Source organism: Humulus lupulus, chromosome 6, assembly GCF_963169125.1.
Source record: "Humulus lupulus chromosome 6, drHumLupu1.1, whole genome shotgun sequence".
In the NCBI taxonomy this organism is placed as follows: Eukaryota; Viridiplantae; Streptophyta; class Magnoliopsida; order Rosales; family Cannabaceae; genus Humulus; species Humulus lupulus.
The window spans coordinates 215,721,639-215,787,107 of NC_084798.1; the positions used below are offsets into that span (position 1 = coordinate 215,721,639).

The 65,469-nt window shown below is 33.7% G+C and overlaps 3 protein-coding genes and 1 long non-coding RNA gene across 11 annotated transcripts in view; all 4 read left to right on the forward strand.

Moving 5' to 3' along the window:
* The window catches only part of LOC133783239 (uncharacterized), a 3,331-nt gene extending 999 nt beyond the window's left edge, over positions 1-2,332 (forward strand). For 2 of the 5 annotated variants that reach the window (XR_009870837.1, XR_009870838.1), the window contains 6 exons: positions 1-334; positions 860-1,009; positions 1,146-1,261; positions 1,348-1,434; positions 1,568-1,969; positions 2,230-2,332. The exon at positions 1-334 is cut by the window's left edge. This is a non-coding gene — a long non-coding RNA (uncharacterized LOC133783239). The remainder of the gene's footprint in view (positions 335-859; positions 1,010-1,145; positions 1,262-1,347; positions 1,435-1,567; positions 1,970-2,229) is intronic. The other 3 variants (XR_009870839.1, XR_009870840.1, XR_009870841.1) reach the window with 3 other exon arrangements.
* Positions 2,333-19,347: 17,015 nt separating this feature from the next.
* On the forward strand, positions 19,348-22,870 carry LOC133783234 (beta-amyrin synthase-like). Of its 4 annotated transcripts, none has more exons than XM_062222782.1 (6): positions 19,348-20,191; positions 21,122-21,367; positions 21,468-21,653; positions 22,101-22,190; positions 22,322-22,519; positions 22,623-22,870. In XM_062222782.1, exons 2-6 carry the CDS (start codon positions 21,155-21,157, stop codon positions 22,758-22,760), a joined length of 825 nt encoding a protein of 274 aa, XP_062078766.1. In that variant the 5' UTR covers positions 19,348-20,191; positions 21,122-21,154; the 3' UTR covers positions 22,761-22,870. The 4 variants fall into 4 exon arrangements, with proteins under 4 accessions (XP_062078766.1, XP_062078764.1, XP_062078765.1 ...); XM_062222780.1 differs by lacking the exon at positions 19,348-20,191 and adding an exon at positions 20,210-20,825; XM_062222781.1 differs by lacking the exon at positions 19,348-20,191 and adding an exon at positions 20,210-20,586.
* A 172-nt stretch (positions 22,871-23,042) lies between these two features.
* LOC133783233 (uncharacterized) lies at positions 23,043-42,206 on the forward strand. Its single transcript, XM_062222779.1, has 10 exons — positions 23,043-23,396; positions 24,215-24,291; positions 24,398-24,475; positions 26,688-26,776; positions 40,630-40,720; positions 40,812-41,056; positions 41,136-41,351; positions 41,421-41,513; positions 41,588-41,692; positions 41,779-42,206. The coding sequence occupies exons 5-10, from the start codon at positions 40,630-40,632 to the stop codon at positions 42,121-42,123; spliced, it is 1,095 nt and encodes a 364-aa protein (XP_062078763.1). The 5' UTR covers positions 23,043-23,396; positions 24,215-24,291; positions 24,398-24,475; positions 26,688-26,776; the 3' UTR covers positions 42,124-42,206.
* Positions 42,207-43,348: 1,142 nt separating this feature from the next.
* Positions 43,349-47,004, forward strand: LOC133783238 (beta-amyrin synthase-like). Its single transcript, XM_062222785.1, has 10 exons — positions 43,349-43,547; positions 43,649-43,840; positions 43,942-44,055; positions 44,424-44,543; positions 44,648-44,770; positions 44,869-44,967; positions 45,571-45,627; positions 45,756-45,946; positions 46,338-46,515; positions 46,644-47,004. The coding sequence occupies exons 1-10, from the start codon at positions 43,386-43,388 to the stop codon at positions 46,914-46,916; spliced, it is 1,509 nt and encodes a 502-aa protein (XP_062078769.1). The 5' UTR covers positions 43,349-43,385; the 3' UTR covers positions 46,917-47,004.
* The last annotated feature ends 18,465 nt before the right edge of the window (positions 47,005-65,469 follow it).

Sequence of the window (65,469 nt, forward strand, 5' to 3'; positions counted from 1 at the left end):
TCCTAATCAACATGATTGATTCTGAAATTTTAGCTGATGTATGTACATATAGTATTGTAATTGATTCTCTTTGCAAAGTGGAGAAACTGAAAGAGTTATATGAACTGATGTTATCAAACGGGGTTTACCAGATTCACTTTGATCAAAGGCTATATGAAGGTTGATAAAACACAAGTGTTAGTAGTGAGTTCTCATCATATAGTTTATGTTCCGTAACTAGCATTGTACAAATTAGGGAATAAGTGGCTGCATTACCCAGATTGATTGTGTTGTGTGTACCAAGACATGAGAACCAAGTACAGCAAAGGATAGCATATATACTTCAATCAGAAAGGTACTTCAGTAAGTTGTAATTAACTTAAATCATCCAATTATCTTTGCTTTGCTTTGCAGCATCAATAAGCTTTTAATTCCTAGTAGTTTGAAATTCTTTGCAATGCTTTAATTATTCAAGAGCACAAACCTCTGTTTTGCACCTTCTTTCACCGATTCTTGATATATATATATATATATAGTATTTTACTTTCTGTCTCTCTGTTTTCTCTCTCTCTCTCTCTCTATATATATATATATATTCATACATATATAAACTCATATTTGGTTGATCGAATTAATGGCACTAAGTTTCATGTGGCCATAACAAAGATAAATCATTTTTATCTTATTTCTTTTTCTTTGATTATTCTAGGAGTCTGGAACCATAAAAGTATTCAGTTCTGAGAACTAAGCCTGCAAACCTTATTTGATCCTACATTACTTGAAATTATTAAATTCTTATTTTGAAAATTTATTTATGCGAACAGTTTCTGATTAAAATTTCCATATCTTATGACCATGACTATTTTTTTCCCATTAACAGGTCCTATTTTTGATGTATCATTACTTTGCTGCAACTGAGATATATAATGTGATCCGTGTCTTTATTGCTGCATATGTTTGGATGATTGGATTTGGCAACTTTTCCTACTATTACATCAGAAAAGATTTTAGTCTTGCACGTTTTACTCAGGTGATTTTTTTTTTTATTTCATTTCCATTTAATGTGTCATATGTATTTTCTAACAATAGATTTTTTATCGCCAAAAATAAAAAAATAGACTAAAACTAAAGTAATCTCATATCTTTCCTTATTCTGCACCATGCAGGGTATACCGATCCTGCAAAGCCAGATCTCTCTCGGCTGCATGAGTGGCATTTCAGATCTGGACTTGATCGTTATATATGGATCATTGGAATGATATATGCATATTGTCATCCAAATGTAAATCATTGAATGTTCATGCTCGCCTGTCTAATAATTATTTTTCCTTTTGGTTTCTTTAGCTGAACAATATTGTTTTATCTTAGGTTGAGAAGTGGATGGAAAAATTGGAGGAAACAGAAACCAAGAAGAGAGTTTCAATCAAAGGGATTGTAGTTGCTGTTTCCGTATTTGTGAGTAGCATTTATGTGACAACAATTTTAGTATCATGAGCTTATATAATGTCAGTGATGATTTTTATGGCTCTTTTATATATATATATATATATATATATTCTTCTCACTTCATTCATGATCCTATGTGTAGGTTGGTTATTTATGGTTCGAGTACATTTACAAGCTCGACAAGGTTTCATATAACAAGTTCCATCCCTACACCTCATGGATCCCTATAACGTGCGTGTTATACATGAGTAATAATATGGATAATATTATGATGACATAAATCATTTGCATAGATTCACAGGACACTTCTTTCTGTCTTTAATTTCTCTTCTTTTTTTTTACCAGGGTTATATAAGTTTGCGGAACTTCACCCAGCAGTTCCGAAATTTCTCCATATAAATTGTCTAACCCTTAAAAAGGCTCAAACATCAGGATCATTTATTCTTCTAATTTTTTTAACGTTATACTTTTGAGAATTTATATGTAGATGGCTTGGAAAGGTTACTCTTGAAACCTACATTTCTCAGTTCCACATCTGGTTGAGGTTTGTGCTCTTGATCCTTTTGTTTTGTTTGCAATGCTTTTAATGTAAATTCTCACACTAACACAATTTTGTACTATACAAATGCTAGTAATTTACTTATGTAAATTTAGGATTTATTGAAAAAATAGCTGTTATGCTACTGAACCTTACATTTAAAAAAAAAAAAATTATATCCTAAACTTTTTTTACTTGAGACATGTTAATTAGACTTGTTGTGACCTGGTTTATTGGTTTTAAGTTTGTGTTCTAAATTTGGTCAGGTACTTCCTACTATATAAAGTTTCTTCGGAGTATACCACATGATCCAGTGATGACAGATTCGAGTTCGACTACAAAATTTTAGAAGTGTTTTTTATTTTTTTTTATTTTGTGGTGTACTACTTTTATATATTAGCTTAACTTTTTAGTTAATATTTTAGAAATGTTTTGTATTGCACTTAATTACTAATTACTAATGTAATGATATTAATATTTAGTGAATATTTGTTTTTGTAATATATTTGATCAAAATATATACATAATAAAATTTATTAAAATATTATATAAATAAAATATAATAATTTATTTTAAAATATATGACAATAATAAATGCTATTACATTTATAATATAACAAAAAGAAATTGTTATAAATTCATCATTTATAACATATTATAGTGCTTAGTTTAGATAATTACAACTATAACCAAACGTTATCATTAATATGATATAACAAGCACGAAATGTTATAAAAAATCTATAATAACATTTTTTATAACTCTTAAATAATGTTATGAAATAGGCATAATTAGTTGCTCTTGACATCATATTTATAAGCTTGATAAATAGATATTATATGTATATTATAACAAAGAAAAAATGTTATATAATAGTTAATTATAACACAATTGATAACACTTGAAAATTATTATAAAAATGTTTGGACTTTTAATAACACGGCCTATGTTAACATTTGATAAAGTGTTATAAACAGTTTTTTATAGCACTTTTTCAGAGTTATTCTAAATGTTTTTTCTTGTAGTGATGATAGGGTCAACCACTATGGGGAGTGGATGTCAAGCTTCTCGCCTTCTGTCATCTAAATTTTTCTCAATGGCAAGCCCACAACCTTTTCTCTTTGGTGGAGCTATTGTATTGTTTTAAATAAGTGCATCATATAATTTAGTATGTTGTGTAATAATGTCTAATTAGAAATAAATAAAGAATAAATTTTAAAATACCTGACTCACAAGTGGATGAGATCGTAATAGGATCCGGTGGATCTTGACCACCACCATCTCCGTCATGGTATGAAGCTACATCTGCTGACATCTTTAAACTAAATATGAACAAATTTGTTTGTTTGTATGAATATTAGATATATATTATTTATGAATATATAGTTGTAATAACCACATAATTATTATTTAACGTGTTTGATTACAAATCCACAACATAACAAATCCATAAATCCATAAATCGTTCAACATTTCTGATATATAATTATTTAAATATAAAGTTTTCCTGATATAGATACAAGAACTAAGTACAATAGTCACTGTCATCACTTATCAAATTAAAATCTATTGGTGAAACATGATTGGTGTAATCATCATCACTAAGGTCAACAAGTAAATCATCCTCGTTATCAACTTCTTCTACGTCTTTGACTCCTTCTTCATCATTAATAAAATCATCGGTATCTTGAGCATTCAAATAAGGTAGAGAGATGGTGCCTATGAATGTTGCTAGTTCATTAGATTGTTGAACAACCAACTCCCGAAGCTCAACAGTCAATACAAAATTGGATGAGTTTGTGACATGTACAACATATCAATATCAACAATTTGATCAGAACTATGCAGAATATCCCAAACTTGCCTATGATTCACTTCTTCAACAACTTTCCAAGCTCGACCTCTAAGTAAATCATCGAGATAGAAAACCTGTTTAGCTTGGCCAGCTAGTATTTATGGTTCATCTTTATACCATTCACCGATCACATTTATACTGGTGATATTATTTTCAGTAATTGTTTTTTTTTCGAGTCTGTGTTGAACCATTTATATCGAAACAATACCACTGAATATACACCAGTATAAGATACCTCCAATATCTCTACAAGTTGTCCATAATAGTTAAAACATTTTGTCCCAGCAACACACACTCCACTATATTGTGTAATACGAATTTGATCTCGATTGTGTGTAACATATCGAACCCCATTCAGTATACATGTTTGATAGGAGTACGCCAAAAGATCAGACCCAAATGCTAAAGCTAGCAATTCATCCTCATTCTCTAATGACCCGAGCTGGTGCAAGTCATATATCTAAATTACCAAAATATATTATAATAAAAAACTTATATTTCAATCTAACAATAAAGAATATCGCAGGTATAAATTATCTTATCGTAAAACCGACCCCCGACCCTATAAAGACCCTATCTCGATCCTATAAAGACCCTATCCTGACCCCGACCCTATCCCAGCCCTATAAAGACCTTATCCCGACCCTATAAAGACCATATCCCAACCCTATAAATACCCTATCCCGATCCTGACCCTATCTCGACCTCGACCCTATAAAGACCTTATCTTGACCCCGAACTCATCCCGACCCCCGACCTTATAAAAGACCCTATCCCGACTCGACCCCAACCCTATAAAGACTCTATCCCGACCCCTGACCCTATGAAGACTCTATCCTGTACCCTAACCCTATAAAAACCCTATCACGACCCCGACCCTATCCCGACCCTATAAAGACCCTATCATGACCTTATAAATTCCCCATCCTGATTCCGACCCTATCGTGACCCTATAAAGACTCTATCCCGACCCCTACCTCATCCCGACCCCCGACCCTATAAAGACCTTATCTCGACCCCCGACCCAACCCTGACCCTATAAAGACTCTATCCTGACCCCTGACCCTATAAAAACTCTATCCTGACTCCCGACCCTATAAAAGACCTTATCTCGACCCTAACCCTATAAATCTACAAAAAATTGAGCATCATCTCCCTTATACAAATGACCTAGACATCTGTAAAAAGTTAAAAAAAATATAATTCAAATAACACACAATAAATTTCTTCCTTATATCTCCACAACACACAATTTCACAGAACCTACTTCACTATGGATGAATATTTAGGATATTCAAACTCCTCGAACAATAGTAAATAATAGTAATAATAATAATAATAATAATAATAATAATAAAAAATAAGAGACATACCAATTAATAAAATAATCCAAAAAAATATTCCAAATGAAAAGACTCCAAAATTTATTCCTATTTATTTTTACCAAAAAAAAAAAACAAAGCTAGTAAAACAAAAAAAATATTATAACATACACATATATATATTTATATACTTGTATAAACAAGCACACATATATATATTTATATACTTGTATGTATACACATACATATAAACACGTATATATACACATACATATAAACATAAACAAAAATATATATAAATATTTATATATAAAAAAATATACATTTATTCACACATATAAACATATACATGTATATATACACATATAAACACACGACCACATATATATTTATTTATACACATATAAACATATATATATATAATTTTTTAAGAAAACAAACATATATATATATAAATATAGTTACCTCTGGGATGGCGCACGACAAGGTGATAGGTCGGGGAGGCGCTACGGGTGGGGGCTGGGGACGAGGCAGCGGGTGGGTGGGGGACTGGGAGGCGCTGCGGGAGAGGGGGGAGAACAGGGCATCGACTGAGGGGCTGGGGAGGCGCTGCGGGTGGCGGCTGGTGAGAGAAAGGGAGTTGTGCGAAATGAAGAAGAAGAGTTTTGAGGGGAGTTATGGTAGCGACTATTAGCGGCAACATGTGTCGCCGATAATATTCGTCGTTGATGTTTTTTAAACACGTGGCAACTACTAGCGGCGACACATGTCGCTGCTAATAATCGTCTGAAAAAATATGGTGGGGCAATTTCCCCCGTTTTTTTGTTTATTTTTTAATTTATTAGCGGCAAGACTATCGCCGCTAATATAAAAAAAGTTGCCGCTAATAATTTTGTAAATTTTAAAATAAAACCATTTTGATATAAGCGGAGAACATGCTTTGTCGCCGCTGATATTGGCATTATTAGCGACGAATTTTGGTCGCCGCTAATATTATCGTTGCTAAAATGCATTTTTCTTGTAGTGAGATTCTGTAGATGTCCATCAAAAAAGCATAATGAGTCCCACCCATGTAATATCCACTTCTACTAGTAAGGATATTTTGGTATCTAGCTTGAGTCAGGGTATTATGGGAAATTGCATGACAAAATTTCCATACTAGTGACAAAATCTTTGGATACATTATCTTATATTATATCATGGTTAAATCATGTGTGTGCTATAATTTTAGTATTATTGTTATTCCATATAAGATATTTTACTCATATTCATGTCTTATTATCTTATACTGCATATGCTCTAAAACTAACTTCTGCAGCTAAAATAATTGAGTTTATTATGGTTTCATTGTTGTATAATTTCAATAAAATTACGATGTGCAAGATATTACATACATTAATGTTAGAGTGTGATGAGTTTTTCGGTTATTTTTTTTTAAATAAATAAAGTAAATCACTACAGGAAAAGATATAAACAATTGAAGTGGGACTTGATATAGATTATACAATATAGTTGATTAAATAATTTCTTGTATGGAGTAATCAATAAGTTTTTAAGAATATATAAAGTAAATGACTATTAGGCAATAATTTAACTAAAATATGAATAGTGTCAATAAAACGTATAAGTGATTCTTTTATATAAAGTATTTATATTATATCAAAAGTAACTAAAGTAAATAACAAGAAGACAAAATAAGTTTGGAAACACCTCAGTTTACCACGGTGCTATATTTTTTTCTTCTATTTTTACCATGCATATTAGGTACGATATTATTGCGAAAACGATTATGTATTCTTGTAGGAAGGTCTAGCTAGTCCTAATAAGCTACTAAGTTAAAGTACTGTGTAGGAAAAGGGCCACTAAACTACGTAGTGCATTGGTTTCCATGCGAAGTTGTAATACATTATTTTCCAACTAAGTAGAAACTAATGATTAATTGAGGCCTATTTTGTACTTAGCAGACCTACAAATTAAGATATTTATTATTGCGTGTGGAGAATTAAAATCTCCGTGGTGGTTAAACTCATCGTAATTATTATTTAATTCAACCAATCAAATTTGAGTAAGATAAGATCCGGAGTTTTGAAAAAGCATTGTTACATCAATGAGTATAATATTTTTGTGCCCAATTAGCGTGCACATGTCATTACTCAAAAATTAAATTTTGCAATTGGTTTTGTTTTTTAAAATGGAGATATATCAATTTTTTTATTATTTTATGAGAGCAGAAAGATTCTGTTTTTTTTTTAGTTTTGATATTAATTGATTATTTTGTACCAAAAGAAAATTAGGAAGAGGTGTGATTTTTTTTTAATTTATTTTATAAGGGGTGTAATTAGAAAGCAAGGAGATGAGAGAAAAAAAAAGTGTGTCAATAGAAGCACGCTTTTTCTTGATGAGAATGTGTGTACTCATACGATACATAATTTATTGCAGCAATGTATATTCAAATTATCGCCACAATCGATACGCGGATATGAGGTATTGCAGAACTATTTGATGAGACAAAAAAGTATTTTTGGTGGCAACGTATTTAAAAAGATCACCACAATTACTTAAAAGATACGATGGATTACTTCACAATTTGAGGCAACAGTTCCAATTATTATGGACGACTTCCTCCTTATGTGACAAAGTTCACTGTCGCTGCTAAAGGATTTACCAATAACTACAAAGTTCGAGCAGCGAAAAAGTAACGACAACATTCAAAGTTGTCACTGCTAAAGGGCCAATATCTTTTAGTAGTTTGACAATAATTTAATCTATTAATTTATTTAAAAAAAACTTTTGTAATTTCAAATGCAGCATAGTGTTAACTACTTGTGCCATATAAATGATTTAGAGTAAGATGTTACATGAATATTCTTTATCAGTAAAAAGTAAAACAATATTATATATATACAATTATGCATTATGTTAATCAATCAAGTAAACATGGCATTGTAAGTATTGACTTAAATCTTCTAATTTGAGACAGCGCTAAACATGATGAATTTTATTTGGAAAAGTTTTGACCAATAAAAAATTTGACAATGCTGAAAATAGAGTTTAATAATGTTACTTTCCACTCGTATAAAAAAATAGTCACGAGTGTAATAAATTATTTCAACTTTGTTTTGATGCTGTAAATTATTTAGAATTTTCTGAAAAAGAATTTTCCTATATATTAATATAAAGAAAATTAGTAAAATTAATAATTAGAAAGACTATTATAAAAATATGTTCTCCACTACAAGACCAAATTATAAAAAAGAAAATGAAAAATTGAAGGGAGACCTAAGATATGGAGTGTGGACATGTAAAAAGAGAGAGAGAGAGAGAGAGAGATATGGAGTATAAAATGGTAAATAATTGATTGTTATTCTTTATGAACATCAATTAATTAATAAGTTTAAAAATTATATAAAGTAAATGAACATTTGACAAAATATAAACAATCGAGACTTGATGCAGGGTATGCAAAAAAAATTTATTAATTAATTTCTTTTATCAGCAGTAATTAATTAATGTGTTTTAAAGATATATAAAGTAAATGACCAATAGACAAAATATTTAACCAAAATATGAATAGTATAAAAAACACAAATGACTCTTTTAAATAAAGTATTTTTACCAAAAGCACAAGTTTTAAAAATATAAAAATTAAATAATAACAAAACAAAGTAACTTAACCAAATGTGAATAGTGTCAATTAAAAATTAAAAATTTGAAACCAGGTTGCTATTTTTTTTATCCGATTTATCTTAGTCATTGTATGTTAGGTAAGACATTATTGCAAAAAAGATTATCTATTTTTCTTATAGGATGGTCTAGCTAGTCTTAAATAATCTTACATATAGATTTAATACATTAGTAAAATTAAGTTAGAATAGGTACATATTGTAATTAAGGCCTATTTTGTACTTAGCAGACCTACAAATTAAGAAATTTGTATTGCGTGGATAATTGCAAATCTAGGTGGTGGCACTGACCCATCATATTTATTATTTAATACATAGATGTACCATTTAAATCTAATTTATTTTGATAAATCTAGTGAGTAAACGTGTACTTAATTAGTCAAATTTTTATTTAGGGTGGTTGAGATCACACTCTTGTATTTCTTTTGATCCCTCTTAGTTATTTATAAATATATATATATTATAAATTTATACAAATATCTTTACTAGTTATTTATACAATATAATTGTATACAAATATCTACAATATTATTATATTTCTTTACACGCGCTTTTAATACATAAACTAAATAACAAGTATAAAATATATTATAAATATTAAAAAAATATTTTATATATTTTAATTTTGTTAGATGCATAAAAGTAAACATAATATAATTTACTAATTTTTTATAAGGTAAGCTTTTTTAAAAAATTCTTAATAATATTTGTTCTTAATAATTTTGTTAAATTAAGAGGAATGATATGTGCATGCAAAATATATATACCAAAATATTACACTCAATGGTGTAACAATGCATTTCAACAAATCATATTTGATTAAAATGAGACCGACAATTTTATAAAGCAGTGCCACATCGCTGATTATAATGTTTTAGTATCTATTTTGCGTGCACAAATCATTACTTAAAAATTAAAATTTGCAATTAATTTTCTTCTCTAATATGATGGTGTATCAATATTTTTATTATTTTAATAAATTATGGGTTTAATAACATTTTAATTTTATCATTTCTATATAAAATTGTAATTTTGTACCAAACGAAAGGTGTGATATTTTTTTTAACAAGAGTGTAATTAGAATATATAGGGGAGGAAAAAAAAAGGTCCCAATAGAAGTTAATGAGAATGTGTATACTCGTCAATTAACCGGTACAGGCTTGTGAACAAACTCAAAACTATATACTAGTCTCCTTTTGGACTTTCATTCACCCATATCCCTCCTATATTATGATTCATATATAATAAAGTTTAGCCAGTATATAAATAATAGAATAAATATAATTTTTGTGTCGTAAACTATTACCACTACCAGATCGTGACTCCTGAATTTTTCATGTTATTATAAATTTCTCATGAATTGTTGCACTTAAGTTTTGGGGTTTTGTTAATTTTTAGCTGATGTGGCATTGTTGAGGTTGAGGTGGCATATTTGTGGCTGAGGTGGCCTTTTGGGGGATGTGATGGAAAATCCTTTGATATTAAAATAATAATTTGGTAATTTATTAGGAGGGAAAATTTAGGTTCGGTTTTTGGAGGTCTTTAACATTTCAGATTAATTTGGGGGAAAATTAAGGTTTTGCCGGACAATTAGGGAGAATTGCAATTAACGATTTAATTGTGCGATTGAAACGTGGTATGAATTTCTACATCGTTTGATTTTTGGAAGGATAAGGAATCTACAACATTCATTCATTTATTTATTTATACACGCCAAAAAAGGTTTTTTTTTTTTTTTGTCATTTTGTGGTGGGTGGATTAGGTACAGTGTCATTTGGCATTAGATGGCATGAGGTAGCATAGTCAAAGTGTTCAAGAATATTTATGCGTCAGTTGGGTGTGTAAATGTTGGAAGACAGTATCGGTGTGTTTGTGGGGGTGTGTGTGTTTGTGTGTACACGCTTGTGTCTACTCCATTTCACCCATTCTTACTACTACTATTGACAAAAACATTACTTGAATACGGCATTACGCTGCCTTGCAAAGACAAATGTGGGGCACTAATCGGGTGCACTTTAAGGGATGAATAGTGAAGAAGAAGAAAGAAATATAAACTTCTGGCTCAAAATTGATACAGCTTAGTATATAACGAAACAAATATATGAATACTTTTTTTAAATTATTTTATAATAAATTAGGTTCAAGGGTATTAATTTTTCAACCAACCATGTCAGATTACGCCACCTCAGCCCCAAGAATGTCAAATCATCGTTCTGTTAAAAATATTAAACAGTGTCTAATAGAAGTTCGGCAACTCAATATCAAGAATAGTTTGAGCAAACTTAAAACAATGTGAAAAATTCAGAGGCGAGATATGATAGTAGTAATAGTTCGAGGGAAAAAATCCTATTTATTGTAAATAATATACATTCTCAACTAGCTCAGGAAAATCATGCAAGAGTATGCTTTTTTCTTTTTTTGAAAGGAAAACTTTTATTAACCAATACCCCTACAGCTTCTTAGAAAAAAACAAAAGAAGAAATACACAGAGGGGTGGAACCAAAGCACACAAAATCCTTCAGGACTTTACAAGCAAAAGAAGCTAAAAGAATGAGCCGCACCATTCATGGTACGAAAAGACTAAAAAAATTCTTTACACTTATCAAAACTAGAAAGCTCTCAAATATCCTCAATCATTAACGCGCAAGCAGTATACCAATCAGACTTGTTGTTGATAGCAGAAATAATCACAGGAGTGTCAGACGTGAGGGAGAAAGAAGATAACTCCAGTTAATTAGCGAGCTCCAGACCCAATTTGACAGCCAACGCCTCATCCATCTCAACCGAGAAAATACCTGGCAAAACTTGGATCTAGCAGCCAACATCTTACCATAATCATCCCAAACTAGAGATCCTAGCCCACAGCCACACAAATTACTACTAAGAGTAGCACCACAATTCAATAAAATAGTGTCTGGAACTGGAGATTGCCACTGAGGAATCGGTTTAAAAGAAGGAGTGGACTTTGACAGAATACTCTTATCTTCAAACTCACTAAGATACCACTGGACAAGATCACTATCACAAGGAATAGACAGATGGCGGACTTGCTTGTTTCTTCTATCCCAAATACCCCAAGATAAAATACAAAAACATTGAAACTCATCAGTAGTAAGTACCTCTGTCATTTGCAGAACAAGTTGGAAAGGATCATGGCACCCATAGGGAATTATGTCTAGAAAATTATCAAGCCTCCAAATGTTCTTTACTCCCTTACAACCCCACATCGCATGCACTGTTATATTATTTCATATAAATATAATGTTATAATAAATAATGTGACAAAAAGTAATTTGTTACACAAATGTGATTTGTCACACATTGTAACATATTATTGAGAGTCACAAAATTGGACACATGTGTGTGCCAAAATGTGACATATTTTGGAGTTACAAAATCAGTTACAAAATTGTAACTCCCAAATATTACCCAATAATGTGTAGATTGTATGTTACACATTTGAGACTGGAGTTCACAAAACCTTTATGAAATATGGCTGTTGGAGACATGTTTTTAAGGTGTTTGGAGGTTACAAAATCAGATGGGAAATGATTTAGGACGTTTTGGAAAAATGACATTTTTGAGCTGAAAATGGCATGTGGCCACGCCCAGGGGCATTGGTGGCCGCGACCTGGGGGACAACGAGCCACGGCCGCGACCATGCATGCTAGTGCCCGCAGCCAGAGATGTGTTCAGAAAATTTTCAACCTTTTCTTCCACTTTAAATGGTTCTAACACCCCAAGTAACTCCCCAAACTCATTTTTAATTCCATAAACATCCAATTAATCATTGGTAACAACCATAGATGTTGGTGGAATTTGAAATTCAAAGGGTGTCTCAAAACTCTATAAATAGAAAGCCTAATGCTCACTTGTAAGAAAACTCTATTTCTATCCACTAGAGCACCTGGCTAGAAATACACCAAAATATGTGATTATTCCAAATAGCTATTTCCAATATTGAGAGAACCTCTTAGTGCTTGGGATATGTGTAAATAAGCTTTTGGGCAAAAGTTGTAAACCTTGTTCAAGTTGGTGATCCAATGCTCTTCACTTTAGTTGTGTGAGTGCGAGTGTTTTAATTTTTTGTTCTTGTTATTTTTTCTACCATTGCTTTTATCTTCTATTCTTCTATTTTATCTTTACATATTTATTTGTATATTTTGTTTTAGAGTTGTAGTCCTTATCATTCTCTTCTTCTATTTCTTTTCTATATCTATTTGTATTTTGAGTATTGAGTTGTAATTTATTTAATCAATCATTGTGTCTTTGTATTATTTTGCATAGAGTTGTAATAGTATTTCCTATTTTCCATTGAGACAATAAAAATATCTCTAACATGCACCACATCCTCTGGCCCTCTATGGCACACCAAGCAAACCTCGTCTACTGTCATATTTCGAGAGTTCAGATTAGAAAACATAGGAATCCAATTATGACAAACCTTCCACATAAACAATTTGACTTCCGGTGGGAGATTCATCTTCCAAACCTTAGTCCATCAGTGCATAACCACCTGGCCATTAGAGGATTCAACACTCTCCTTCTCAAACCGAAAACTTTTGTAACCACTCTTCACAGTATAAGTGTCGTTAGTTTCAAACCCCCAACACATGTCATCAACTTTGTTTGAAATGTCAGGATGCAGCCCTAATATCCATAGAATATACTTGGGATGAAAAGATTGCTCAATGAGCTGCCTATTCCAAGAACTATCAGAATGCCTCAAAGCTTGAACCACCATTGTTTGAGGAACTAAAGTAGGGGTTCGAAGAGAAAAGCAATGAGGATGGGATGCCCATTTATCTTCATTAATACGAACATCCTACCCAGTCCGAATTCGCCAACAGATTCCTTTATCCAAAACTTCTTTCCCCCCAAAAAAGACTTCTCCAAATAGCCGAGCTATAGGAACCTTTTTTGGCTATCATAAAGGTGCAATGTCAAAATAACAAGCTTTTAGGATCCTAGAAAATAAAGAAGCAGGATTGGAAAGAATCTTCCAACCTTGCTTGGCAAGGAGGGCCCGATTAAAGTCCTCAAGGCTTTGGAACCCCGAACCATCTCAAGCTTTCGGTAAACAGAGAGTTTCCCAACGACAACAATGGATCTTCCTTTTCTCTTGAGAAGAACCCCACCAGAAATGAGCAGCCATAACATGAAGCTCTCTAATAAGAGTACAAGGTAGTCGAAAGCAGCTCATTATATAACAAGGAAGAGCTTGGACCATTGCTTTAATAAGGACTTCTTTACCCGCTTGAGAAAATAAACTAGCTTTCTAGCCACGAAGCTTGTTCCAAACCTTCTGTTTAATCGTGGATAATATCAACTTTTTCTGATGACTAATAGCAGCAGGCAAACCAAGATACACTACTACAAAAAAGACTTTTTAGAACTAGTGGGACGCGAGTCCTCTATTTGAGAGCCTTACAAATAGAGAGCGAGTTCTAAAAGAAGTGACGCGAGCCCTAAATAATGGCCGGAGTAAGTGGTGGCGCCACCACTTCATGGTGGCCATTGGGTCTAATTTTTTAGTGGGTTTTGAGGCCCAAGATGCAAGGAATATGGTGGTGGTGGTGGTTCATCTCGTGGTGGCCCGAGGTGGCTGGAAAGTGGTCAGGCAGTTTGGGAAAACCCAAAATTGCATAAACTTCAAGATGCACTTTGAGGGCCTTAGGCTGCGCGTTAGGGGCTGAGCTCTGGGGGTTGGAGGTTTCAGGGGGCGAAACGTGCCATTCGGCGGCGATAGGAAGGTAGGCGTTTGGTCATGGCAGAGACGAGCTAGAGAGAAAGAGGGAGCTTCAAGAGAGAGAGAGAGAGAGAGTGAGAGAGAGAGAAAGAGATTTGAATGTTTTATTATATAATATTGAGTGATTTGAGGGATTGGAGGGAGTTTGTGATTTTTTAAAATTAAAACTTTTAGGACACACATTAGTTTTAAAGGGCTTGCACTGTGTGTCCTAAAAAAATTCTTTAAGGACTCCCAATGACTGTCTTAAAAAGTCCAGGAGGTATATTCAAACTTTTATGACACACATAGTTTTTAGGACTCGCTCCACGAGCCCTAAAAGAAATTGCGAGTCCTAAAAACTCTAGGAGTTGTTTTTAGGACTCGCATCTAGGTGAGTGTCATAAAAGAGTGTTTTTGTAGTAGTGATACTTAGTATGAGTTTCCACCAATTTAACTCCCAACACAGCCGTAATATTACAAGCTTGCTCCTTAGAGCCATTCCCTCCGCAACACAAGCTTTAATGAAGATCAGCTATCATTTGCAAAAAATAGATGGGAAACACATTAACAAGTCTTGCCAAAAGAAATCCCAATAATTTTACCTTGTCTTTTAGCTTCATGTATAAGACAAGATAAACCTTCAGAACAAATAAGAAAAAGATAAGGGGAAATAAGGTCACCTTGTCTAAGACCGTGTTGAGGCTGAATCTTCCCACGCACACCGTGGTAACACAATGCATTATCTTTTTGATCCACTTCTCATCATAGCCCAACCAACGCATCAGATACTCCATCCGATCATAGGCTTTTGACATATCCACCTTCAAAGCCATCTTATTCCCATTCCCAAACCTCCCAATCTTCATAGCGTGAAGGCTTTCAAAGCCTATAATAACATTGTCCTAAAAAATTCGGCCCCCAATGAAAGCACATTGATTCTCCAATATAACCAATGGTAAATGAGTTTCATTCGATTTCTAGACATTTAGAAATTACTTTGTAAATAATATTACAAAGACTTATCGGTCTATAATCAGTAAGGGAAGTATGCTTCTCGGTTTTAGGGATTAAGCAAAGTATGGTATCATTAAGAGACAAACAATCCTCATCATGATTAAGAACTTGAAGACATACTTTGATAACTGAAGGACCCCAATTTTTATGATAAAAAGAGCTGGAAACCCATTAGACCCAGGATCTTTTAAGGGCTGAATCTGAAACATAGCGTGCTGAATTTCTTCTGAAGTGAAGGGAGAAACCAAAAACTCATTCATGGCCAAAGTCATACGGTGGGGAATACATCTATTAAACTGTTGAAGAGTTTCAATATTAGCAGCCTCAGACGAGAAATTCTTGCTAAAATAAGAAGTACACACTTCTTCTATCTCTTCATTACTTTCCTTCCAAATAAAATTATCATCAAATAATCCATGGATCTCATTTTTCTTTTTCCGACGGGTGGCTTTGCTATGAAAAAATTTAGTATTACAATCTCCATGTTTCAGCCATAACGCTCACCTCAGCTACCTCCAAAAAACTTCTTCTTTATAATGAAGAGCAGTAAGACTTTTTTTTCTAAAACCTTAGCTCTCCACTAATCATCCCTTTCCGTAGACATGGACAATGCATCGAGGTTCTGCTGCAAAAAAAATTTCCTTTTAAAGAAATCAGCTCTACACTTGTGATTCCACTGACTAAGCCTCAATCTACTATTCGCAAGTAGCTGCTTCATGCCCTAAAATGAACTAACCATGGTGGAGCTCTTCCAAACAGTGTCCATAAGCTCCATATAATCCTCATTGTTAGTCCACGCTTCCTCATAATGAAACTGAGAATACCAAGGTCACCTCTTCATTATACCTTTGTCTGGGATAGTATTGAAATAGAGCAGAAGAGGACGATGATCTGAGTTCCAGCAACGTAAGTGGTCCACTTTAGGTGCCACAAAAATGTTCTTCCACAAACTGTTGCAAAAAACTTTGTCCTACCGCTCAACGATTAGATTCTCATGTCCCCCATTACAACAAGTATACATCCATCCTTCAAAGTAGGCCTCTTGGAAACCACACTCATCAACAATTTCCTTAAAGTTCCGTATAAGATATTTTGGTTTGGCTCCTCCTCCTTGTTTTTCCGATTGAAGCATGATTTCATTAAAGTCCCCACCACATATCCATGGGACTTTGAACCGTTCATGAAGATGTCTTAACATCTCCCAAGAATGATGGCGAAGATTCGCTACCGGATTCCCATAAAACCCAGTAGTTCTCCAATGAGGCCCATTATTAATATTAATAAGAGCATCAATATGCCCCTCATAAAAAGAAACAATATCCAACTCCACAGATTGATTTCATAATATGGCAAGACCTCCACTCCGACCCTTGGCATCCACACTAAAGAAGGCATCAAATCCAACATGGATTTTAATCCAATCCACCTTCCTAGCCTTTAGCTGAGTTTCTGATAGAAAGATCACCTCCGAAACATGCTTCCGAACATGGGAAATTAGGGTGTCTAATGTCCAAAGATTTCCCAAACCTTGAACATTCCAAAAAAGGATTTTCATGGTGCTTTGCGACCTTGTCGCTCAAGGTCGTCGCTGTAATTTGTTTTCCAAGAATGGAATCCGATTAATTAGAAACCAGTCCTTGATCATACTCACTGTCATGTCCTTGTTCTCCCTTCGTACTCAACAAATCGTAATCTCCCGCCCTCAGTTTAGACTTAGCCACCAAAATCTTCCTCCTTCTTCTAGCCGTTGGTTTAATCCTTGCATCTGGACCCATTTGGAAAGCCATCGATTTAATCAATTCATCAATCCACCCCTAGTCCAAGGTAGGCTCAGACACAACATCCTCTCCAACAACAACTTCAAAGCCTTTCCCCTGTTTAGTGAGGAATGCACTTCATTAGCAGCCATTTGAAACAACTCACTTCTACGTTTTTTCAGTCCTTCTTCCTCTCTACCAGTTAACTCTTCGAATCCCCCATCTGGCAAACTAGTCCTTGTATTTGTGCTCGAGAATCTCCTAATGGTATCTGGATAAATCTCTTTACTCTCCAGCACCTGAGTATTGGGTTCCTTCTCCATCGGAATTCGACTCTCTGTCTGAGTATCCATCTTTATCCCACTGGGGTCCCTCATCTGATACATCTTAATCTGCTCTTTCCCAACCAATTGTTGTTGCATATTCTCTATAACCGAAACACCATCAATATCCTCAGAGGGATCTTTTACCTCTACTAATTTTCCCACCTCAGTTTCATTCCAATGTGTATCAGTAAGAAGCCAATCCCCAAAAACCCGAACAGAATGCCCAGAAGAGTTTAGCCGAGTCACAATGTCCTTATGACAACTTTTCTAATCATGTCCAATTTCTCCGCATCTAAAACACATAAAGGGTAACCTATCATATTGGAAAGGAATCCATTTGTTCTGATCCCTAACCGGTAATGAGAACCCATGACATATTAGTCTATCGAGTGTAATGCACACCCTGAATCGAAAATAGTTGTTCAAGATTATATGAGTCTAATCCTTATTGTGAACCTCAATAACCTCCCCCGCCATAGCTGACTATCGCTGTGTATTTTTCACCGTCAAGAACTTATTTGGCACTCCAATATCTCGACCCCAGAGTGGGAAATAATTCAACTCGAATTTCCAAGAGGCAGACTGATTTTCCATCTTACCAAAGATTAAGACACCATTATTCAGGAACCATGACATTTTAGCAAGAATTTGAGTTCTCAAAACCTCATTCTTGAAAGAGAAAACTAACAAAATAGCATTTGGGTACTTTTCCCTGATCTTAATTTCTCAATTCTTATCCTTGAGCTTCCAAATCCGAGAGAGAATCGTCTTCAGGAACTTATGACTAAACCCTCTATTAGAACAGAGCCGACCCCTCAATAAACATTTCTGAACTTTCTAATTCAGACCTTCATCAATATCCCAACCATCTTCATCAACCACATGAAGATTACGTGTTCGATTCACAAGATCATCCATAATCACGCACTTGAAAGCAAAATCAAGAAAGGCCCTTCGGAACTGAGAGCATAAGAAAACCCTAGCAGAGCTCTATTTTTTTTACTAGGGAATATATATATAAATTTTGCAAGAGTAGTATTTTAATAGTAAACAAATTGCATGAAAATTATTTGTTTATTATATGTCGTTATTGTAAGAGTATGTCGTTGATAGTAAATAATTGCATCAAAGTTATTTATTTATTTATTATGTCATTATTGTAAGAGTATGTTGTTAATAGTAAACAAATTGCATAAGATCTACTTATTTGTTTATTACATCATTAATGTAAGAATATTTTAGTTAGAGTATGTTCTTAACAGTCAACAAATTGTATAAAGTCAATTTATTTATTTTTGAAAGGAGTATTTGCGGCATAAATACGTAATATTTTTCGGTTTTATACACTTATATACCTAATTTTTTTTTCGTCGACAAAAATACTGAACGTTACATTTTCCCCACTTCTGTAACTACCATCTCCATTAAATATTGTTTGAGCTGACTAGGATGCCACGTGTCAATGTATTAGTAGTCCAACTCATAAATTTATTTTTTTAAAAAATCTTATTATTTGATTTTAAAACCAGAAAAAATGAAATTAAAAAAAAACTAATCAACAATAAATGTAATTAAAAAAATTAAAAAATAATAAAATAATAAAATAAAACAAAACAAAATTTAAAATAAACAAATAAATTTTAAACTTTTTTTCAATCCTTCTCTCCTCTCTTTCTCGTTTAATCTAAGTTCTTCTTCTTCATCTTTTCTTCTTCTTCTTCTCTCCTATTTTGGAGCTGGGCGGAGCATAAAGCAAGGAGGAGGTGCAACAATTTATTCTCCCACGAACTTTCTTCTTCATCTGTTTATGAAACCCACTAAAATATTTGGGTCAAAAACCCAGTTGAGAGATTCTTCCACCAAATCGACTATCTACGATCAAAACTCACATTTGGGTGAGAGGTGAGGAGGTGTGACATCTTCAAAGTGTTGGGGGGTTCGTCAATGGAGGCTGCCTATGATGGAAGAGTCTTGGCTACAAAAGACCTAGATTTTTAGATTTTGTTAGTAAACTCTATTTTTTTTATTGATTTGGGAATATATATTTTGAATGATTGAGGTGCGACATCTTCAAAGTGTTTGGCTTGCTTGATTTGGAGAAGAAGAAGAGAATAAAAAATATGGGTTTGATGTATCGAGAAGGAGAGAAAGAGGATCACTGAGAGAAAAAAAAAAAGATAAAAGATAAAAAAACTTATTTTTAAAATTTGTTTTTATTATTTATTTTTTAAAAATTAATTAATAATATTTTTGAAAAAAAACTATGAAGTTGACGAATTGTAAAGTGACATGTGGCAACTCAATTAGCCCTAAGTGTATTTAGATGAATTGGTAGTTACTAAAGTGGGAAATGTAAAGTTAGGTATTTTTGCCGACGCAAAAAAAAAAATTAGCTATATAAATGTATACAACTGAAAATATTAAGTATTTATACTGCAAATACCATTTTTTGAAATAAACTCTTATGACCCAAAAAAACTATAAAAGGGTGGACAGAATTTTTTTTTCCTTTCAAACACAGCTCTCGCCTTTTTGCTTTGGTATGCTTGCTGTTATATAGCCACTCTTTGTATATCATCATCAATCATTTTCGTCTTTCAACTTTTATTACTCTATTCGCTCAATATTCATCATATTGCAACCAATCTTTTATTAGTTTGTCTAGATCTTTTTCTCTTTATTAATTTCTCTTCTTTCTTATTCCAATTTTTTTTTTCTTTATTAAGATGACAAAGAAAAAGAGCTTTGAATTGGAAATTAAGAATTAAGGTGCCATTGGTTCAACTTTGAATCTTCTATAAATGTACTTGAAATTTGTCATTAAAACTTGTCGTACGGGACAGTTGTAGTGGAAGAAGATCGATCAGGAGAGGAATTAATAGAGACATGTGGCGGTTGAAGATAGCAGATGAAGGTGGAAATAGTGAGAGAGATGGTAGATATATATACAGCACAGACAATTAAGTTCATTTTTTACTTGTACCAAACACTTGGCGAATGCCCATATTTATTTATTTTATTTTTTTCTGGAGAAACAAAATTTGGGAGTGCTCAACTAAGTCAACTCAACTCAACATTTAACCTATAAAAAGGCACCCATTGATATAGAAATGCAATTACAATCACAATCCTAGTCCTGCCTTTCAACAACAACCAACTTTTGTTTTGGCATATGTCTCTGTCTTCTTTCATATATCTTCTATTATTCTCTTCTCTTAATAATCATCATATTACAACCAACTTTTGTTTTGGCATGTCTCTGATAATACTTATTTACTCCTTTTTTATTGCATGTTGGAATATAGTTTTGTCGAATATTGGATTACTGTTTTTTTCTTCTGTTGTACAACTGAATTTAGAAGAAAATTGAAATCTTTTGAAGTGTCTACATATATATATATATATATATATAACACGCATGCGTGATTTGTTCATCTATATATTATGGTTTCATTTTTATTATGTTGTAGTGGAAGGAAAAAGAATACTATTAATAGATAGAAATGTGGCGATTGAAGATAGCAGGCGAGGGTGGAATAAGTAGTGATGAGAGATATATATACAGCACGAACAACTTTGTAGGGAGGCAGATATGGGAGTTCGACCCCAACGCCGGCACTCCCGACGACCGAGCAGAGGTCGAAGCTGCCCGCCTTAACTTCTACAACAATCGCTTTCAGGTCAAGCCCAGCAGTGACCTCCTTTGGCGGATGCAGGTTCATCTCTGTTTTAGTTTTAGTTTTAGTTTTTTTTTTATATATGAAAATTTCCAACTTTAATTACAAACATACAATTTATTAATTTAAATCATTGCAGTTCTTGAAAGAGAAAAACTTCAAACAAACAATCCCTGGTATTAAAGTTGGGGATGATGAGGCGATCTCATATGAAAAGACTACAATTACTTTGAGGAGAGCTGTGCACTTTCTTTCGGCCTTGCAAGCTAGCGATGGACATTGGCCAGCTGAAAATACTGGCTTATTATTCTTCCTTCCTCCATTGGTATTATAGTTACTTTAATATTAAACATTGGATTAAGATTAATACTTTATATTTATAGTTGTTAATTAATATTTATAAAATTAAATTTTGATCTTTTTAAGTTTTTGGAAGTGTTACCTAGTAAAAAACATGTATTTATTATAAAAATATAAAAAAATTTCATTTTTCAAATATATATAAATTTCTAAATATAGTTAGTGTCTTTTATGGGTTGGAAACAATATTAATTATGGAAAAAAAAAACTAAATTCAAAATTATTGTGGAAAAGAAATATTTACCTATTAGTGACTTACTATACCAAGTCACTATATTATCACATCATCGTAATTGGTAGTACTATTATGTGTGGTAACTTTTCAGAATTCTTAGTTATAAAAATGTAAATATTTTATATATATATATATATATATCAGTCAATTATTACAAACTTTGCCATTTATGTATAGGTTATGTGTCTTTATATTACGGGTCATCTTAATATCACATTCACTGCTGAGCATCGCAAAGAAATGCTCCGCTACATATACTACCATCAGGTAAATAAACTTGGAATTTATATATATGTTAATCAAATGACAATATATATATATATATTTAGTTTTTCTCATTTTTGGACAAATTCTATTATGTATTTGTATTTAGTTTTTTTTATATATTGATCTCTCAGAACAAAGATGGTGGATGGGGACTGCACATAGAGGGCCACAGCACTATGTTTGGCACAACTCTCAACTACATTTGCATGAGAATACTAGGAGAAGGGCCAGATGGTGGTCAAGACAATGCTTGTGCCAGAGCCAGACAATGGATTCTTGACCATGGTGGTGTAACATATATACCCTCTTGGGGAAAGACTTGGCTTTCGGTATTAATTGTTCTCTAAATATATATCCTTCTTGATCATGGATTTTCTTCATCAATTATATAAAACCATTTTTATTATATCTTGATTTCTCTCATTTGTGTAGATACTTGGTCTTTTTGATTGGACTGGATGCAACCCCATGCCTCCTGAATTTTGGATTCTCCCTTCTTTTCTTACCATATGCCCAGGTTTACACTTTTTTCTTATAGAACTATTGTTGTTAATTAGTGTATATATATAGGACAATTTTTCTATAGACAATTCTTCCATAGGGGCTTCATTTTAAACCCTATTGATGAGGCTATCAGTGTTTCTCAACCCATGAATAGTTTTCGGCGTGACTTTTTTTTATGATTGTCACTACAAGAATAACAGTATCTAGCGACGACACCTCTAGCGACGACATGAAAAAAATCGTCGCTAGAGGTTATTTCATACACGCGTCCCCTGTTCGCGCGAAAAGCAATTAATTTCCCTCCTTTATTGACTTTTCTCTCTCTCTCTCTCCCTTTATGTTCAGATTAAGCAAACCGACTCCCCAAACACAAACAGCTCCCTTCTCCTCTCAGACCCCAAACCCCAAACCCTTCTCCTCTCAGACCCCAACCGAACCCCTCTCTCCCTCCTCTCAGACCCCAACCGAACCCCTCTCTCCCTCCTCTCAGACCCAAACTCCTCACTCTCTCTCCCTTTATTTTCAGACCCAAACCCAAACCGAAACCCCCAAACTCCTCTCTCTCTTCTCTCAGAACTCAAACCCCAAACCGTGAGAACCCCAATCGCACAAAAGCCCATCCTCCAAGCGCCGTCTGTGGCTCTTCCAAGCCGCCGGAGACGTACGGTTCCTCCAAGCTTCATCGGAGAATCTCCATCTACGGTACATACATATATATATATATATAAATATTTAGTTATACGGTATATATATATATAAGTATTTAGTTTTTTATTATTAGTATTGTTCAGTTCATTTTTATATATATATATATTCTTTTGTGACACCCTCTCTGTTTTGCATGTGTATGTCCTGTTTTGGACTTGTTTGGGTAAAGTGCATTTTTCAGTGCTTTTGATTCCTGTGGTAGAATCAAACTATCATATGTAAATGTTGACTAAAGATTTAGGATTACATTGGGATTTTTCATTTTCTTCTTTTATGGGACCCTGTACATATATACGGTGATTCTATTTGCCTTTGCTTGGCTTAGCTAGGCTCTGAGTGTGTAGAAATATAAGGCTTTTGAATTGATACTGATGGAGTTGAGGAATGGTAGTAGAGTTTGTTATATGCAGAGTAAATATAGAAAGTTCTAAGTTCTTGGTCGTCCTTGCTCAGATTTACATGGTTAATTAAATCATTTAGTAAATTAATTTTGGTGGCACACTTTGCTGCTTGTAGTTTATTGTCATGTAGCTAAGTTTATAAGCTCTGAAATATTCTTGATTTTTAGGGGTGAATTTATATTGCTAACCCAATAGGTTTTCGCTTTTCACTATCATAAATGGAGTTATGAAATTATAAGAAGGTTCTTTCAAAGAATATGCAGTAATGTGCATATATGGAAATTGAGAATTTTAGTTTTTTAAGTAATTACTGTCTTATATTTTGATTTAAATTCTTCATTATCTCTTTGAAAAGGACAACTATTTTGTTTATGTTGTTATATATCTTATTGCACTTCTTGATGTTTGCAGGGCTTGTAGTCCCAGATGTTCCATTAGAAGAGACTGATAATTGAAGAAAGGAAGCTCTGAAAAAGAATATTGTACTGGTGTGTCTTATTGGCCTTCCGATTTTTCATTCATTTGGATAGATACAGTGTTCTGTTTTTTTTTTTTTAAATGAAATTAACCTGCATCTTCTTGTGTGCTTCAAAGGTATTGCTAACCACACCCACTACTCCTAATGATCGAATGAAAGCCATTGTTCAAGCTGCTGAAGGATTTGTCTATCTGGTAAGGTTTTTCTTTGGTCGACTCATCAATCTTGCTTCCTCTTTAGTTTTTCTGATGCTTATAATAATGTATTAGTTTAAGTAAGCTTGACCGTTCATGCTAGAACTCTGTTCACTCATTTCTCTCTCTAGACGTGGGTTTTAGTTTTTCTGATGCTTATAATAATGTCTCAGTCATTTGCTGTAATTTGGCAACAATTCTTACGTGATGAGTTCTTTCTCTCCCTTTTCCTAGTTAGCTAACCATTTAAGGTGCCAATGAATAAAGGAAAAAGAATATAAAAAGAAGTACTTGCATTATTGTCATCTTTTAGTAGAGAGACATGGATATAATCTATTATCACTACTTGTACTGGTCGCAGTAGCAGAGCTAATTTTGTATACTCTTTAACTGAGTTTTCGAATGAGAATTTCCTGGTGCTAATTTAGTAGAATTCAGTTTCTTTACTATGGAGTTTGACTCTGTTATATTGGTTATTAGGGATTAGAGAGAGATATAGAGAGTTCTTGCCTAATGCTGCCATTTTTGCCTGTTTCAAGTTTCAACAAATTTACTTTCTCAGTTTGTCATTTCATTAAACAATATCACAATATTAAGTTCCCAATTCCTTTAAAGATTTATATATACTTATACATATATATATATATATATGAAAACTTGGTAGTTTATCTAGATTATAAGTTCCTGCAATGACAACTAACACAGTACAATATCAGAAATACACACTCCTAGACGCTAGTTAAAGCAATTTGTCAAACAGTTAGTAAACACAAACTAAGTAAGAAATCAAAGAGCAATACAGAGCCAGAGGAACATAAAATATGGAAGAAGTTAAATAAATATATGTGTAGTACATCAATCTAAAAAGAAGTACTTGCATTATTATGACAAAATTTGTGTGAAGAAAAACATGTAAGCGACTCTATTGTGGTGAGGCAAGGCAAACTATGAACTCGAACTTGATATCTTCACATGCATTTTCGAAATGATTTCTTTGGATCGTAATTGTGTTTTATATGTTTAGTTGCTACTGTTTGACATTTTAAAATATTTGGTTGTAGTATTACAGGAAACAAAACTACCCATCTATTACTTGGTATATATATATTGCTTGGTATAATAAATCACTACTGCATTAATCTTCTTTTTATTAATTTGTACTCTGTTGACTAACCACTTTTAATAAGCTACAATATTGAAATTTCTTGCTTGATTAATTAATGTTGAATGAGTTGATTAGTTTTGGGTCAACCAGCTTATTTTATTATCTTGACAGTCATAGAATAATAATTAGCAAAACCATTTGCCTTCAAACGACAAGCATTCACCATTGGATTGGATTGGTATTTTTCTTTTGAAGCTGAATTAATTGATACTGCTGAGTTTGATGCTTTGAGGAATTGAAAGAATTGAAACTGTTTTTGAGTAAATTATGAGTTTACTTATATTTCAAAACTTCCATATGTGTTTTTAGTTATCTCATTTTTATTTTTAAGGAAAGAAATCAATCAACATTAATCAGCAGCCCCTTTGACATTACATGTTAAAAATAAAAACTTTAAAAGAAAAATGGCATAAGTGAGGTTTGGTGTGATGTGGGGTATTGGTTCTCTTTGAAACCCAATTCTCCTTTCTCTTTTTTTCATGTAGTAGCAAAGAAAAGAGTGAATACTAAAGTGGTTTTTTTTTTTTAATTGCAAGTGTGGCTCATTTTTTGTTTGATCTTTGAGAATCCTTTTAATGGTTGGAGTGTAGTTGGCTTGTGTGGAGGTTTTCATTTTTCTGTTTGTTTGTTTGGGTCTGTTTTGAGCTGCTTATTTGTTTTTTATACTGTTTTGTTGTTTGTTTTCATTGGACTGGTGCTAGTTTCTTCCTCAGCTAGTTAGTTTGTTATTTTACCTCTAATTAATGAATTGTATGTCATTGTCTCTATTGAGAGATGGGGTTCACTTCAGAAAAAAAAAGTGGAAAAATGCATGCATGCATGAATGAATGATTCAAGCCATTCTTTACTTTCTTGAAGAGATTATTTGTGAAGAAGGTTATACTTATATATACACATATGCTGAAGCAAATTTCAATATCTTGGGTTTAATTAATTTGAACTAACGAAATGTAACAACACCAAACCACATAATAAATCACTACTGCATTACTCTTCTTTTTATTAATTTGTACTCTGTTGACTAACCACTGCATTTTTAATTTTCAGGATTAATTGTTGATTGCAATTTGAGCAAGAGCTTGGTTTTGCAGGATTTTCTATAACGAAAGACTTTGGATTTTGATTGATTTATTGAGGTATTTACTCTTCAAATGTGTTTATTCTCTGTATTTAGGCTTGTTTATTTTGGTTTTTTTTTTCATTATGTGTTATAAGTTTAAGAGAATACATGTTTCAATTGAATTTTTGTAAAACTTTAATGTATGTAGAAAAATATATGTTGTTCTAATAGAACCCAATATAGAGTTAAGTGGAGGTTAATCTAATTCCATGCAATTAATACAATATGTTTAAGCTATAGCTACCTATAACTAGATTGATATTTACACATATTTAATCCTATTTAAAATAATATATTTGTTTTTTATCAATAAAAAGAAGTCTTACTATTTTTACAAGTTTTGAGTTTTTCAGAATAATATGTATATTTGTTGTTCTTTGTGATGTTATTTTTCTTTAATTACTTCCCATCCTTTTGTAATAGTCTATCCATTTTCTTGATGCAATTATTTTTCCTCAAGAAATATGGAGTCAGGTTTACCCAAGAAAAAATATGATATATTTCTAATTAAGATGTATGGTACATGTGTGTGTTTTTTTAGGGAAATTTATGTATATATGTACCATACATCAACTCTGAGCAAGCAATTTGCGTTCATTAAAAAAAATAAAAAGAAAAAAGTAGTAAAGAGTGAATCAATAAAATTATACAACAAATAATAATCATAAATGGTCAATATGCATAAACTTATAAATTTTTTACTAAATTTAATAACCAATAAAGGTAATAATTAATAAAATAAGTATAATAAAACAAATAATTAAATCAAATAAAAGTAATTACTAAATTATATATAAAATTGAAATTAAATTGATTATTAATTACTCACTTAATTTATTAATTAATAAACTTTAATCTAATAAGTTATTGATGATTTATTTGTAAAACATGATAATTCATTGAAAAAATAATAATTCAAATAATAATTTCTTACACTGTGCAGTGTAATAATTAATAATTTCTTACACTGTGCAGTGTCCTATAGAATGTCGATCGACAAGACTTGGATTAATAATTCAAATAAATTTTCGGATGAGTATGTTGCTGGAGCGTTTGCATTTGTTGAGAGAGCTCAACAATTTGTGGATACAAGGGGACTAGTGAAGTGTCCTTGTAACAAGTGTCTTAATATCGAATTGCAACCGATTGGTGTGTTAGAAAGTCATCTTTTTGAGAATGGTTTTCTACGAAGTTATACAAATTGGTACTGGCATGGAGAGGAGGAAATAATACCGACCAATAGAGTGGTCCACCAATGTCACGAGGACGAGATGATGGATGTTCTTAATGATATAGCACAACCTAACAATTGTGAAGATGATGAGAACGAGGTTGATGATGAGATACCACCAGCATCAGAATGCAGAGGTACTAGCCAATACTATAATGACTTGTTTGCCGAGATGGAGTCTCCGTTATTCCCAGGGTGTGACAAATACACATCTTTGAATTTCGTAGCTAAGTTGATGCATTTCAAAGTGTTGGGGAAAATTCCTAACAAAATTTTTGATGGAATCTTGGAGTTGTTGGAAGATGCATTCCCATCTCCAAATAAGATACCAAAGTCACATTATGCGGCGAAGAGGTTGATGAGGAAATTGGGTTTGGGTTACAAGTCAATCCATGTTTGTAAGAATGATTGTGCATTGTTTTGGAAGGAAAATGCAGGAAAACACACGTGCCCAATTTGTGGGGAGGATCGTTGGGTGGATAAAAATACCAAGGGGAAGAAAGTGGCCCAATAAGTTATGTGTTATTTTCCATTGACCCCTCGGTTGATGCGAAAATACGCGTCAAGACACATTTCTCAACATATGAGATGGCATCATGAAGGGCGTGTTAAAGAAGATGGTATCATGCGGCATCCTGCAGATGGGAAAGCATGGAAGGATTTTGACCGGAGCAATCCAACGTTTGCAATGGAACCTAGGAATGTGCGTCTTGGATTGGCTGCTGATGGATTCAATCCTTTTGGAAATATGAGTTTGTCTTATAGCATGTGGCCGGTTGTGTTAACGACTTACAACTTGCCACCGTGGTTATGCATGAAAGAGACTAACTTTATGTTGACTTTATTAATTCCTGGTCCACATTCACCTGGAAAAGATTTTGATGTTTTCTTAAGGCCATTGGTTGATGAGCTGAAGGAATTATGGGTGAACGGTGTTCAGACTCGAGATGTTGTTGATGGTAGTTTTTTTAAGCTTCGAGCAGCTTTATTGTGGACTATAAATGATTTTCCAGCGAGGAGTAGTCTTTCTGGATGGAGTGGTCAAGGTTACACTGCTTTTCCTACTTGCAATGTATCAACACCATCAGTTCGTTTGCAAAATAAGGTTGCATTTTACGGTCACAGACATTTTTTACCAATGGGACACCAAATTAGAAAAAAGAAGAAGTTATATGGTTCAGTTGAGAAAAGACCACCTCCAGAGGAATTTAGCACTGAAGCTATTTTCACACAAATGAATTTTATGCCTGAATCTCTTCCTGGTAAGCATGTTAGCTACGGTGGACAAAAAAGGAAACGCACAAAAGAGCAAGTTGGTTGGCGTAAAAAAAGCATTTTCTTTGAGCTCCCATATTGGGCCAATATGAAGTTGCGACACAACCTAGACGTCATGCATGTTGAGAAAAATGTATGCGACAGCTTAGTTGGCACAATAGTCGGGTTGGAAAATAGGACCAAAGATACAATTAGCGCTAGAGTAGATTTGGAGAAGATGAAGATAAGGCCAGAATTGCATATGTGAATGTTAAATGGTCGAATGGAAAAGCCGGCAGCGAAATACACATTTATTCCTGAAAATCGGCATAAGTTTTGTCGATTTTTGAAATCAGTCAAATTTCCTGATGGGTTTGCATCTAATCTAAGGAAGAATGTGATTGAAAATGACACTAAGATTACTGGTGTAGAGTCCAAGAACTTTACTTAGCTAAGATAGATAGTAGTATGATAGTATTTATAGCATTATCTTTGTTACTTTGGATTTTTGGTTCAGACCGGGAGTTATTTGGACACTCATAGTAGTACTTATAGATTTTCTAAGTTTAACCTATAGTTTAAGAATATTAAGTATAACCTAAGGTTTGATTAATGTGACTGATATTAAGGATTATATTATTATATTATAAGGTTTAGACATCAACCAATAGGATTTTAAGCACATGTTTTGAATGGTAATTAAGGATTAAGTATTTTTGAGGATTAAATTAAATAAGGGTAAAAGTTTGAATGTATAGGGTCAGTCAGCAGCTTTGAGCACGTTGAGGGCTTAGTCAAGGCTGTTTACTCCATTCAAACTCAGCTAAAAATGTGTAAATTCGTGTTTAAATATTCAGCGTATGCCGATATATCGCAGCTATAGGGGGCGATATATCGCAGCACGTAGATACGGAAAACACGAATCGATGCACGGTCGCCTCGGGAACAAAGGTCCAGGCGATATATCGCCTATAGGGGGCGATATATCGCCTCCACCAGCATGAATTCAAATACTTTTGAATTCCTTTCCCTTCAGCCATTCAAACTCCTTCAACAGTCCAGCATCTTCTGAACGAGTCTTCAGCCTCTGCTGAACGATTATTCAAATGATTTTCACCTAAAAAGCCATTATTTTTATTCAAGTAAAATCAAGATATTTTCATTCCCAAACTCTATAAATAGGACCTAGTACCCAGCCATTATTCACCATTTGCTCTAAGTTCAGAGGCTGTAGTGTTAAGTGAGTGTGAGAGTGTAAACACTTGGTTTGGGGAAAAACTATAAGCTTAAACATCATAAGCTTATCAAACACTTTGGGAAGTGAGTTCTATAGTATTTCAGTGAAGGTTAGAGTGATCTTGCAATCTTTGAGGTAAACCCAAAACTCTAGTTCCTTTCTGTATTTTATGTTATTTCTTTTCTCAAAACCTTCTACTCAGTCCCCTAACCTTATTCTTATTTTGGTTAGGGAATCCAAGCTCTTAAGCATATAAGTTGGTAAGTATGTTTTTATGGTTTAGTCTTTCCATCTCTTTCATTTCATCTCCTCTCTTTAGACTCACTCTTTCTTATGGTTTTAGGAGTGTTCCAAAAGTCCCAACTCAGTCCATAATCTCGGTAACTTTGGTAAGGAAAATAGGCTAGAATTAATATGTTATGTGCTTATGTTATCTATATGCTTTATGTTATTAATGTGTTATGATATGTATATGTGTATGTCTGTAGGCTTGGGCATATGACCCATATGGCTAACAAGACCCCAAATGGGTTATGGGCATATGACCTACTTAGCTAGTAGGACCCCACTAATCCCATGGGCATATGCTTGTTTAGTCTATGGGACCCCAAGTAATAATGGCCATTATAATAAGTGAATTATGTGTTATGATATGTCTTTACGTTATTATGAAATTATGTTTATGTTTATGACTATGTGTTAGATTTTCCTTGCTGGGCATTAGGCTCATTCCTTTCTGTTTATGTGCAGGAAATAAGCTTTAGAGGCGGAAAGATTCGTGACGCTTAGAGGATGTGTATCGATGGTGAATGGAGTCAAGGGGCCGAGCGTTATTCGATTCGAGGATGTAGTCTTGCTTATGCTTTTATGGTTTTAAATTTATTTTCCGCATTTTCTATGTAACTCTTTTTATTTTTTTAGTTATTTTGTCTTAAAGACAATGGGTACCCATATCCTACTTATTTTTATGAAAGTAACCTTTGTTTCTACAAGTTAATAATAAATTATGGTATTTCTGCAAAAATGTAAGTTTTATGTATAGATTTGTTAATGGTCCAAATAGTCTAGATTAGTGGGTCGTTACAGTTGGTATCAGAGCAAACGGTTCCTTCGCATGAAGTTCTCCTCGATACACATGCTCAAAGCTCCGAATCGGACCGCCAAGTAAGTGTTTAAGTTACAAGTTACAAGTTACTTTGTCTATGTGTATAGCTAACGACTTTAGTGTTTATGTTTCAGTTAAGAATGAATGGAGCTTTAAGCAATGAGGATATCCGAGTCATTAAGGCTTTAAAAAGAATAAGGGAGCCAAGAAACACCGTAGGAGCACTAGAAAAGATCACTCGAAGATTGATCTTGTTCCACAAAGAGATAGGTCACCTTCAAGAGTCTAAGCAAATCATGATGAGAGCTGCAGAACAATATGTCCTAGTAATTAGGCTTTTAAAAGATTTTCCTTCAGCAATTTTAACTTTAGAAGAAATATGGGAGAATATAAATAATGATGATGACTTACAAGCAGCCCTAAGATATTATTCTCTCATACTTAAGTTCACCTATGATTTAGAGTTTCAATTCACTAATGAGCAACAACATAGGATCTTCTTGAATCTTCCCCGAGGAAATTTTGAGGCTCAAGACAATGATGATTATAAGGAGATAGATAATGATATGCTAGATGAAGGATCAGATGTAGAAGATCCTGATTTTTAGAATAGCTAGTTTTTCATTGTTTGTTTTGTTTATTTCTTTATTTTATGATTGTAATAAGTGAAAATCTTTTTCCAAATTAATTTCCTGTTATTTTATCATGTATGAGTTTGATTTTATTTTCGCAAACATAATAAGTAATAAATAAAATGAATAATGACCAAATTCAGTGAGGGTGGATACAAATCAATGAACCAAGTTTCCTTATTGAGAGTTAGGGGGCCTTAGTAGTGGGAACGATTTTACTGATCCCAGCCCTCCCTCAATATGGTTAACTTTGGAACAAAGATAAGTTTCGAGCCTGAGAATTAAGTCATATAGGATGATTAGAAACACACCTAGAAAATAAAGATGACTTGTTTTTCTAAGTATAGAAACCCACTCTAATAATAAATAAAGACCTATATAATTTTTCATAAGAAGTCATAATAAATAGGTCCGAGATATGTTTGTTTTAGAATAAGTTTTTGCCTTAGAGCCTATTAGGGTAAGTTCTAACAAGTTCTCGACTGTTAGAAATTTTGGTGAAGATGTCGCTCCGAAGATCTGCACGCACCAACGGAAACGCCTCCAACGTTGATTCCAACGACCAATGATGCCCTCCAGTTCGCAGAAGAGGAGTGCGTGCTACTACTAGCCGCAACGCGCCGACACCGTCAGCTGACAACACCGCGGAAATCGCTAGACGGCGACAACAAGTCGAGGAACTCTTGCAGCAACAACGTCAACAGGCGCAGACTCAGCCTCAGCCTCCGCCGCAACCGCAGCCGCAGCTACAACAAATGGCCCTAGCACCCCAACAAGTTGGTCCATATGGGGGATGCCCAGTGACGAACTACGCGCCACATCCAGTACCGAATATGGAGTCAGTGTATGAAAGGCTCCGCAAGCAGCACGCTCCAAACTTCGAAGGGACTATAGACCCCTTTGAGGCAGAAGAGTGGCTAAGGAATGTAAAACCAATTCTTACGCACATGAACCTCAGTAATACGGACCGCATATCCTGCGTCTCGTCATTACTCAGGAAGGATGCCAGAATATGGTGGGACTTAGTTCAGCAGACTAACGATGTCACCACCATGATATGGACAAGATTTGTGGAGCCGTTCCACAAGAAGTATTACTCCTCGGCAGTCATCGCTAATGGTAGAAGAATATGCTCGTCAGTTCAACAGATTAGTCAAGTTTGCACCAGAGTTGGTCCCAACCGACTTTACGAGGTTGACCAAGAGGACTTAGACCAAAGATGGAATTAGGGGTTAAGTTAGCAAACCTGGGAACCACTACCTATGCCAATGTTCTAGAAACGGCAATCGAAATAGAAAGGATTCTGATGAATGTTAGTGAGGAGAAGAAGGATTAAACGATGGTTCCAGACCAAAGTCTTTGAATTGACCCAAGGAGGAACCCATGCTAAGGATTTACAGGTCAAATCCTATCCTCGATAGTATATGTTCTAGTATCACTTGATTGGTAGCTGTATACTCGTAGATCTCGTTAGAAATGATAGAAAAACTAGACAAACCTAGTGAAAGATTTAGAACTAGGTTTGTGACCGAGTTGCCTTCGGGCAAAGTAGTTCTATCATCACGAACAGTACGAGGCGTACCGATCAAGATTGAGGACATAGAACTAGAAGGAGACCTGATAGAGCTAGTGATCAAGGACTTCGACGTAATACTAGGCATGGATTGGCTAGCACGGCATGGCGCAACGATCGACTGCAAACGCAAGAAGGTGATGTTCGAAACTCCTGACGGCCAGAGACGATGCTTCATGGGACAAGCTTCAGGATTACGCACCCCGTTAGTGTCATCTCTCAAAGCTCAACAAAGGATAGAGAAAGGATGTCAAGCGTTCTTAGCCAGCATCACGAACGTGGAAAGGGAGACGCCACTTAAGGATGGAGATGTTCGAGTTATACAAGAATTTCCAGAGGTATTTCCCGATGACTTGCCAGGATTGCCGCCAACTCGAGAGATAGACTTCACGATAGAATTAGTACCAGGCACCGAGCCTATCTCTAAGGCACCATACCGGATGGCACCTACGGAACTCAAGGAGTTATAGACGCAGCTACAAGAACTCCTAGACTTGGGTTTCATTAGGCCAAGCCATTCACCATGGGGAGCTCCGGTACTATTCGTGAAGAAGAAGGACGGAAGTATGCGAATGTGCATAGACTATCATGAGCTGAACAAAGTAACGATTAAGAACAAGTACCCACTACCTCGAATTGATGATTTGTTTGATCAACTTCGAGGCGCGACTGTATTTTCTAAGATCGATTTACAGTCCGGGTATCATCAGCTCAAGGTAAAGGGAGAAGATATTCCTAAGACAGCCTTTAGGACTCGTTATGGACATTACGAGTTCTTGGTTATGTCTTTTGGTCTTACTAACGCACCAGCCGCGTTTATGGACTTAATGAATAGAGTCTTCAAGGATTACTCAGATAAATTTGTCGTTGTATTCATCGACGATATCTTAGTATACTCCAAGGATGAAGTAGAGCACGAGGAACATTTGAGGATGATTTTGACGCGATTGAAGGAGCATCAACTCTACGCGAAGTTCAAGAAATGCGAGTTTTGGCTCTCACAAGTGGCGTTCCTCGGGCACATCTTATCGAAAGACGGAGTTGCAGTAGATCCATCGAAGGTAGAGGCCGTGAAGGATTGGCCTAGACCAAAGAACGCGTCGGAAGTAAGAAGCTTCTTAGGGCTAGCAGGTTACTATAGAAAGTTTGTAGAGGGCTTTTCTAAGATAGCCACTCCACTCACCAACCTGACCCAGAAGCAACAAAAGTTTAACTGGAATGATAAGTGTGAAGAAAGCTTCCAGTTGCTTAAGGATAAGCTTTGCTCAACACCAGTACTTAGTGTACCGACACCCGACGATAAGTTCGTTGTCTAATGCGATGCATCAAAGCTAGGATTGGGATGCGTGTTGATGCAAAAATGACAAGGCGATAGCCTACGCCTCACGTCAGTTGAAGGAGTATGAACAACGCTATCCAACTCACGATATGGAGTTGGCAGGGGTGGTCGTTGCATTGAAAATCTGGTGCCATTATCTTTACGGAGAACGGTGCGAGATTTATACGGACCACAAGAGTTTAAAATACTTCTTTACGCAGAAGGAGCTCAACATGAGGCAGCGCAGGTGGATAGAATTAGTCAAGGATTACGACTGCGAAATCCTATACCACCCGGAGAAGGCGAACGTAGTTTCCGATGCACTTAGTAGGAAAAGTTATGGAAATTTAGCAGCTTTAGCCAGAATAGAGAAGCCGTTATAGCAGGAGCTGATTAGTGCCAGAATAGAAGTGATTGTAGGCAAGCTGGCTAACTTGTCTATCCAATCGAATCTGTTAGAGGACATACGGATTGGTCAGAGGCATGATGACACACTAACAGCGCACATGGATGCAGTCAGAGAAGGCAAGACTACAGATTTCTCAATATCCAGTCAAGGTTTATTGAGATATAAGGATCGGGTATGCGTGCCAGACAATCAGAGTATTAAGAAGACGATCCTAGAAGAAGCGCACAATACTCTGTACTCAGTTCATCCAGGGTCTACCAAGATGACTCATGACATCAAGGCAGTCTATTGGTGGCCAGGGATGAAGAAGGACATAGCGGAGTATGTATCTAAGTGTCTGGTATGCCAGCAAGTGAAAGCAGAGAATCAGCGGCCTGCAAGATTATTGCAACCGCTTAGCATACCGGAATAGAAGTGGGACGATATAGCCATGGACTTCGTGACGGGTCTGCCAAAGACGAATAAGCAGCATGATTATGCTTGGATAGTCATAGATAGACTAACCAAGTCGGCTCATTTTCTGCCGGTTAAGACTTCTTATACGGCAGACCAATATGCAGACATCTACATCCAAGAGATTGTACGATTGCATGGAATCCCCAAGACGATAATGTCAGATAGAGGATCAGTATTTACGTCAAAAATGTTGGAGAAACTTACAGATAGATATGGGTACTAAGTTAAGCCTTAGTACAACTTTCCATCCTCAGACAGATGGGCAGTTTAAGCATACGATTCAGATCTTAGAGGTATGCTACGCGCGTGTATACTTGATTTCGGAGGATCGTGGAACAAGTACTTACCGCTGATCGAGTTCTCGTACAACAACAGCTACCAGTCAACGATCGGAATGGCATCTTATGAGTTGCTATATGGACGAAGGTACCGATCACCATTGCACTAGGACGAGGTAGGAGAAAGGCAGCTTCTAAGGCCCGAAGCTGTTAGACAAGCTCAAGAAGCAATAACGCTTATTAGACAGCGTATGCTGGCTGCTCAAAGCCGTCAGAAAAGATATGCGAATACCAAGCGACGCGATGTGGAATTCCAAGTTGGAGATCAAGATATCTCCTATGAAAAGTGTCAAGCGGTTCGGAAAGAAAGGCAAGCTTAGTCCCCGATTCTTAGGTCCTTTTAGATATTGGACAAAATGGGAACAGTTGCGTATAGACTAGCCCTACCGCCAGCATTAGCCGATAGTCACAACGTCTTCCACATCTCGATGTTACGCAAATATGTGTCAGACCCATCTCACGTCCTCAAGTACGATACGATAGCGCTCCAGAAAGACTTAAGTTACGAGGAACGACCGATTAGCATCCTAGATAGATGGATGAAGTAGTTACGGTCTAAGAGCTTTCCTATAGTCAAAGTCCTATGGAGCAATAGTTCTGAATGCGAGGCAATGTGGGAGTTGGAGGAGGACATGCAAGGCCGGTATCCGGAGTTATGTGATAAGTAAATTTCGAGGACGAAATTCTTTTTAGTAGGGGAGAATTGTAGAGTCCAAGAACTTTACTTAGCTAAGATAGATAGTAGTATGATAGTATTTATAGCATTATCTTTGTTACTTTGGATTTTTGGTTCAGACCGGGAGTTATTTGGACACTCATAGTAGTACTTATAGATTTTCTAAGTTTAACCTATAGTTTAAGAATATTAAGTATAACCTAAGGTTTGATTAATGTGACTGATATTAAGGATTATATTATTATATTATAAGGTTTAGACATCAACCAATAGGATTTTAAGCACATGTTTTGAATGGTAATTAAGGATTAAGTATTTTTGAGGATTAAATTAAATAAGGGTAAAAGTTTGAATGTATAGGGTCAGTCAGCAGCTTTGAGCACGTTGAGGGCTTAGTCAAGGCTGTTTACTCCATTCAAACTCAGCTAAAAATGTGTAAATTCGTGTTTAAATATTCAGCGTATGCCGATATATCGCAGCTATAGGGGGCGATATATCGCAGCACGTAGATACGGAAAACACGAATCGATGCACGGTCGCCTCGGGAACAAAGGTCCAGGCGATATATCGCCTATAGGGGGCGATATATCGCCTCCACCAGCATGAATTCAAATACTTTTGAATTCCTTTCCCTTCAGCCATTCAAACTCCTTCAACAGTCCAGCATCTTCTGAACGAGTCTTCAGCCTCTGCTGAACGATTATTCAAATGATTTTCACCTAAAAAGCCATTATTTTTATTCAAGTAAAATCAAGATATTTTCATTCCCAAACTCTATAAATAGGACCTAGTACCCAGCCATTATTCACCATTTGCTCTAAGTTCAGAGGCTGTAGTGTTAAGTGAGTGTGAGAGTGTAAACACTTGGTTTGGGGAAAAACTATAAGCTTAAACATCATAAGCTTATCAAACACTTTGGGAAGTGAGTTCTATAGTATTTCAGTGAAGGTTAGAGTGATCTTGCAATCTTTGAGGTAAACCCAAAACTCTAGTTCCTTTCTGTATTTTATGTTATTTCTTTTCTCAAAACCTTCTACTCAGTCCCCTAACCTTATTCTTATTTTGGTTAGGGAATCCAAGCTCTTAAGCATATAAGTTGGTAAGTATGTTTTTATGGTTTAGTCTTTCCATCTCTTTCATTTCATCTCCTCTCTTTAGACTCACTCTTTCTTATGGTTTTAGGAGTGTTCCAAAAGTCCCAACTCAGTCCATAATCTCGGTAACTTTGGTAAGGAAAATAGGCTAGAATTAATATGTTATGTGCTTATGTTATCTATATGCTTTATGTTATTAATGTGTTATGATATGTATATGTGTATGTCTGTAGGCTTGGGCATATGACCCATATGGCTAACAAGACCCCAAATGGGTTATGGGCATATGACCTACTTAGCTAGTAGGACCCCACTAATCCCATGGGCATATGCTTGTTTAGTCTATGGGACCCCAAGTAATAATGGCCATTATAATAAGTGAATTATGTGTTATGATATGTCTTTACGTTATTATGAAATTATGTTTATGTTTATGACTATGTGTTAGATTTTCCTTGCTGGGCATTAGGCTCATTCCTTTCTGTTTATGTGCAGGAAATAAGCTTTAGAGGCGGAAAGATTCGTGACGCTTAGAGGATGTGTATCGATGGTGAATGGAGTCAAGGGGCCGAGCGTTATTCGATTCGAGGATGTAGTCTTGTTTATGCTTTTATGGTTTTAAATGTATTTTCCGCATTTTCTATGTAACTCTTTTTATTTTTTTAGTTATTTTGTCTTAAAGACAATGGGTACCCATATCCTACTTATTTTTATGAAAGTAACCTTTGTTTCTACAAGTTTATAATAAATTATGGTATTTCTGCAAAAATGTAAGTTTTATGTATAGATTTGTTAATGGTCCAAATAGTCTAGATTAGTGGGTCGTTACAACTGGGTTGAAATCCCACGATTGTCATGTCATATTGCAACGTCTTTTGCCAATTGGTGTTCATTCATTCCTAGAAAAACCTATTGCGAAGACCATTATTGACTTATGCACTTTCTTCAAGATTATTTGTGCTAGAACTCTGGTTGTTTCTGATTTGGAGAAAGTGAAAACATCAATTGTTGAAATTCTTTGCGGACTAGAAATCATTTTTCCGCCAGCATTTTTTGATGTTATGGTTCACCTAATGATACATTTGCCTCAAGAAGCAATAGATGGAGGTCCAGTACACATGAGGTGGATGTATCCCTTTGAGAGATACATGAAAAAATTGAAACATTATGTGCGTAATAAAGCTCGTCCTGAGGGTTCCATAGCTGAGGGTTATGTCGTCGATGAAGCATTGACATTCTGTTCTATGTACTTCAAAGGGGTGGAAACAAGGTTTAATCGTCCAGATAGAAATGTTGATGCAATTCCATCACCAAAGAAGTTGTCTGTGTTTCAATCTCAAGGTCGTCCGATCGGTAAGAAGACATTAACAACTTTGGACGATGAACTTAAAAAAACTGCTGAGTGGTACATTCTCAACAATTGCGTTGAGATTCTCCCATATATTCAGTAAGTACTTTGATCACACTAACAATATATTTATCTACTCTTCCATTTATCTTTCAAATTTTTTAAGTCTTTCATATTTTATATGTGTAGAGAGCACAAGCAGATCCTTTTATCTAGTGGTGCTGAAAACCTAGATCAATTACAGAAAAAGGAGTTCCCCATGTGGTTTTACAATAAGCTTTACAATCTTCGACAAGCGGGATCTGCAGAAGCTTCTGAAGAGTTATTCTCCTTAGCAAGCGGCTCCTCTAATCTTGTTTCTTCATACACTGGGTGTATTGTCAATGGAGTTCGATTTTTGTGCTATGATAGAGATAAAAATTTGAAAACTCAAAACAGTGGTATCTTAGTTCCCGGAGTAGACAACAGAAGTTTCTACGGGCAATTAGAAGAGGTTATAGTGATGTCATACCTTGCTGGTTGTTCTGTTGTATTATTCAAGTGTAAATGGTTTGATACAGATCCTACCAAGAGTAGGATGAAGAATGAAAATAATATAACCAGAATATTTACCAAGTTCGAGTGGTACAAAGATGACAAATTTATCTTGGCAACTCAGGCAAAACAAATTTTCTATCTTGATGATTTGAAAAATGACCGAGATTGGAAAATTGTTGAAGAAGTTCATCATAGAAATGTGTGGGACACCCCAGCAGCTGATGAACAGTTGGATCCCATTGAAATAGATGTTATGCATGACACAATATCATCTGATTTCCAATTGTTTGTCGATCTTGGTCCGTTGCCAGAAATCAATTTTTGCCGTAGAGATCAACCGCCATCTATTGTCAATGTAGATACTCCTGTTGATCAAGAGGAAGATGAAGAGGAAGAGGAAGAGGAAATGGTTGATGAAGAGGAAGAGGAGATGGTCGATGAAGAGGAAGAGGAAGAGGAAGAGATGGACTTAGAAGAAGAAAATGAGAATGATAGTGATAATGAATATTATAGTGATGATTAAGTTGTAATTTTTACATTCAAAGATTGAATGATAATATTATTTATGGATAACCATATTATTTATGTTTATCTTTATTTGTCAACATTTTATTATATGCACACATATATATATATATATCATTATATTTAAATTTATTAGATGTCTTCTGCGGTAATGCGACATCACGGAGGTGATGGCGGGGCAGATCCTCCTCGAGATCCAACACATATAGAGGCTGACTGTGAGAGAGGTAATTCATGCACTATCTACTGTATTTATTCATAAATTAACCTTATAACTATAAATGTATAATTTAATATTATGCAATTGTAAAATAATAGTGCCTGCAATAAAAAGGCGTGGCATCAACAAAGGGATATCAACCCGAGAGGCTAGGGCTGCCTTAGGTAGACCATTACCCCTTGAGTGGGATGTTCGAGGAAAGACGTACAAGGAAATTGGTGAATATTCTCACCATTTGTCTCGGGAGATCGGCCTTCTCATTCGACAATATGTCGATCCCGACTATGATCGATGGGATAAAGTACCAAAGGAAGTTAGAGATCGAATATTTCCTCGTCTACAGGTAATTTATTTCTTATCTTTTGTATTTTGTTGAATTTAATGTTAAATTTGACTAATTAACTTGATTTATTTTAATTTAGGATGATTTATTCGATATTGGTCTCACTCGGTATGGGGCAGAACATCGAAGTGGCATTCTTCTCGGCATTCAACGATCTTGCGCTGATCGTTACTCAGAATGGAAGAATGATATATCTACTCACATAAAGAAGCATGGTCGGAGACATGCTCCTGATGGTTTGGTAGAAGAAAAATGGAAGAAAGCGCTTGATTATTTTGATCGACCTGAAGTGAAGGTAAAATTTCTTTTTAATTTAGTTTTGTTAATATAACATATATATAATTAACACAATGTCATTTTGTAGAGGCGCTCTGAGATTAATGCTGCGAATCGAGCAAAACAAAAACAAAATAGCTTCCAAGGATCGCAGTCTACGCCAGCACTTCGTTATAAGAAGGTATTTTTTCTTATTAAAGTTTTTAAAAAATTCATATATTTTTATTAAATTTCTAAATAATTTTTGTATGTTAGCGCAATATGCAAACTGGCCATCTCTCAGGCGTTCCAGAAACTTGGATGGATACTAAATATAAAGAAGGGAGAGGTTGGGTCAGTCAAGTAGCACATGATAATTATGTAAGTAATTGTATATTTTTTATATTTTTTATATTTTTCTTACTTTGTAAATTTGCAATAGTTGTATTAAAAATTCAATAATACAGGAAAAGTTGCTGGAGGTACGTCAAACTCAGCAGACCCAATCTTCTACGACCACCTCCAATGCGAGTACTGCCACAACTGAGGTGGACGACATTGCCCTTGTTGAGACAGTCTTTGGACGCCGTCGGGGCCATCAGACAGGACTTGGTCGTCGGATTCGCTCGAGCGCGGAACGTGAAGTGACTGACACACTTCAACCACCGTCACCGCCCCCTACTGCCCAAGAGATGCGGGATGTGGTCGAACGTCTCCGAATCGTTGAGGAGTACATGGCTAGACTTGGTGGAGCCTCAGGTTCTGGATCTTCTCAGCCAGGTGATGGTCAGGATCCGACACCTCCTACTTAATAGGATGCTGGAGAACATTATTTATGACTTTATACTTTATGTAATTTGACTTTAGAAAAATATTATATATCACATTCTACTTTATTTAGACTTACATTGTTTTATTGGAACATTATATTTATAAAATTTTATGATTATTAAATTTTATTAGATTTATTTATGTTTCAATTAAAAAAATCAAATACAATATATAATAAATATAAAAAAAAAAAGCAAATTAAAAAATTTTATTAGATTTATTTATGTTTCAATAAAAAAAAAATCATATAAAATATATAATAATTATAGAAAAAAGCAAATTAAAAATAAATAAATAATATCTCTAGCGACAACGTATGAGACCTCTAGCGACGACATAGGAAAGAAGTCGTCGCTAGAAAAAAAACAAATACGGAAATATGAAGTCATCCAGCGACGAATTTATCAGGTTCTAGCGACGACTAATGTTGTTGCTATAACCTATAGCGACGACAATTATAAGATCGTCGCTAATAAAAACCAATTAGCGACCGGGTTATAGCGACGACAACTAGCGACGACCATGTAGTCGCTAAAGCCTCCAGCGACGATAAATTCCCTTCTAGCGACGAAAAATGTCGTCGCTAATACCCCTTTTTCCTGTAGTGTGTATATATTGTAACTATTTAGAGCATCTTGCAAATTTTCAGAAAATTCTGAATAGTTTACAGTACCAAAAACTAGGTTCAAACATGTTGTTTTCCACACGCATAAAAAAAATTAGTCACGCGTGCAACAACATGTTTGAACTTAGTTTTCGATACTATAAAATATTCATAATTTTCTAAAAATTTGCAGGATGCTCTAAATAACTATAATATACATGGTTATACAAAAAAAAATCGCGCCGAAAACTGTCCACGGGTCAAGAACACTGAGAGCCCCACTGATATGGCTTAAAGTGAAGCCCCTATAGGAGAATTCCTATATATAAATATATATATATATATATATATATGTAAACTTAGACAACAAGTAATATATCATTCAGAAAATTTTAGAAAAAAAATTGTTTTTTTATTTCTAAAATATATATATATACAAATATTTGTGTTTTGTATTTTTCATTGATGGTACTTTGGACAAGTAAAAATTAATAAAAAGAAATTTTATTGTTTGCTATGGAAAACGAATGAGATTTTATAAAATATTTAAAATTTAGTATTTAAGAAAAATACAAAATAATATATTTCCATGTTTTATTTAAGATGTATCATTTATATGTTTCCTAAATTGCAGCTAAAATGTGGTGTTATTCTCGAATGGTGTATATGCCTATGTCATATTTATATGGAAAAAGATTTGTTGGTCCAATCACACCTCTCATTTTGCAATTGAGAATGGAACTTCATACTCAACCTTATGATGAAATAGAGTGGAAAAAAGTTCGCCATTTTTGTGCCAAGGTAAAAAAAACTTGTAGACATCTCATTCGAAAAGCTACCTTTAAATATTTATAGAATTTATATATATATATATATAATTAAATGGGTGTATTTTATTTTAGGAGGATCTATATTATTCACATCCTTGGGTACAAGATTTACTTTGGGATAGTCTATACATATGCACTGAGCCTCTTCTTACTCGTTGGCCCTTAAACAAATTGATTAGACAGTATGCTCTTCAAGTAACAATGAATCACATCCATTATGAAGATGAGAATAGTCGATATATCACACTTTCATGTATAGAAAAGGTAATATATATATATACATAATATTTTTAGGTCAAGCAATTAAGAACTTGACAATATTTTCTTTAATTATTTTGCTGACATTATTGCATCTTGAAATATAGGTGTTATGTATGCTTGCTTGTTGGGTTGAAGATCCAAATGGAGACTATTTCAAGAAACATCTTGCTAGGATCCCAGATTTTATGTGGGTTGCTGAAGATGGAATGAAAATGCAGGTAAACTACTTATATCACTTTTATATATATAAATAAAAAACGTAATTGCATGTATTTTTCTAGCTAGAAGGACAAACAAAAATTTGACTTGATATAATAATGTAATATGTTTCTTAAATACGCATGGTTTTACCCCAGTAAAATCATTAGCCAAAAAGTCTTAAAATATGATATTATTAAACTAACTTTTGAATATAAATCCTCAAAATTGGGTTTGGGAGTAAGTCTAAAAATGAATTTGTTCCAATTAACAAAACACAGGTCCAAAAAAGTAAAATATGATATTATCAAAGGTAACTTCTGAACATAAATCCTTAAGAGAAGTATAAATTGACTCTAATATCTTTGGCCATGATGATTATTCACAGACTTTTGGTAGCCAAGGGTGGGATACTAGTTTGGTCATGCAAGCATTGCTTGCTAGTAATCTGGTTGATGAAATTGGACCAACACTTGCCAAAGGTCACGACTTCATAAAAAAATCTCAGGTATTATTATTATTATTATTATTATTAGCCCTTACTAATAAATTCATTCTATGAGAAGGTTATCATAAGTTATTTACTACACAATTTTTAATTAAATTTTGAAGGTTAAAGATAACCCTTCTGGTAACTTCAAAAGCATGTATCGTCACATTTCTAAAGGATCGTGGACGTTTTCTGATCAAGATCATGGATGGCAAGTATCTGATTGCACTGCAGAAAGTTTGAAGGTATCTTTGGTTTGATACTTCTACTAATGATTTTTTGTTTCAATTAGATTTATACTTCAATGCCTCTAACTCTATCTTAATTATATGTACTTTCACAGTGTTGTCTTTTTCTCTCGCTGTTACCACCAAAAATTGTTGGTGAGAAAATTCAACTTGAGCGTCTTTGTGACTCTGTTAATGTTTTGCTCTCTTTGCAGGTAATAATTAGATTAATTGATAATTATCTCTTTTATTCTTTAGCTTCTAATTTCCATAAATTATTTTAACAATTATTCAAACTTATGGTGCTTATATCGATCCTTAAAAAAATGATAATTTTGAAGTAAAATAAAGTAATTAAATTCTAATTATAATCACAACACTAAAAATTTAATGAGCAATAAAAATGAATACATATAATCACATATATATTAATCGTAAATATACTTTTAGTCACATAATAATGAATTGTGCTCCCTATATATTTTTATTTAGTCACCATAAATTTTAATTCTTTGTAATATCAAAAGTAGTAGTTATGAATTTTTTGTCCGCACTTTTTCACAAATTTATTTTACCTAAATTTGAAAATAATATATAATGTACATGAACCAATTAAACTAAACTATATTCAAAATCATCTGATTTATTTATATGAATCTGTCATATTTACATTTTGGAGAGCAGGCCAAATTAGAAATTATTAATAGTTCTAAACCAAAACCCAACATGTATATTTTGTTTTAATTAAACTATTGATCTAATATAACTTTGATATTCATGTTAATAAATATACTAAATTTGATTCATGTATATGATAGAGTAAGAATGGTGGTTTAACAGCTTGGGAGCCAGCAAGTGGACAAGAGTGGTTGGAGGTAAAAAGTCTTGACCAGAAATATAACTTTACAAGACATAGTCATGATTGTTTTAATTTGATTAAATAATTTTAAAATAATAACCTATAGCTCATAATTTATTTTTTCAACCAATTCAAATCAATTAGATATTAAATCCCACTGAATTTGCTGCGGATATTGTGATTGAGCATGAGTACGTAGAATGCACTTCTTCGGCAATCCAAGCTCTTGTTTTGTTTAACAAGTTATATCCTTCGCACAAGAAATATGAAATTGAAAATTTTATAACAAAGGCTATACAATTCATTGAGCACATGCAACTTCCTAATGGTTCATGGTAATATTCCTCTCAACCTAACTCGTTATTATACCATTAGTTACCTGAATTATATATAGTGAAATTGGTGAAAATAGATTCTTTTTTTTTTTAAGTGGTTTTGTACTTTACCTACTTTTGATAATTTTTTGCAAAATAATATTGGTATAAAATTCGACTAATTGTCTAAATTTTTCGACCAATTATCTAAAATTTTCGACTGACTGTTTGAATTTCTTGACCACCTATCTAAATTATGAGAGGTCATTTTGCAAAAAATTATTAAAATTAGGCTAGAGTGCAAAATAACCTTAAAAAATAGGTTATTTTGCCGAGAGACATTTATATATACTCATATATAATTGAAATGATTTCTGTTAATTTATATATATATATATATATAATTTGGTACGTATGGAAATTGGGGAATTTGCTTTACATATGGCTCATGGTTTGCACTTAGAGCATTGGCAGTTGTTGGCAAGACCTACAATAATAGTGAAACTGTTCGTAAGGCAGTTGAATTTTTACTTCAAACACAGAGAGAGGATGGTGGTTGGGGTGAAAGTTACACTTCATGCCCAAATAAGGTAATGTATTGAACATGATATTAAGGATTAAAGATAGTACTTGGTCTAGGGTTTGTGTTATCAAATTTTAGATTTTTTTTTTCACAAGTAAATTAATAATTGGTTAACTTGTTACTCTCATGATGTAGGAATATGTATCTATTGAAAAATGTGGATCAAATTTGGTACAAACTGCATGGGCTATGATGGGTCTAATTCATGCAGGACAAGCAGAAAGAGATCCAACACCTCTGCACAAGGCAGCAAAATTAATAATTAATTCTCAATTGGATGATGGTGATTTTCCACAACAAGAAATAACTGGTGTTTCTATAAAAAATTGTATGATACATTATGCAATGTATAGAAACACTTACCCACTCTGGGCTCTTGCAGTATATCGTAAACGAGTTCTATTATGATTTAAAATGATCGGATCAATTGATGTACCTTTCGATCATAATATATCTCATTAATAAAGATACTTTTTTTTGCCATCAAAATAGCATAACGATATACGCATAATATTATAGATAATAAAGTCATATATTTTATTACATACATTTCTCAAACATATTAGAATAGTAATGTAAATCGATTGAAGTTTCACAATTATGAATTATAATTTGCGACTAATTGTTGAGAGACTAATTAAATATTGTCTACAAAAATTTATCTATGGTAAGTTGAATCTTGGTGTTACTAGACACTACAACACGTCGTCCCTAATAATACCCGAAGTTACCGCTGATGTTGATTATTAACAGCAACAAAATCGTCGCCCCTAATAATCGTGATTCTTAGATCATATTTCGCCCATAATAATAAAAAATCTCCCCTAATAATATAATATTAGCGACGATTTATATATTATTAGGGGCAACAAAGTCGCCCCCAAAATTTTTATATAATTAAAAATTATTAAAATAAAATATTTTTTAATTTATAATATCAAAATTAAATATGCATAAAAATAATAATACTAAAATTAATAATTTATTTAAAAAACAATCCAATAATACAATATTATCCAAATTAAATATTTATACAACAATTTGTTAATTAAAAGTTATTGTTTAATACAATAATATATAAAACATCTAAACCCTCGAAGTCCTCCATATTGTCCCATTCTTCTGGTGCATACGGTGGTTGCGGTGCCTGTGGTGTGTGCGGAGGCATCATCCATGGATATTGTAGAGGAAATGATGATCCTCTAGGTCCATACATGTATGGATACGGATAGGGCGGAGGTTGAGACAACGACCCAATCATATGAGGAGGCAGGGTTTGGGACGAAGGTCCGCTCATATGAGGATGATAAGCCTTAGGGTACGGAGGCATCGACCATTGATAAATATACGGTTGGGTCGAAGGTTGAGATGGCAAAGTTGGTGCAGGTGTGTCGAGATGGTCTGGTGAAGGCTGAGAAGTTGAAGCTTGAGACTTGTGTTGTGTCTGAGTTTCAGAAGACGAGCCTACGTACTTCTCAAAAAACCGCTGATACGTATTCTACATTTCCACGTTTGTTTCCAGACGTTTTTCAGGTGGAAGTTGTTGATACACATACTGAAGTTGTTCATTCATGACCTTCACAATGTCAACCAATTCACGTATTTCCTCAGTCGACTGTTGAGGTGGTGCCTGAGATTGAGTTTTTTGAAAGGGACGGTTTAACGCTTTTCCCTTTAATTTGTGGCCAACTCCTTACTAGTGGCCCCGCCTTTCACCAAGAACCTGACTTAGTATCTTCATTTGATCGACCGAGGAAGAATCATCAGTACCAGATTCAACTGTCTACTGAGTCTCAGCTTCAAGAGTTGATTTCAATTTAACCTATTTTTAAAAAAATATATATAATACAAAAGAAAAATATAATTATTTGAATTGATAATAAAGTTAAACTTACATAATCTCATTTAGCATCCACGATGAAGTTGATATGCCTCCAGTAATGGACGACGGGGCTCCAGTGACTGATGAGATGAATGACATCATCAAGAATGTTATTAGTGAACAAGACACTACGAAGAAGGCGGAAATGAAGAAATTCCAGATGGTGGTGGCAATAGTGCGGGGAATCAATTTGATGACTTGTTTTAAGAGATCGAAGCTGAGTTATACCCTAGTTGAACTTGGTTGTCTTCCTTGAACTTCTTGGTGAAAATGATGCACATGAAGGTTATGAATAAATGGACAAATAGTTCATTTGATGAACTTTTGAAGTTTATGAAATTTGCATTCCTGAAGGAGAATAAGATTCTAGCTTCATTCAACGAGTCTAAGAAAAAATGAGGAAGTTAGGGTTAGGTTATCAATCAATTCATGCTTATAAGTACGACTGTTGTTTGTTCTGGAAGGAAAATTCTCAAAAATAGAGTTTTCCTGTATGTGGTGAGAGTCGATGGGTTGACAAAGACACAAATGGGAAAAAAGTCGCACACAAAGGTTGTGGTACTTCCCTTTGACTCCTAGGCTGAAGCGTATTTATGGTTCAAGGCATACAACAAATGATATGACCATTTGCCACTAATCAAGCTTTATAAGTCTCGATATTTCCATCAACACCTCGTTTCTTCTTGTAGATCCGCTTGCACCCAATCGCCCTGAAGTCACTAGGTGCTTCCATAAGATCCCAGACAGAATTTGAGTACATGGACTCCATTTCCTGTTTCATGGCTTCGAGCCATAGTTCCTTTTCAGGCCTAGTCATTTCCTGTTTGAAAGACAACAGATCATCATCACTAGTGTCACCAACAACCATATTGGTTTCACCATCCAAACCATAGAGATTTGGATTCCTAGAAATCTTCCCACTACAGCGAGCCTCTGTGACTATTTGCTCAGGAACAATGGTACTTTCTTCATTTAAATCGACTTGCGTCGGTTGGACATGAAGAGTGGGAATTTCATCATCAACTCGCATTGAGGATGATGACACATTGGTTGGAGTCAATTCATTAACCATCTCCTCTAAAACCAATTTGCTGCGTGGTTTGAAGTTTTGGACATAGTCATTTTCCAGAAAATTAGCATTCGTAGAAGTAAACACTTTATTTTCTGAATGATTATGGAATAATCCACCCCGAGTACCTTTAGGATAGCCAACAAATATGCAAACTTAATTTCGCGGCTCTAGCTTTCCTTCTTTTTTCCTTAGGACATGGATGGGACACCCCCAGATTCTATAATGGCATAAACTAGGTTCACGACCATTCCAGCATTCTAAAGGTGTTTTGGGGATTGATTTAGACAGCATTACATTGAGAATGTCGTTTGCGGTTTCAATTGCATATCCCCAGAATGAAGTCGATAGAGTTGAGTAGTTAAGCATGCATCTAACCATTTCCAGTAAAGTTTTGTTCTGGCGTTCCGCTACACCATTTTGTTGCGGTGTACCTGGGGTAGTAAGTTGTGATAAAATCCCAAGTTCAGTTAAATGATCTTGGAACTGGATATCCAAATATTCTCCACCCCTATCAGATCACAAGATCTTTAATGTTTTACCTAATTGGTTTTGAGCCATTGCTAGGAATTCCTGAAACATTGAAAATGTTTCTGATTTCCTATGAATTAGGTAAAGACATGAGTATCTAGAGTAATCATCAATGAAACTGATGAAATTCTCAAACCACCCCTAGCTTGTACATTCAAAGGTCCCCAAACATCTGAATGAACAAGTCCAAGTGGTTCTTTGGCCCTATCACCCTTTGCAGAGAATGGATGCTTGGTTAATTTGCCTTCTAGACAAGATTCACAGACAGGTAATTCACCTAAGGTGAGTTCCCTCAAAGGTCCATCCTTTGTAAGTCTTTAAATCATATCATAGCCAATGTGACGTAGTCTCAAGTGCCATAAATATGTCATATTATTGTTATTGGTCTTTTAACGTTTATTGGTCCTAGGTTTAGCTACTTTGAATAAATCATTGTTAAGAGTGAGGGGTTCGTTAGGTCACATAATATAAAGCCCGTTTTCCAAACATGCAATACACAAGTGTGATCCATTGAAAGAAATAGATATATTAGAACTTGTGACTTTCATAACAAAGCATTCTAATTGCAACATGAAAACTGATATTAAATTTCTACTAAAATCCGGAATAAAAAATTCATTATTTAAAATTAAACATTTATTTCCGAACTTCAAACGAGCTCTTCTTCTAGCTTGGATCGCAACGAACGCTCCGTTTCCAACTCTAAGTGTTTACCCAAAAAATGGCTCCTGATGATGTGGCAGGATTGATCCACACGTGGTAGGCATGTGACAGTTTCAAGTGAATGAATCCTGTTCGATCATCGACTAGAAGGTGGTTGATTTTTCAAAGCATCATTTCTAGGTGTGACCACCCTGGTTGCATACTTTTATTCATTCCATTTTGGATATGAAATCTTGTAATATTTGCATTAATTGTAATTTCATTTATTGCCAAGATATGTGGGAATTAATTGTAATTAAGGCCCATTGACCAGTGTAATCCCCTTGAGCCTATAAATAAGAATCAAAGGGCTCAAGGGGAGAGGAGACTTTTGAACTTTTGATCTTTGTACTCAGAGAGAAGAATATAGTGTGATTATTCACTAAATTTGTAATATTCCCAAGGCTTGTGAAACTCATGAACCCCTAGTTCATTGATGACAACGTTGGGATTCAATATCAATAAGAACACTAAGTGGACGTAGGTCATGACCATCCAATTGGGGCCGAACCACTATAAACCTTCTGTGTCATTTACTTTCCATTTGACTTTCTTTTTGTTTTCATTTCAATCTATATCGTTTATCTGACTCTGTGTTGTTGACCAATTTGAGGGTCAACACTAAGCTTTAAGACGCATTCGTCCACTTCCTCCCACGATTCAAGAAGCTGTAAAAAGTTGCAAACATGGTTGTTAGATCCAAAATCAATAATCCAAACTGATTTATCATTCTCTAAAACATATGTTTCTAAGATAAATGAACTATAATCATTACATTTATTTTTAGCTGCTAGATACTTGGGGCAATTCTGTTTCCAATGTCTATTCTCTTTGCAGTGAAAACACTTATCTTTTCATTTCTTGTTTATCCCCTTAGACGTCTGTGCACTAGGTTGTGCACTCATTTTTGCAGCCTTTGCAGGCTTGTGGTTGTTGTTTTGTCCACATTTCCTCTTGTTTCCAACTTTCAAAGACAAAGCTGGGTTAGCTTCAGCCTTAGCTGGATCAGCAGCAACACCAGTAGTCTTATTTTCTCCTTCTTTACTAGGTCCACCCATGATAGGTTCAATAATCTGAAGCTCGTTCATGAGTTGCGTCAGACCATAGTTGAGTTGATCACAAATATGCAGGCACATGCCATCCAAGAATTCACGGTGCCATCACGTACGTTCGGAGACGGTGTGATCCAAGCATTTACGGTGCTATCAAGAACGTACGGAGACGGTGCTCGTTTTGGGGATTCCTCAATCATGATGAATTCGAAGTTGTCACCAATCAAATCTATGTTGATATTCTGCTTCCAATTAAGGAAGTTTTCTCCAGTGAGTTTTCCCATCGAAAGTTGAGAAAGGATGGGAGTAGATACAGACACTACTTAAATTAAACCTACAATTATCAACAAAATAGAAATCAATAACATTTGCTCAATAAAAAACTCATATTCATACAAATTTCAAGAAATAGCACAACATATATACCAAAATATGTAAGATATGAGAAAAATTACAAAAAAACAATCATATCCTAGTTGGAGAGAGTAAAAAATACCATTAGTTAAATAGAGTTGTAAACTCATTAATAATGGACACCACTATTAACAACCTACTATTCGATCAAAATAAGAAAACAAAATCTTTTATTTTATGAGTTAGACCCACGGTCTCGATAATCATAGATTTAGTCCTAGTAGTCACCATCGGGGTGAGTCTAGTAGAATTTGACCTATAATTATCTATCTTTCGAAATCTAACCTTGTCAAAATAACTAATGAACACCTTCCATAGGGGGACGAATCAAAGTGTCTTGATACCTCATTAATCTATTGACTATGTTAAACCAACGGTGGAGATCGAATAAAATTCTTAAAATAAGCTCATTATAAAATTAAAAATAGTATTTTTATTATTTATTTAGAAAATTAATGACTATGGTTCTCCAAAAAATTGAAAAAAAATAATTTTTTTAAAACAAAAGTCTTATAATTTCCTATTAATTGTAAAGTGTCACACTGAAACGAATTTAATTAATTTAGAATTAATTTGTTGCTAATCAATATTTAGGTTTAACTAATATAATGAACCTATACAATTAAGTCAAACTCAGGTAAATGGGTCTTAACAATTGGGCTTGTGTGGAGGAGGATTGGGTCCAGTATGTCGTTCCCACTACAAATGCCCCCTATCTTCCATACAAGGTCCAAACGACAGGAATTTAAACATTCATTTTATTAATTGTTATTAATTGATTAGGCCCTGTAATACCCTAAATTCTATCTTTAATTGTAGAAAATAAAGATGTTGAAAAATAAACGTAATATGTCATAAAAAGTGTTGCCTTCTTTATTGATAATTTAAAATAAACATAACCTGGGTTCAAGAAAAAATAAATAATAGTCTTTACAATAAAATAAAAATAAAACTAGGCAATATTTAATCAAAAAGTTCATAATTTCTCAAGAAAAATAACATGCGGCTATACGGCTCCCACATATTCACAACAGTCTTGCTATCGGGAATTTGCTCGTCACCGGTTATCTAAGGTTACCTTAATATGCAAAATTAAAATAAAGGAATGAGCTTCTAAGCCCAGTAAGGAAAATACACAATAAATCATACAAAAATCAATTATAATCTCATAACAAATAAATTCACACGCAATTCTAAAATCATAATAGAATTTAAAATTACAATCCCTATATCACAGTCATACCAAAAATCACACACATGTAGATCATAAATTATATCATGTAATCATAACATTAACACATTATAAACACATAAACAAAAAATCAAGACATTCCAAGAAACAAATAACAGCTATAATGGTTGGACATCTCCACAATCCATTATACCACAATGCCTTCATGGCCTAAAACAGAGCGCTAGTGCTCCACCCTTACTGTTTCCATGTACCTGAAATGTTATCCATATAAAATAGTAGATCTAACATCTACACTACCTAATTTTCCTTACCTTGAGTGTGGTGCAAAGAAATTATACTTGGGTCCTTTATATTCCAATCCTGCTTGAAAACCCTATTTCATAAACACAATATCATTATTAAAGCATAAACTAATAGTTCTAAAACTCAAAGACAATCAAAACTTAACTTATACCTCAACCTTGATCTTGAAGAAAAATCCTAAATCTTTAAATGCTTGTTTGTAGGGTTTTGACAATAAGAAAGATAGTCTTGATCGTGTGGCCTCTTTGGGTACTAAGGTTTCAAATATATGAAAAGATGATGGTGATGATGATTTTGGAATTAGGGTTTGTGTTTTGATGGTGGCGCACGAAAACAATAGGGAGAGAGTGTGTGTGTGAGGGTCTCAAAAAGAGCCAGAGTGAAAAAAATGAGAAGAAATAGACTCTATTTATAGGCTCTCAATAAAAAAAATCCTAATTCAATTGTAACTATAATGCAAATTTAAATTTAAATAAAATAGATTACTAACTTCTATAGAAAATATCTCTAAATTATCTTATTAATACTTTTATTAAATAATTGAGGAATAATCTAAAATCAAACTACCTAGGAAAAAATATCTCAACCTCTAACTACCTAAATCTCGTAACTTTAGACTCAGCTATAGTAAAATCAACATAACTGGAGTTGTAGAAGTCCAATTTATACATTCTTTATATCGTTAGAAAACTAATTTAATTATCTACAACTCTTTAGATATACTATTTTCCAAAATCATAACATAACAGTGTCAAAAACTTGTCCAAAGTTATAGTACCCTATAATTACGAAAATTCTATGTAATTATCTAAATAACAACATAATCCACAAATATCCTAACCAACCATTAAATAACAAACTCTAATTTTCAAGACTGATTTTGAATTTTACTAAGCCCAAAATCTTATTGGGCTTTAGGACTTTATGTAGACTCGATCCATAACACTTTTTAATAATACTAGAATTAATTTATTCTTATGCAATCACCCCATTTTCCACAAACAATGAGACTAATATCATAAAACTATACTATAATATAATAATCATAACCACTAAATATTTTTTTTAAAAAATTATACCATATTCTATCACCACAACTCAAGTTAAATCTATTATATAAAAGTAAGACAACCTATAGTCACAAAAATAAAGAGGTCTAAGAGAAAGGTAACCTCGGATACTACAGGCCCACTATAGTGATGCAAAACAAATGGGCATTCACAAGTGGAATCGCCCACAAGATTAAAATTTAAACTTTACATTTTCTAATTGGCCCAAATAAAACCTATAGTTTTATGAATATTTTATTTGGCAAAACTCATATATCTAACAAACATATGAGCCACTATATGCATATAAGTCTGTAGAGTCCAAGAACTTTACTTAGCTAATATTTAGTAGTATTATAGTATGTATAGTATTATCTTTGTTACTGTGGATTTTTGGTTCAGACCGGGAATTATTTGGACACTCATAGTAGTACTTATAGATTTTCTAAGTTTAACCTATAGTTTAAGAATATTAAGTATAACCTAAGGTTTGATTATATGACTGATAATTAAGGATTGTATTTATTATACTATAAGGTTTAGATATCAACCAATAGGATTTTAAGCACATGTTATGAATGGGTAATTAAGGATTAAGTATTTTTTAGGATTAAATTAAATAAGGGTAAAGTTTGAATGTTATAGAGTCAGTCAGCAGCGTTGAATACGTTGAAGGCTTAGTCAAGACTGTTTACTCCATTCAAACTTAGCTAAAAATGTGTATTTTCGTGTTTAAATATTCAGCGTGTGCCGATATATCGCAGCTATAGGGGGCGATATATCACAGCACGTAGATACGGAAAACACGAGACGGTGCACGGTCGCCTCGGGCATACTGGCCCAGGCGATATATCGCCTACAGGGGGCGATATATCGCCTCCTCCAGCATAAATTCAAACATTTTTTAATTCTTTTCCTTTCATCCATTCAAACTTCTTCAAAAGTCCAGCATCTTTTGAACGAGTCTTCAGCCTTTGCTGAACGATTATTCAAATGATTTTCACCTAAAAAGCCATTATTTTTATTCAAGTAAAATCAAGATACTTTCATTCCCAAACTCTATAAATAGGACCTAGTACCCAGCCATTATTCACCTTTTGCTCTAAGTTCAGAAGCTGCTAGTGTTAAGTGAGTGTGAGAGTGTAAACACCTGGTTTGGGAAAATCATAAGCTTAAACATCATAAGCTTATCAAACACTTTGGGAAGTAAGGTTCTTTAGTATTTCGGTTGTGGATAGATTGGTCTTGCAAGTCTTTGAGGTAAACCCGAAACTCTATTTCATTTGTTTCATGTTATTTTCTTTCTCAAAGCCTTCTACTCAGTCCCCTAACCTCATTCTTATTTTGGTTAGGGAATCCAAGTTCTTAAACACATAAGTTTCGGTAAGTATGTTTTTCAATGGTTTAGTCTTTCCATCCTTTTCATTTCTTCTTCTTCATAAGACTCACTCTTTCTCATATGGTTTTAGGAGTGTTCCAAAGAGTCCCAACTCAGTCCACATATCCCAGTAACTTTGGTAAGGAAAATAGGCTAGAATCAATATGTTATATGCTTATGTTATCTTATGCTTTATGTTATTAAATGTGTTATGAATATGTATGTTTGTAGGCTTGGGCTTATGCCCTATTTGACTAACAAGACCCCAAAAAGATTATGGGCATATGCCTACTTAGCTAGTAGGACCCCACTAATCTCATGGGCATAAGCTTGTTTAGTCTATGGGACCCCAAGTAATAATAACCATTATAATAAGTGTATGTATTAAGTGTTATGATATGTCTTTACGTTTATTATGAAATTTATGTGTATGACTATGTGTTAGATTTTCCTTGCTGGGCATTAGGCTCATTCCTTTTTGTTTTATGTGCAGGAAAATAGCTTTAGAGGCGGTAAGATTCGTGACGCTTAGAGGATGTGTATCGATGGTGAATGGAGTCAAGGGGCCGAGCGTTATTCGATTCGAGGATGTAGTCTCATGTTATTTTTTTATGGTTTTATATGTATTTTCCGCATTTTCTATGTAACTCTTTTCACTTTAAATTGTTTTTGTTTTAAAGACAATGGGTACCCATATCCTACTTATTTTTATGAAAGTAACCTTTGTTTCTACAAGTTTATAATAAATTATGGTATTTTCGCAAATGTATGTTTTAGTAAGAAATTTGTATGTATAGTTCGATAATGGTCCAAGAGTCTAGATTAGTGGGTCATTACAAAGTCTAATTGTAAAAATACCATATATAGTTCAAACATACATGTTATAATTGGATGGGTCTAATCATGTTACTATATGAGCAAGTCTATGAATTTATGCAAAAATACCATAATTTATTTCATTTGACAAAATACCACAATTAATTATTTAGAATTTATCAAAAAAAGTCAAATTAATTAAATTTTTACAAAAATAAGTCAATTTAAATGAAATTTATCAACAATTAACAATAGTTAATTTAAATTTATTTATCAACAATCAACTTTGTTTAGGTTAATTTGAAAATAAAAATATTAATTTAATTTAAATAAGATTTATCAACAATTAACCAAAGTTAATTTAAATCCCATTTAAAAATATATTTTATTAATTGGCTGGAAAAAAATGATATTTTTCAAAATTTAACCAATTTAAATTTTAAAATCAATATCTTAACTGTTTTTCAAAAATATCTTGTGTTGTTATAACTATTAGCTAATATTTTAACTATTAAAAAAATAAAATATTAATAGTTATAATAATCCTAAATTATCTCAAAACAATTAACCAAATTCAAATATCCATAAAAATATCTAACTAACAATATTCAAATTTCAAATAATTTAAATATTAAAAACTATAGAATAAAAATATATTTATATTTTCAAATAAAGATTTAATAAAAATATCAAGAATTCAAAAGAAAATACCTTAAATATCTAATATCTTAATTCTAATATTTTTATATATTAAAAGATTTAAAATTAAGTTGTTAGTCTATTTTTAAATTTGAATTTGAATCTTTGTAGAAAATTTCTAATTATTTAAATCTCAACTAACAAAAATATCTTATTTTAAAAAAAAAATTAAATACAAAATCAAATCTGCTATTTTTGGCTTTGATTATAAATAATTTATTTTCACAATTTTTATTTTTCTTTAATTTAAAAAAAATTGAAAAAAATTGAATGAATATTACCACGGTATTGTTCATCGCGTTCGGCTGGCTTGTGCGCGCGGGTGGCGCGCGCACATGGGCAACCAGGCCAATTTAAAGCCTGAGGTGAAAATTATCATGGAATTTAGGCCCGCGAAATTTCTAATTTGATTATAAGTCCATTGGACTTAGATTCAATGCCTATATTATTTTCTATTGATTTGATTAATTAAATAATTATTTAAATCATTTATCAAATTAATTATTTATAATTTGAACCTTGATTTAAAATTATTTATTAATTTAGATACCAATTTATGTTGATTACTAAATCTGTCCTAATTTCTCTTTTCTTCTCTAAATTACATAACTCTATGAAACTATCCAAAATTAATCTAGTCAACTTTAATAATTCTAATTGATAATTAAGTCAATTAATTGATACTTTCTAGATGATTTTATTCAGGGTACAATGGGGACTATGGGCTTATAAAATTAAGCTCCAATAAGTTATCATAAATCTAACAAATAAATGTATCAACTTATTAATTCCTTGTGATTCACTATAGACTCAAAATTGCACTCTTGAATTCATAGAATGCTCTATAACAAATATAGATACGCTATTAATTATCCATTTTTACAACCATAATTATCACTCAATCCTCTATAGACAGTCTACAATGAAATAGGGCTAAAATACTATTTTACCCCTCATTGTATTATATCATTTAAACACTTAATTCCTTGTAAATGATATTTCAGTAAAATAATATTAATTATTGAAATGAGATCTCTATCATTTAACACCTTAAACCAAACTAAAAGGAAGCTATCGTTTCACATCTTCATCACAAGCTATAGATGTTCGTATCTATGATTAACACTCCCACTCAATTATACTACCGAGTTCCCAAGATGTAAGCATGGGCTAGTCCGTAGGGTAAGTTGATAACGAACAAGTCAAAGAACTCAAATAATACAATCAGTTAGAATACTAACTACTCAGAATTGAGATTGAATTGACCTCTGATCAACTATATGATAAGACTAGAATAAATAATAACGGTATGTTTACTTATCTTATCAACTGTCAATATCGCTCATGTTCGTTGTAACAAATACATCTGATCTTATCTACTTTGCTAATGTCCTGGAAAGAACATAACACTATAATATGTAAATAGATCATATCATAGATTAGCAAGTCATTGTAAATCATGTACACGGACTAATCTTAGGACTAACTTATTTTGAACATATAATCATATTTATATTCCACTATGATTAAGTCACTATAAATACGATTAGCTATATGCTCGGGATTGAATAGAAGTTTATATCAAACAAATAATCATGAAAATAAAACATGTGAGCAAAGTGATTGACCAAGTCAAACAAATTATTTCTATTCTTTTATTGATAATAAATGAGATTACAAAGAAATTGGGTTTTAATTAGGGCATAAAAACCCAACAAGTTGGCCCTCCAACGATACCACTTGAGGCTTTCCAGTCCATGATTCAACATTTCAGTCAAGCCTTTATGACCAAGAACAACAACTTCCAGCAAATGCAACAATTTTTGCAAGCAACAAATTCGAACATCCAAGCTCCACAATTTCAGCCTGTCAACTTGGATATGAACATGATAGAGTCCATGATGACAAACTTTCAACCACACCAATCACAGCAGCTGTAACGCCCTGGATAGCCAAGACCGTTACATTGTGTACTTGTAAAGGTGCAGGACTCGCTAATCAAGTCGTTAATTTGAAAACGTGTCTCTAGACATGCAAGATCTATGGTTAAAAAGGTTTTGGTCTCAAAAGACTCATTTCATATATTTAAACTGTAGTAAACAAGGGATCCCATAAACACAAAGTTAAAATAAGTTTACAGACTCCCAAAAGTATGTGAATATCCACTAGCCATACTAAGGCAAAACAGACAGTCTTTAGGTTCCATGTCCTTGCCTAGACCTCAACCGTGGCGGCCGAGCACCTGGCTATGTACATTCCGCTCGCTAAGCTCTCCAGTCAGGGCTGATCTAACTTGCCCTTGCCTTTACCTGCACCACGTAGCACCCGTGAGCCAAGGCCCAGCAAGAAAACATCACAGATAACTCAAATAATAATAACAAACAAATAGCTCAATAAACACATATACTCATTAGATAATCCACAACAGATAATCAGCATATACAATCCAATACAAGATACATTCCATCACATATATTGCTCATATCACATAATAATCAAGGCCAACGACTTAGGCCGCACCCTCTGTTTAACCCACTGACTCTGGCCTGCTTAAACCAAGCTCAGTGCATAATAAGCTGTCCTCGGCTACCAGTGGCCGAGTCGCGCCCTATGCGCTAGTGAGATCCTTGGCACCCTTAGGCCGTTGGCTCACTAAATAGCTTGCATGGCATAATACCATCCTTTCAAGCTTTTACAATAGGGAGCCCTTAGTCCCGTCACATATAATCAACCGGGTGCAGTTTTCTTACCTTTAGCTTTCAAATGAGTTAGTCACGGGCGATACTCCTTGAGCGCGATCCGATCCTCGAGCCCTAGCTTAACACCTAGTCACAACCATGAAGAAAGACACCATTAACAACCTTAAATGAGCTTCCAAGCCAAGTTCTAGTACTCGGAACATTGAACTTCACCAAATATGGTAAAAGACTCAACCCCGAGCACCCTAGGTTAAATTCCCAAGCCTAAAATTTCAAAATCCCAAAATCCCTTAAGCGTTGCGGCATAGGCCACCCATGCCGCGGCATGGCCCCCAAACAGAGCCATCCAAGGCACAAAAACAGGTAAGGGCTGCGGCATTGTTTGGACCATGCCGCGGCCCGCCCTTCTTCCTCAGCATGCAACACCCTTGAAGGGCCGCGGCTCTCCAAGAACCATGCCGCGGCCCGACCCTTCGAACCCAGAAAAAAACCACCATTTTCAACCTCCAAACCTCACCTAAAGCTATCCCAAAGCCCCCAAACCAAAACCAATTAACTCCCAACCTTTTTAACATGATCTAAGCAACATAATTCCCCAGAAAACACAGCCCAACGCACTTCAATCTCTTCCTTCCAACATCTGAAATCCAAACCCAAAGAACTTAAAACCAGCCATGATAACCCCCAAATTCAACCATCAAACTATAATTTAAACCTTACCTCAGTTATAGAATCGATTCTCCAAGAGTCCCCTGACCTATCTTCAAGGTCCCAAGCCTCAATTTCCACCTTGAATGTCAAAACCATAACCATTTAAAACTCAGCCATTTCTTTAAGTTCCCAACCCCCAAAACGAAAATTCAAAACTTACCTTAGCTCTATCTCAGACCTTGATCAGTTCCTGAACTAATCCTCCAGATTACTTTCTTCAATTCCCAAAGACACAGCTCAATCCCAGCAGTTCCCTCTCAAACTCAGTAGTTTTTCCTTTGTTTTTCTGTGTTTTTCCTTCCTTTGGTTTCCTTTGAGCGTGTAAGTGAGCTGAGAGAAATATACTTAGTCGGTTTGTGTTTTCTTCTAAAGACTTCCTTAAGTCTAACTTATCCATTAAGTTAATCCCAAGACTCGGGGTGCCGGAAACGTCCCCGAGGCCAAAACGGTAAAATCCCCCAATATTCCCGCCTAGACATCCTAACCTCAAATATATCTCCAATTATTTATTTCCATCACCCGATAGTCTAAATCACTACCTGATACCTAAAATACCTCTGACTTGCCCAAAATCAATTATAATACCCTGTTGTGACTTTTCCCGCTATCTAGCCCTAGGATCGCCTCGAGTCGCCGGCTGCAGATTTATCCACATCATAATGTGGTTCTCGCATATATCTCAAACATTTATATCACATCATCATATAATATAATCAATTATCATGTAAGCATCATTAAACATATAATTACTCATTAAATCACAATTATTCCAGTAATGCCCTTAAGCCTTATTAGTGAATTTGGGTCGTTACTGCAGCCACCATCACAACAACCACAACAGTCTGACGATAATGATTTTGGAATTGATTTTGATGACATTTAGTTTTATTATAATGCTGTTTTTAAATTATTAATATTTTGTGTTAATTTTTTTTTTATTTTGGAGACAATACAACTTATGTTTTGTTATCTTACATTTTGGAGACTATGGACATTGTTAAAATGGTGTTATTATTTACTTAATAAATTGGTTTTATTATTTAATTAAATAAGTTGGTTTTATTTATTTATTTAATTAATATTTAATATTTTATTGAATAAATTTTAATCAATATAATTAATTAAATATATATTTTTTTAAATCCGTACACGTATAATGACAACATGTAGTCGGCGTAGGGTGAACGCTGAACACAAAAATATGAGTTTTCGTGATATTACAGCGACACCATGTCGTTGCTAAAGGCATATAAACCCACGCACTCTTCAGCGACGACATGGCGTCGCTGTAGATGGAGCGGTTGATGGACCTAGAGCGACCACATTTCGTCGGTGTAGAAGTTTTTGAAATTCAAATTTTCAAATTTTGCAACCACCAACAACAACGACATGTTGTCAATATTCCAGTCCAACCGAAAAAATGATTTCCTATTGCGACCGACATATTGTCGCCATAGATTGCTACACATACGGACCTACAGTGACGCTAGTTTGGCAACGATATGTCGTCATTGTATACTTTTAGCGACGATTTCTTGATCGTCGTCACTGTAGACTATTTTTCTTATAGTGTAATAAGTTTTAAGAATATATAAAGTAAATGACTATTAGACAATAATTTAACTAAAATATGAATAGTGTCAAAAACGTATTAGTGATTCTTTTATATAAAGTATTTATATCAAAAGTAACTAAAGTAAATAACAAGAAGACAAAAAAAGTTTGGAAACACCTCAGTTTACCACGGTGCTATTTTTACAATGCATGTTAGGTACGATATTATTGCAAAAACGATTGTATTCTTGTAGGAAGGTCTAGCTAGTCCTAAATAAGCTAGAAAGTTAAAGTACTGAGTAGGAAAAGGACCACTAAACTGCGTAGTACATTAATAGAGGCCTAATTTGTACTTAGGAAACCTACAAATTAAGAAATTTATTATTGCATGTGGAGAATTAAAATCTACGTGGTGGTTAAACTCATCATAATTATTATTTAATTCAACCAATCAAATTTGAGAAAGATGAGACCTACAGTTTTAAAAAGGTATTATTACATCAATGAGTGTAATGTTTTTGTGCCTAAGAGCACTCACATTAGATGAGCTAAAATGTGTTATTCTTTATAATATAGAGAAAAAAATAGTTAAGTAGTCTTCCATTGGATGATGTAAAGTTATATTTTTTTACCTAAATGAATAGTATTTCTTTATATGTAGTGAAATACTATTCATCAAGCTATAAATATTTTTAAACTTTTGTATATATATGAGTGTGATACTATTATGTTTAATTATTTTATTTCTTAAAATAAATAAAATATTTTTAAAAATATAATATATAAATAATGTAAAGAAGCAGATGTATGGTTTAATGTAAAAGTTTTGAGGTAAATTATAAAAATGTATGTTTTTGTGATATATTTTTTACTACACTTTCTTTATAATATTTAGCTAAAACTCATAAAAACATATTCCATTAGCTCCTTTATACATATATTTATAATAGCTACGCACAAACTCCAATTAATCTATATCAACATTTACATAACATTTATATAATATTTTAATATTTTTTTATAACTTTTCTCTCTCTATTTAGTATATATTTATTATTATTTTTCTTTTTCAATTATTTTATTTTACTTTAAGTAATAAAATATGTTTAAAGATATAATATTTAAATGATGTAAAGAAATATATAGAGAAGCTGATATATGGTATAATGTAAAACTTAGAGGTAAAATAAAAAAATGTGTGTTTTGATGAGGTATTTTAAAGGATAGAGTAGAACACCCAATGTGAGTGCTCTAATTTACGTGCACATGTCATTATTCAAAAATTAAATTTTGCAATTGATTTTCTTTTTTAATATGGAAGTGTATCAATTTTTTTATTATTTTATAAGTGCAGAAAGATTTTGTTTTTTTTAAATTTTGATATAAATTGATTACTTTTTACCGAATGAAAATTAAGAAGAGGTGTACATTTTTAATTTTTTTTTTATAAGAGGTGCAATTAAAAAGAAAGGAGAGGAGAGAAAAAAAAGTGTGCCAATAAAAGCACACTTTTTCTTGATGAGAATGTGTGTACTTATACAATACATAATTTATTGCAACAATGTATATTCAAATTATAGTCACAATCGATACACAGATGTGAGTTATTACAGAACTATTTGATGGGACAAAAAGTATTTTTGGTGGGTACGTATTTAAAATGATCACCGCAATTATTTAAAAGATACGGTGGATTACTTCTAGGGGTGGCAATTTGGGTCACGACACGATAACACGACACGATTAAGGTAAACACGAACACGACATGTTTAATAATCGTGTCGTGTTCGTGTTTGAGTTTTTGACACGTTTAATAATCGTGTCGTGTTCGTGTTTACCTTAATCATGTCGTGTCATAATCGTGTCGACCCATTTAATAATCGTGTCGTGTCATAATCGTGTCAGACACGATAACACGAATACTTTACATAGGTTTTCTGATTTTTTTTCGTATAATTATGATTAATCGTGTCATAATCGTGTCATAATCGTGTTATCGTGTTCGTGTCGTGTTGACCTGTTTAATAATCGTGTCATGTTCGTGTTCATATTTTTGACACGTTTAATAATCGTGTCGTGTTCGTGTTCGTGTTGACATTAATCGTGTTGTGTCATAATCGTGTCGACACGAATCTGACACATTTACACGAATTGACACCCCTAATTACTTCACAATTTGAATCAACAGTTCCAATTATTATGGATGACTTCCATTTTATGTGACAATGTTCATTGTCGCTACTAAAGGATACCAATTACTACAAAGTTCGAGGAGCGAAGCGATAACATTCAAAGTTGTCGCCGGTGAAAGACGAATACGTTTTAGTGGTTTGACCATAAATTAATTAATTTATTTATTTAAAAGAAACTTTGTAATTTCAAATGCAGCATAGTGTTAACTACTCGTGCAATATAAATAATTTAGAGTAAGATGTTACATGAACATTCTTTTTCAGTAAAAAATAAAATAATATTATATATATACAATTATGCATTATGTTAATTAATCAACTAAAAATTTCATTGTAAGTATTGGCTTAAATCTTCTAATCTAAGACAGTGCCACGATGAATTTTATTTGGAAAAGTTTTGACTAATAAAAAATTTGACAATGCCGAAAATAGAGTTTCGATCATGTTACTTTCTATGTATATAAGAAAAAAGTCACGAGTGCAATAAACTATTTGAACTTTGTTTTAATATTGTAAATTATTCAGAATTTTCTGAAAAATTATAGAAAACTCTAAAAAATTATAATGTACATGATCATAAAAAATATTGTGCAAAAAATTGTCCAAGTAATAAAAACATGAGAGGATGTACTTTACACCTCTTTTCGAGGGATGCACCAAATAATTTCTTTATATATTTATATAAAGAAAATTAGTAAAATTAATAATTAGAAAG

Coding starts and splice junctions, on each gene's coding strand:
- LOC133783234 (XM_062222782.1), top strand. CDS start 21,155: ATGTGGCGATTGAAGATAGCAGGCGAGGGTGGAATAAGTAGTGATGAG. Junction 21,654..22,100: donor TATTCTTCCTTCCTCCATTG/GTATTATAGTTA, acceptor ATTTATGTATAG/GTTATGTGTCTTTATATTAC. Junction 22,520..22,622: donor GGGGAAAGACTTGGCTTTCG/GTATTAATTGTT, acceptor TCATTTGTGTAG/ATACTTGGTCTTTTTGATTG.
- LOC133783233 (XM_062222779.1), top strand. CDS start 40,630: ATGTCTTCTGCGGTAATGCGACATCACGGAGGTGATGGCGGGGCAGAT. Junction 41,352..41,420: donor TTGATCGACCTGAAGTGAAG/GTAAAATTTCTT, acceptor GTCATTTTGTAG/AGGCGCTCTGAGATTAATGC. Junction 41,693..41,778: donor AAGTAGCACATGATAATTAT/GTAAGTAATTGT, acceptor TCAATAATACAG/GAAAAGTTGCTGGAGGTACG.
- LOC133783238 (XM_062222785.1), top strand. CDS start 43,386: ATGTGGTGTTATTCTCGAATGGTGTATATGCCTATGTCATATTTATAT. Junction 44,771..44,868: donor GCACTGCAGAAAGTTTGAAG/GTATCTTTGGTT, acceptor GTACTTTCACAG/TGTTGTCTTTTTCTCTCGCT. Junction 45,628..45,755: donor GTGGACAAGAGTGGTTGGAG/GTAAAAAGTCTT, acceptor CAAATCAATTAG/ATATTAAATCCCACTGAATT.